This window comes from Setaria italica, chromosome IX (genome assembly GCF_000263155.2).
Source record: "Setaria italica strain Yugu1 chromosome IX, Setaria_italica_v2.0, whole genome shotgun sequence".
Classification (NCBI taxonomy): domain Eukaryota; kingdom Viridiplantae; phylum Streptophyta; class Magnoliopsida; order Poales; family Poaceae; genus Setaria; species Setaria italica.
Window position 1 is genome coordinate 35,162,324 of NC_028458.1, and position 69,070 is coordinate 35,231,393.

Genomic DNA, 69,070 nt, shown 5'->3' on the forward strand with positions numbered 1-69,070 from the left:
GTAGCCTGTACCGAGTCTATATTTACCTGTGCAAATGAGTAAGCCCAAGGTGAGTACATTCCTGCAAACCTTTCTCTGTACATGACAGAGCGCTCAATCGAGACGAATGGCATCACTGATTGGCAGTTGTTGATGCCAGCAAACAGAGTGGTGCCATACATGCATCCCAATATGGTAAACAGACCTTGCTGGTCATTTCTACCCACAGATAAAACAATACATGAGTTAAGAAAATATAGCTAAGAGATATGGGGCAGCATGATTCACAAAGTGATGGTTTACATACATGTGGTTTATATTGCCTTGCTGCCAGTATAAGACCCCAAAGGCAATGCAAGAGACTGTTAGGAACACAATTCGGACCAGGTTATAGGAAGGGCTTCTCCAATATGATAAACATTGCTTCCAAAGGCAAGCTTTGAACTGCTCCCAAAACTTCTGTGGATACCGTGTTGGGAAATGGAGATTGTTTGTACCCAAAGGTGGTATACTCAAGCGTCTTACGAGTTCATCTTTATCCCTTCAATCACCAACAACTTAGTATTAGCACAAATCCTATGCGAACATTAATTTCTAGCAAATAAGAGAGGACCTGTGGAAAATAAGTTTCTTCCTAATCAAATTGCTTTCAGGATCAATGCATTTTTCTTTTGGTTAAGTATTAGATGCACGCCGCCTCTCATTTTCTGGAACTTGTTTTGCACATTGTATTATGTAATGATAATATTAATAATTAAGATTGCTAGTGACACGTGAATGATTTATAATTAGATGTGATGATTTTTAAAGCTTACTTGTACATTGATGAGTCCCTGTAAACTTGTGCAAAATCGACTCCCAGTTGAATTTCCATAGATGTTGAGGTAACTTCTAGCATCCATGTTGATGGGTTGTAGTTGTCCTTGATCTTGGGTACCCCAGATATTGCCTAGTAAGAAATAGAGGGAATACTTTCACTAGTATGTTAACCTGTGGAACACACTCTACTCAAGGATAAAATGCAGATCACTGTTGATTATCTTTGATTGAAGCGGAACGTAGATATATTAAGAGTAAAATATACTGGTGGTTCTTTAAATTGTCATGCTATGCCTCCAGATCAATCATGACAAATGAGCAAGTAGTTGTTGACTGGAAGGTTTTGGACCTTGGGTGAGCCACTTAAAAAGCTTTGAAAATACAATTTCAAAGTTCAGGGATGTAGCTAGTTTGTGTACTCTATTCTTTGATAAATATAGCTTGTGCGCTTCATGTGTCATGTACAATGGAAACTACGAGTATAGAAGCGCAAAGAACAATGCAGTACAAGTCATGAAAATACATACAAAAATAAAAATCATGGTGAAGTCCATTTACATGCAATGACGCAAAATAAAAAGATTTATACTTATTTAAGTCACATAAATGAATTATAAACTATACATGTATAAAGGCAAGCTTTCTTGAATTACCTGGAAATATTGGATGACCTTACATGAATGGTGTCCAAGCGGCCCAGCATAGATCAACTCTCCACCCCTTTTCATCAGCATCAGCTACATTTGAATTTTACAAGCTAATTAGTAATACATGGTACATTATTACCATATGGGATATGATTTGAAAGAACTGAAAATCAACAGGATTAAATTAGATGAAAGAACTCCTTTTCTTCGGAAATAATAGGTTAATTTTACTCTTAGCATCTCAAACACTTAGAACATAAAACGGTTGAGGCAAGTTTCGTACTGAATGTTGTTTGGCGTTTTTTATGTAGACAACTAATGTCTGGTTATATTTCAGTTCCTGGAGACTGAATTGTTAGGAGTTTCATCCGAGCTAGCGTGAATTTTCATGCAGCCATTCAGGCCCTCTAGCGCTTCATACTACTCTCAGGCTATAGAGTAAGTACCAGAACCTGTACTTTATCTTGTATTTAACTTCAGAATGTATCTTTCGTATTATTTTGTATTTAACTTTTTTTTTGTTCTTATAATCTTGGAGGATGAAGGGTATTACCTGATCAAACGCCTCAAATATTTCGATACTTGGTTGGTGAATAGTGCACACAACGGTTCGACCTGTGTCTGTAACGTTCTTCACTGCGCGCATGACAATAGCAGCTGCCCTTGCATCCAAGCCTGATGTTGGCTCATCCATGAATATGATTGAAGGGTTGGATACAAGCTCAACTGCAATTGTGAGCCGCTTCCGTTGCTCTGTAGATAGTCCATTTATCCCTGGTATTCCAACCAAAGCATCTCTTATTTCGTCCAACTCAATTGTTTCAAGAACTTGATTGACAAATTCCTGTAAGGGAAACTAATAGCAGTCACCTTGTAGTTGTTTGTAATTTTCCTAGCACCTAAGATACAGTTCTTGAAAAGAGAATCAGAAAACCCTCTTATCTATTTCATTTAATCACGTATGACTCACATTTCGAGTTTTGGAGTCGATTTCTGTTGGAAGGCGCAACCAGGCTGAATATGCAACAGACTCGCCCACTGTGATCTGTGGGGAGTGAACATCAGTTTGTTCACAGTAGCCTGATATCCTAGCAAAGGTTTGTTGAACTTTAGGATAACCTCCTATTTTTATATCTCCTTCAATAACACCGCCAGTTTTCCTCCCTGCAAGAACATCGAGCAGGGTTGTTTTCCCTGCCCCGGTAACCCCCATGAGCGCTGACAGGACTCCTGGCTGGAAGGCTCCTGTGATGTTGTGGAGTAGTTGAAGTTTTCTCTCCATGTAACCTTGTTCCCTCATTTCCTGCAACAAGAAAACATTTTTTTATTGGTCCATAAATGTTCCTTTTTCTTCTAGTAGGTTTCATTTCCCCCCTCTTTGTTTACTTCATTGGGAGGCACAAGTGTCTGTCGTGCCCATGTTTCTTTCACTAGTACCTATCTTGACTTTTTAGAGCATGATAATTACCGCAGGTGTGTCCACATAGTAGTTCACATCTTGAAATGATATTGCAAGGGGTGTAAAAGGTAATACCATCCTTCCTGCGCAAGATTTGATTATTGAAAAGTAAGTTTTTGTTCCTCAAAAAAAAGCAAGCTCCATTTCACTGACACTTTGAGTTGTATTTCATTGCACACTGTAGAATTCAGACTAACCAGTCCTGTTAGGAGTAGAAGAATTTTCCGCTTGTTTCTTATGCATCCTATCTTCAGTGTTCTTGGATATACGTTGGTCTTTTCCATTGAATGTGGTAAGGTTATCACGAGAAATAATAGCTCGAGAAGTTCCTGGAGCTGAGAATGAGGTACATGCATGGGAGGTTACAACAATTTGTGCTTTGTGCATTTGAACCATTCAGCATATTCTTTCATCAATTTTATAAATTCAGTTACATTCGGAAATTATAAGTTTTCCAGATTTTTAATTCAAAGAAAATTTCAGCCATAATGCACTTACGCCTTTTAACAGTCAAACCGATGGCAAAACCTATGTTGAATAACAAAATAAACCCAATCAATGCTCCAATTGAGATCCAGAAGAAGTAACTGGAGAAGTTTAATCCTCTGTCCATTAGTATCCTCCTTCCAAGTGTCACACCAGATACTGTATACTGTCAACATAGAAAAGAATTAGTACTATGCCGAAGTGCTGAAACATTGCATATTACATATCTTTTTGTTATATACTGTGCATTGTGTCAGCATGAATCAATTAAAAGGGAGAAATAAGTTTGATTTACACTGTTACAAACACCTCCTGAAAAAAATCAGGTCTTCGGATCCACAAACTAGGTAGTAAACTGAAGTAAAATATTTAAATAGTGTATACTACAGCAAATATGCAGACTTTTATATCTGGAGTGCATATTTTATTAATACAAGTTCTCTATGTCAAAATTTTACCTTTAGCCATCTTGCCGCCAAGAACTCATTTCCAGTTAAGCCTATCTCAGCGTATGATAACGGAGAGAGCCAAAATCCCCATTTCAGCCAATTAGGCATGGATGCTGCACCAATTTGATCCAGAAACGTGTTAGCAATTTTTTTTATAATTGTTTATCTTGCTTGAAGTATAAATTCATGAAAGAATGGGAGTGTCGTACGGCGAGGAATGATGAAACCCCCAAATAGAAGGATGACTAGAAATGACATTACACCACCCACTGAACCAGCCACCATTGTTTGACAGTAAGAGGCAACACATCTAAACATCGATAATGACCCAGTGTGGATTAGGAAAAGGACAAGAAGATGACACAAGAATCTGCACACATAAATTGTGCATGTTAGAACATGGCCTAAGGGAACTTATATTTGACCTTTTTCTCGAATATGTAGGAGAACTGCATGTCATTGCATTAAGATAGGAGAAATGCCAAATAGCCATACAATACACACACACCCAGACTTGCCCGTAGGGTTTTTTAAGTTACATTCGCGCCTGGGAAAAATAGAAACAACCACGGCCACTTATATTTGACCTTAGTTTTTTTTTTGAGGGCTTATATTTGACCTTAGTTGATTAGGTCATTGCAAAATTAGTTAAAGAAATTCTTCTTAATTTAATGATATGCAGTTCTCCTGCGTATTCGAGAAAAAAAATTAGTTAAAGAATTCACCCAGGCATGGGAAATGGGCATATACATCAGATGTGTGGTTTACACAAGCGGAACTTATATTTGACCTTAGTGGATCAGATGAATGCAAAATTAGGTAAAGAATTCACCCTGGCATCTTTTGGCTAGACTATTGGGAAAATATGGGCATATACATGAGATGTGTGGTTTACCTCTTGGTTCAGAGAAGCTTATGCAGATAAAATGTTGGCACACAAAGCATTAGTACCAAAGCTGACAACAGAAATGTGATGTGATTGAATAGTCGCAACAAAATTGCAATTCCTACCTGGATGCCTCCGGCGTGTAGCCAATGAGGAAGTATGATATTGATGTCCAAGCTATTGACTCAACTAATGAGATTGGTACCTTGAGGATAAAAGCTGGTACTGCATAAGCCCATGCAGGATAGAAGTTGTAGTCTCTTTGTTTGTAAAAAACTGGTAGTTTGCTAACTGCCATGGCAAGTTCAGGGAATCCATTAACCATCAGCAGGATGAGTGCATAGAAGAGCGAACCCATGTAATAGTTTGCATGAACTCTATCAACACCCATATGAGTGCGCAAAAATACCGTCCCAGTAATAGCAGCAAGTAGCCCAAGCTGCAGTAATGATGCACTGTTAATTTGTGTGGTCACATTGAGAAAAATGTAAAATCATAATCTTAGTTCTTGTCAATTGTAAGACATACTTTTCAGTTTTTCACCATAACACACTGGAGTACTTTAATGAAGTCAGTCCTATAAGCACATGAGGATTCAAGTCCTTAAAAATCAATTTGCTTAGGAAATGCATGTCAATTGAAATTGTGTGCAGGTTCTCAGTCTGCTAAATTATTTTGTAATAGGGGCTCAGTGTAGATATAGCTATGTTCCAACACCCAAGATTTCACTTTTCTAAGTACATAGAACAAGCTTAGCACTGCAAAATGGTTAAATCCATGTACGAAGTGTGTGTATGTGATTGTCTGCGTCTTTATACAACCGTGTTTCACAAAGTGTTACTTCAGTTAGTCTCCATGTTCCTTGAATAGAGATCCCTTAATTGTTGAGAGGCTTGATGCTGTACACTACTAGTTCATTTTGAAGTAAAAAAGGATTAAAAAATTATAGAACTTATTTTCGCATTCTTTAGTGCAAATTCTTGATTTCAGTGTCCATAGTAGCACAAAAAATTTATCAACAATGGGGTTAGAGGGTCCAGCTAGGTCAGATGGGCCAAAGGGCCTTAAAGCTGGCCCAAAGAGGAGCACGCGACACTGTTCACAGGTAGTAGCCGCCGTGGGTACTTTATCGTGGTAGCCGCCGCCCATCTACCTAGGTTAGGAATTAGGAATATTCTAGATATTAGGATAGCTTGCAAGCCATGTAGGTTGGGTTTCTTGAGAGTCAAGTCGAGTCCCTCTATAATAGAGGCTCCATGCACCAAATTAATTAAGTAATGAATTAAGGGGTAAAACCGTAAAGCTCTCTAGCTCTTAGGCTTCGGCTCCCTCTCCCTCTCTCCCTGCACCCCCTGCGCCTCCACCATGGCCGCCGACCACCACCTCCTCTCTCTCTAGTACCATAGGCCCAAGGGTAGCCCAATTCCATTACAATATTCATATCTTTAGAAATAGAGATGTTACCCAACATTATTTTAAGTTTTTATGTGTTTGTCCATAGAGAGCTGACCTAGCGCAGTGGTAAATCCTCTCTATTTGTGCATCGAGAAAAGGAAAAAAGAAAGATAAAGATAAGACAACCTATAAATTCCCATCCCCGGACCTCACAATGTGAAGCTTTCAGCACTAGATACATCCCATATAGTTTTGTCTAGGATTCCAAGGAGTACTTGAACGCCCAAAACGGAGTCCGGATGAGGTCGTGGTGTACACATTATGTACTCGGTTTATCCTTGTAGTCCAGTCATAACTAGTTAGGGAACCCAGAGTCCCAGACCTAGAGACTATATAAGCCAATGTGTATCCCCTCAATCAATTAAGTATTCCCATCTATTAATCTTCACATATGATCATTGCTCAACAATTTGTATTTATCGACAATATTTTTGAAAAAAGATCATTTCTTAGTGGTTTACCTGAAGAGTTTTTGTTATGTGGATGAAGGCATTTCGTTTCATCAGGAGAAGCTCTCTGGCAAAACATGCTTTGAGGAGTTCCAACTTGGATAACGAGTAGATACTGTAAGACAAGGCATTTTTATGCCCTTCTGATTTTTCGTAAGGTGTTGAAATCTCCCCAGCAAGGTTCTGACCAATTTGAGATACTCTGAACTTGTCACAGAACTGGTCAGCGGTAACAAAATTGTATGTTTCTGTATGGCGGCTCCAATATTGCTGTTGGTCTTTTCTTGACAAGACCTATATATAAGTATGGAAGAATAAGAATTCGTAGCTTTCTGATGGTAAGCTAATCAATTACCCAAACATATAATTTAACATATAGCTAATTGTTGCTTCATATGTACAGTTGTTAGTCATTTTTCATGATCATTTCACAACTATAGCTATTACTCCTTTGTAAGTTGCTAAAATGTTGAAACTTGAAACATGTGTCCACAGAAGCCTTTTTTTTAATAAGATCAACCTAAATGTCTAGTTTAGCTATTATGTATATTGCAACAAGTGATATGCTAAGGCGGCAGATAAAGTTTGGCATGCAAGATTGGCTTTCTGTATCACTGCATAAACAGGTTGATTCTCCTAGAGTTTACAATTGATAGAGATGTTCAGATTGATCTCTCCAATGAATCATATTAGTAAATGGTCAATCATGTAATACAAATAATAGAGCACAATATTGTGGTTAAGGTCAAGGTTCAAACCCTATTATCCTCGTAGGAAGTTGAAACAAAGACATGCAGTACCTTCCATGCATTCTCATTTTGTTCAAGTGGGAAAAATATTTTGGTTGGGGGCAGAAAGTCATGCCCAAAAAATGTTATGAACAAGTAATGATATAGAAAATTAACAGGAACTGCTAGATGCTGTTGCTGCTTGTTTTGCATAACCTCTTTTGCATTACTAAAAGTTGTGATAACTAGAAAGTTTAAAGTACCTCTTGTAGGAAGTCAGCAGCACCTTTCCTTTCAGGGCACTTGAATCCACATGATTCAAAGAAACTCATAATGCAACTCTTAGATCCATGGTATACAATTTTTCCTTCAGCCATCAAGATAATATCATCAAAAAGCTCATAAGTCTCTGGTGCTGGTTGAAGAAGTGAGACTAGTATGGTAGACTCTGAGATATGAGCCATCTGTTGGAGGCAAGAAACAATTTGGAAGGTTGTGGAGCTATCCAACCCAGTTGATATTTCATCCATGAAGAGCGCTTTTGATGGTCCTACTATCATTTCTCCTGATTGAAGACAAGTTTTCAGACAGGAAACAAAGCATCCACAATTGAATGAAGTAAATTTAGCTACCTATATAGACCAATTGAGCCTGGGATTATATAAAAATGAATACACTATATCTTCTTCTCTCTTTTTTTTTTTTGTGCAGGGAGGGATGTCATGCTGTTTCAGTACCTTAATCAGGGTGTTTTGCATGGTTTTCATCAATCAAAAATGTACTTTCTAGTATTACCTTGCCCCATGTTGATAGATTGCTATATGACAAAGTGTTTATATTAGTATACGTTAATAAAGAGAAATAACACGAACAGAACCGAATGAAATGGAATGGAATATTATCATTGCATTAGCATCATAAGAACTCTTGGTAAAATTGGTTCGGTAGCATCGAAAGATCGCGACTTCTGTAAAATACCACTGGAAGATATCCGTCCCGTCAAGTACCCGTGCAGACTTCAACTTGGACAAAAATGCCCTAAACCGGTGGACAGACGAGAACGGACGCCGGCGGAGGGCGCCCAGCCGCGGGTCCCTGGAGAGCGCTGGGCGGGCGCCGGCGGAGGGCTGCTCCTTACCAGCTCTGCAAGCTGCCGGAAAACCGCCGCCGCGCGGTGCGCGAGGGCGCGGCACCTGCGCTCGCCACCTTAGCCGCCGCCGGCTCCGCCCGCGCCGTCGAGGTGCTCGGCCTCCTCGCCAAGTGCCGCGGAGGGGCGCCAGGAGCTGTGCAAGATCCCCGGCATCGTTGCCTTGCCCTCCGGCGTCGCCGGAAGTGGCAACTCCCGGGCAATCGAGCAGGCCGTGCTCGTCCTCAACTGGATTTGCTCGGAGAGCAACGAATTGTTATTGGAAGCAATAAAGCTGGGAGCTTTCCAGCTCTGTGAGACCCTGGTGAACGACGACAACTGCAAGATCGCCAAGAACGCGCTCGAATTGGCCCGGACACTCGAGACAGCGTGAAGATTGGGGGCTGTCCGGAGATGAAACTTGTCATGATTTTGATTTGGCACCTGCTCGATTGGGTGTTGGCCTCACTGTACAGAGGTAGAAACAGCAAAGGTGAACCTTTTCATCTTCTTCTCTCGTTCTGTTCATTTCCCCTTCTGTTTTCATGTTGTAGCAGTGCCGAAAGGGGGACAGGTCAGTATAATTTAGTTTCTGTTCATATGGTTAGAACAAAAAAAAAAGAACATGGTTCCTGGACTTATCAGCTTGAACTGCTTCCGTGTTTCGGAGAATCACCAGATCAGCAAATCTGAAATGTTGTTCGCAAATCACAAGTATACGGTACATCTGATGATCTAGTGACAGTGAACATAACTCTGAAGTGGGTTGATGTGGTCGCTACTAGTTTTTTTTCCCTTCTTCCTTTGTTGTGGTCACCGGCAGCACCGAGGACGCCGACGCCGCGTGCTCGGCTCCGGGCGCAAGGCCAGCGGTGGCGCTCGGACCGACTCTGTGGAGGCCATAGCGGAGGAGGAGTCCCGCAGCGATGGATGGCCGTGCCGACGTTACCCGTGCGGAGGCCGTGGCGGTGGAGGAGTCCTGCGGCGAGGGCGGAGACGAGGCGGCGGAGGTCCGCGCGGGAGACTGGCTCGCCACAGGTGGCGTCAACGAGCGTCGGGGCGTCGGGGGCGGGCAGGAGGGCGAGGACGAGCGTCGGGGCGGGCGCCGTTGGCCAGAAGGCGGGCGGCAAATGGGCGGCGGACAGAGGAGAGGGCCGGCGGGCAGCGGACGACGGCAAATGGGCGGCGGATGGAGGAGAGGGAAGGCGGGTGGGCGCTGGCTGAGGGCACCCAGCCGCGGGTCTGCCTCGAGGGCGCCTGCCAGGGAACGGCCGTGTGGTGATGGATGGGCGGTGGCACAGGAGCTGGGAGGGGCGGCGTCGCAGTGCTGGGAGGGGCGGCGCCGCCGGTGGGAGAGAAGGGAGGGCGACGCCGCGATGTTTGCGAGGGAAGGGTGATGAGTCACATGTGTGGGTGGATACTGGACCGGACTTGCGACTAGATTTTCTTTTGGTCCTCAAGCTAAGGGTATAAAGGTCATTTCACGTTCGCGTTATGGGCTGAAAAAGTCTAAAAATAAGTTTTCGGTGAAAAAATGTGATGGAGTGCTATTTTCAGTTAACGTGTGCACCTTTCATTAGTATTTTACGGGGCCGATGTCTTTCAATGGTATTTTATAGAAGTCGCGATATTTCAATGCTACGGAACCAATTTTTCGAAGACTTTTAGTTGATGACTTGTACAGAACTGTAGTTGGGAAAATGTCATCATGGTCAAATAATTCTAGATTTTGGAATCACCTGTGGTTAGTCTCTTCTTCTCACCACCTGAAATACCTCTTCTCATTGCATCTCCCACCATTATATCAGCGCATATGTCAAGTCCCATGATCTGTCAATTGAGGAAGACCTTATTCATAGGGAAAGTTTCTTATACAGGGGACTGAAACCAAGCATGCTTTCCTCAGGCAACAGTTATTATACCTTCATAATGTAATCTGTTTGCATACTCCTTTCTAAGCCTTCCATAGATATCGCCTATATATGGAAAAAAAATGTAATTTCATTTAGAATTGAAGTAGAACTTTTGCACACGATCTGCCTATTAGATGTAAAAAGGAGATGATCCTACTGGTAAATTATATCAGTATCGATGTGGGCACATGGAAAAACATAATAAGAATAGGTTTTTTACCTTCATATAAGTGTCGACATCAGGGTCAGGGGTAATCCCTGCCTCCTTCTCCCTTCTAATCACCTCTTTCATGATTGCTGGCCGGTAAAAACATAAGTGGGAGTGAGTAATTGCCTGTTAATTTAATTTGGTTACATTTGTTTGATGAAGCAAGCTTGTCACTAACCTGTTCTGTTGCCAACACCCTGGAATCTTGCAGAGAAGTCAATGGTCTCTCTGACGGTCATCTCGGGGACATGGAGATCGTACTGATCGATGTAAGCTGCTGTCTTCTCTGGGACGAAGTCACTCAGCTTCACACCATTGTACTCGATTTCTCCTGTGACCTTGAGATTAGCACTGAGCTTCCCTGCGAGCGCCTTGAGGAGGGTGCTCTTGCCGCAGCCCGGAGGTCCCAGGAGAAGTGTAAGCTTGGAAGGCTTGACGACGCCACTGACACCATTGAGGATGCGGACCTTGGCATGCTGGCGGTTGAAGCCCAGCATTCTGCTCGCTGCCTGATGATCGATGGAAGAAGAGTCAAAGCAATGAAGCAGAGTAGGAAGATGTACAGGCAAGTCTCTCGGTACGCACAGAGAGGTTGGAGATGGCGGCGTTCCAGATGGTAGGGAGGGGCTTCCCCTGCACCACCCGGCATTCCGCCTCCACAGAGACGTCGCGCCAGCGCACCTCCACCGTGGGCGGGCGGATGCCGACTCTGTCCATCCTCTGGCGCTGCTTGCGGAGCAGGCGGAGGTTGTCGCGTTGGATGTTGGCGATGAGGGTGTCCACCACCATGCGCCGCTCTGCCGCCCCCAGCCTCCGTATGTCCACCATTCGCAAGTCTCCATTGAGCAGCGAGGTGTGCAACCTGTCCAAGGTGGGCAGCCTCTCGACGGCTGCCCATTTCAGCTCGGCCTCATCGTCATTCTCCTGATCGTGTTGCTGATTGAGGGAGAGGGAGCGTGACAGGCTCTCCCTGAAGCTGGCCGCTGCAGCCCGCCATGATGACGACGACAACGGCAGCCGGTGCTTCTGCACTGATTTCCTATCAATGTCCAGCGACAGTGATCGCCGGCCGCCTGCATCAGGCTCTCGCTCTCCGTGATGTCCTTCATGATCATCCAGCCGTCGCTGGCGCCTCCTCGTCATCCCATTCCATCTGAATGCTTGCTCTTTAAGCTCTATTTCGGATTAGAATGGATGATGGGCAGCAGCAGCAGGAAGATGTGATGGATGTTCATGCCATTCTTGCGCTACAGACAGACTGGTTCATTGAATAGTCTACCAGCAGTCAACTGCTCCTGTTCCAATTTGCTTCTCTCCCAAGATTCTTCTTGCGCTACAGACAGACTGGTTCATTGAATAGTCTACCAGCAGTCAACTGCTCCTGTTCCAATTTGCTTCTCTCCCAAGATTCTTCATTAGTTTATGGAAATGATTAGTTTGACTTGACTATATATTGGTACTGATGCAATGCAGGTCCTTGTTTAGTTCACCCCTAAATCCCAACTTTGGCACTATGCAAAAAGAAGATTCCCTATCACATCAAACCTGCGGTACATGCATGGAGTACTAAATGTAAACGAAATTAAAAACTAATTACACAGTTTTGTTGTACTTTGCGAGACGAATCTTTTGAGCCTAATTAGTCAATATTTGAACAATAATTCACAAATACAAACGAAACGCTACAGTGTTGCTACAGTAATTTGGTCACCCCAAAGTTGGGCAACTAAACAAGGCCCGGTTTCGCTGGTCCAGTCTCCCAAAACATTATCCTATCATATATAAATAAATCGATTCCTCCTCTCCGTAAGCTAAGCAGTGACGTCAGATGCAGATACAACGTCTTGAGCAGCTTCACCAGCAGCAGCTTCCAAACTAACAGTTGAGAGAAAAATATCTAATACACCATTGATTCCATGTTAGAATATTTGAGGCAGTAGCTGAACTTTCATGTTCACAATGGTATCTTGTCTGAATCTGAATGATATGGTTATAATATCTGATCTGTCTCTGTAATATACCTTGTAATACAGCATTGAAATTAGGAGCAAAAGGGCAAGTGAAGCAGAACAATAACCATGGTTTCAAAAAGCACAAGGGCATCGAGAAATAAGGAGCTACATACATATGCGTTGATTATTGCTTTTCATGCAACCAGTACCACATCATGCATCCTTTTCAATAAAAAAAATTATTTCTTGCAGAGGACAACACCATCTGTAACTGGAAGACGAAGAACGACAGAGAACAGTGCCAGTGTGAATGAAAGTGAGAGGACATAGAGATCGGTATAGATGCTAGTGGTGCAGCTGGTGCTGAGATCGGGACCAAGTCTCCAACTACAAGAACTCCGCTAGTGTGGAAGCATTTCACTGAAATTTTTATGAAGAAGCGGTGGATGTGGTAATCAAGAAGCCTATGGCAGCAGGCAACTAGATGATGTTATTTCTGCCACAAGCAAGCAAGGTACAACACGTCTCTGGAACCATTACACTGCATTTCATGATCCAAACAAACCCCCAAAGTCTACATCTAGTATGAAAATTTTTAGAGCTGATGGTTCAGAACATTGGATGTATGATGAGGAAACTAGTCTCAGAAAATACATGTTGCGATTATCATGCATGAGTTCCCCTTCAACTTTTGTGAGCATGAGTACACCAATGAATTTATTAGATCTCTGCGCCCAAATTTCCCAATAATGAGCCGCAGAACTGCTAGGACAAGAATCATGGATATTTTTTACAATGAGAAGAAGCTTTTTGACTGCTTTGGCTCTCTCAAATGCCGCTTTAATTAGCTGTACCATGGATCTTTGGACCTCTAATCAGAACAAGGGATATTTATGTGTAACTGGCCATTACATTGATGATGACTGGAGGATACAGAAAGAATCATAAACTTCATGCACCTTGAAGGAAGGCATAGGGGAGCTAATATTAGTGCTGCATTTATGCGAAACATGGCCTCATGGAACCTTGATCGTAAATTATTTGCATTGACCCTTGATAATGCAGCTTCAAATGACGTTTGTGTGGACAGTCATTTCTATTCTTAAGAATCAGGGTTCTATACACTGGTCGCAAATTCTTTCATGTGCGTTGTGCTGCACATATCATTAATCTCATGGCTAGAGATGGTGTCAACACAATTTAAAGTGTTACTAGGAGTGTGCCCGTGCGTTGTTACGGGTGATAAAAACCAATCTCAATAACAATCTGAACGCACTGAAGCTTTAAAGGTCGGACAGCATGCAAGCCGTGACGTTGATTGGATTTTCGTTCCGGTTGAACTTAGTTGCATCGCACAAGTCTTTGGCCAAAAAAAAAAAAATCAAACAGCATGCCAACCTCATTTGGCCCATTCCCTAACACATCAAACATTGAGCTCTTCAAACAGAAGCATCAAGCTTGACTTTACTTGCAGATAGGGGGAAAAATTACACATCAACTCAAGCATGTTTACTAATACAAATAGTCAATGTGAAACCGCTAATAAGAGATATTATCATATAATTTTTATCACTGGGAATAGCGGCTCCTCCAATACTTCCGTGTGATAAACCTTGCCAATAGCATATTAGAAATAGATAGAAGACCCGTAGATACAATGAGGTGTGTATCTGATACACCTCCACTTAAGATGGAAACATCGAACTAATAAGGCTACTTCAGCGGAGCTAAGGTTCCTGTTTCTACACAGAGACTCCCTTTTCTTTCTTTCTTTTTTGAAATAATGCAGGAGCACTGCAGGTTCACTTAAGAAGGAAGCAAGCCGGGGTTACAGTGTTTCGATTACATAAAACAAAGATTAACTCACACATAACAGACATAAAAGTAAGGAACTAAGATAACTCATCAGGCCTCCCACAGGCCACCACTCGCAACAACACCTCCTCTTTTACTAAGCTGAACACCTGAAGAGCAGGCAATGAATTCAGCTCAAAAAGTCTGCGATTCCTCTCATTCCACAAATTCCACTAAATATTTTTCCAATGACTCCCTTTTCTTTCACTAAATACTTTTCCAATGATGTAGGAGTCGGACTGAAATGGAAGAAACATTATTGCTCTGACAAATTCTATAAAGAAATGCATAAAGTATAGAGATTGTTCACCATGCTTACAGAAGAATATGGTGAGGACTACTAAGAAGAAATGTCTGCAGGTGTCCCTACTCCTCTTCAGAAAAGCCTGTAGTGATGCAATTTCATAGATCAGGCAATATATTAAAGGAAGGATACTCTTCCAGAAATTGCTAAAGTTGAATTGATCTTTACTCTAATATGAGATCAAGGGAATAATTATATGGTGTTATGAAATCAAATGGCCCATATACCTATTTCTTGATTTTGATTTCAAACAAATTTTCACACAAAAACTATGGATGTAAATACCTATATATTGAGGAAAACAAACTTGTAATCAGAAACTGAAGTTCAGTTAAGTGGTAAAAGTTCACTTCACGGTCACAAGTTAATAATCTTTTTTTTAAAAAAGGGTCAACCCTCACAAGGGGGGAAAACTAAAAATGATTCCTGGCCACAGTAAAAACATATTGATCAAAAGGCACTTTAACGTAGACTTTAACAAAAGTAGTTCAGACACACTATAAAACCCTTCTATGTATGGGTTATTCCCCTGAATTGAAGCTGAAAACAAATATCACTATTCGAAAATTTTTATTTTTGTTACAATCAAAGAATAAATTACCAATGTCTTGTGAAGAAAAATCCAATGTGAAGATGCAACAAAATAGAAAATGAGTTTGTCTTGTGAAACTACTTGGGATAACATGAACAATAGTTATAATAATAACCAACTAACGGTAAGAAGATATGGCGTCCACTAAGATAATTCTCAAGGTGAGTATTGATATATAATTATGTACAGAGCCTACATGTTTGCAATGATCCTTTGCTTTTAATAAATATGAATTTTGGCACTGGAATATGGCAAAAGGAACAGTTCAAAACAAAAGGAAGAAAAAAGTATTGAACATTTCATGTTTCTATCCATGTTGTTGTTGTCATTGTGCGCAGATGGACAATTTCCTCCACATTTCTAATCATTAGTGTCTTTTGTGGTTGGCAGATAATATCCATGAAAGCAAAGCGATCAAACCACAAAAGGTATTTTTAGTCACCTACACGCACGGTTACCCTTGAATTAGAACCAGATAAGATGCACTCGAGCTGTTGAAAGAATAGAAAGAACTTGAATCTGCGAGGAGCATGAAACTCCCTGTTCCTGTAATCAATTTTGCAAGAACAAATATTCTTATTAATGTTTGACAAAAGCCAAAAGTTACAACGCTAAAGGTAACATATTTGCAAAATGTGAAGAATTTGTGATAACAGAGCATTTTATTAACTAAGATTTAATAAAAAAAATTCAGGCATGATAAACACCAACATGTCATGTTGTTCATATTCATTGGTCAAATCAAATAGCTTCAGTAAAAATAACACCCATATCTAGCATAAGAAGTAAAACCATTAAAATTCAGTATATAGATGCACAACAGGGCCTCACAGGTCTAATTCAGTAAATAGATGGAAGTAGGAAAGTAATAGTTCCAAAACTCAATCTGAATCTAGAGATAAACAGATAAAGAAACACATCCATTGCATTTGTATAATAGAGATAAATATCTAAGTACTATTTTATGTACTTCAAATTGGCATGTATCAAAATATGTAAACTAACATGCTATATGACACCAAACTACCAAAGGGCACTGGAGTAGACTATCTTTTAACGAAGACTACACAGAGTCAGGGGGTTCTCACTACTCTATAATTATATAGAATCGGTCACATGAGTGTAGTATTTTCCAAAATCACCACAATGATGTACTCCCTCCGTTCCAAAATGTAGGTCGTTTTGACTTTTCTAGGTACATAGATTTTGCTATATATCTAGACATAACCCTATATTTAGATGCATAGCAAAACCTATGCATCTAGAAAATCCAAAACGACCTATATTTTGGAACGGAGGAAGTATGTACTAAGTAATCGCTGGGATAAAATCTGATAGTAGTGAAAGAAAAAAGAGTACATGTACAACAGATATAGAACATACCAAGGTAGTAGCACTGGCTTCTTTTGGCACTACTCTATCTGGATTAGCCAACGAATTGTGACTCTGAAGGAGGCAAATACAACAAACCATGAGGCCTTTTTTATCCCACCTTATCCAATTAGACCTACCAAGTTAGGAAATGATGCTATTTCATAGCTAGCAGACTTACCAAGGGCTATATTTTGCAATCCAGACCAACCGATTTTCCATGTAAATAAAGCAGGGAACTTCAAATCTTACCAGCCCACACAGAACAAAGGATGAATATATTTAATTTTTACATATATTAGTCTAGATGTAAAATGGTTCATTAGGGGTATGTTAATGCACTACCATATTAATATTCTAGAAATCCATTGTAGTGAACCAAATAAAATCAGACAGAGTACAGAACAGAGGGAGAAAGAACTTACCAAGATGGTGATGGTGACACAGTGGCTCCAGGCAACACTGCTATATCAAATGGCGATTTGTAGAGCCGATTCATTTCTACCGGATCGGGGAGGAAAAAAAATCAAATGGCACGTGGTTCGCAGGCGGTAGGATGAAAGGACAATGGTGCGGGGAGACTTTGCATGAAAATCGGGATGCATGATGGAAACTATCGGAATGCGCATAATCATTATTGGCAGGACGATACGGGGAGAAAGTTTGCCTCTTTGGATTTATTAGTACTAGAAGATTGCCCACATTTGTGGCTTGGTCCTTATTGTCATGAGCTCACCCTTGCAAGAGGAGGCCTTTTTGAAGAAAGTTGCTGATCTGGGAATAGCAGAAAGAGATCTTTCTTCGGATGTGTCTACTAGATGTAATTCAACTTACTTAATGCTAGCAGATGCCCTTCACTTTAAAAAGGCTTTCCAAACGCTTATTCTTCTCCATCCTGATAAATATGGTCAACATAATCCTTCAAGTGAAGATTGGGAGAATGCTGCTGTCCTGTGCAACTGCTTGGAGATCTTTTATGAAGCTGCTAAAGTCCTCTCTGGATCTCATTATCCAACATCGAACTTGTTCTTTTCATAATTCTGTGAAATTAATATGAAGCTTATGGAGTGGATCAAAAGCACAAATGATTTCATTGTTTCTATGGCAAAGTCCATGAAAGAGATATTTGGCAAGTATTGTGAGATGAGCAGCATTGTCGGTACAAGATGAAGGTTGTCGAGTTCTATTATACTGAGATGTCAGATGATTTTCGGTTTGACGATATGTATGAATTTAAAAAGATTGTGCAGAAGCTTTATAAATCTTATGCCTCCAAGTATGTTGCTTCTACAGCTAGGTCTTTGAGGAGCACCAGAGAAAAAAGGTTAAGTTTATTTCTAAGGGACAACACTGAAATAGGACATGAGTGCAATGACTATGAGCAATATTGCAATGATCCACTGTTGACTTGGAAAGAAGGTGATCACTTTGACATCTTGAGATGGTGGAAGACACATGGTGTAAAATATCCTATCCTTGCTCGAGTTGCAAGGGATGTTTATGTTTTGGCTATTCCTGCAACCACAGTAGAATCTAAAACAGCCTTTAGTTCTGGAGGAAGAATTGTTCATAAATATCGTAGTCGTTTGGACACTCAAGTTGCGGAGGCACTAATATGCAGCAAGTATTAGATAAGAGCAGCAAGAATTGGTAATGTCACTGCTATATTGTAATGTACATTTGTATGTCTGGTTGAGATTAGTCACTGCTAATACAACGCCACGCTAATTACTTGTGCAGCGCCCGGAGGAGCTCCTTGCAGCACCTCCTCACCAAACCGATCTAATCGGTTTGGAAGGGCGGTTAGACCAGTCTTGCCAGGGAGCCTGGCAAGGATCCAACGAACACCCGCCCGGGAGGGATCCCGTCGGGGCAGGCGCACCTTGAGTTGCCCTAGTCTCGACAGGCCAGCTAGGGCGCCTCCTCATGCCATGGAGATAAGAGAAGAACAACATATGGGTTGGAAAAGTAGGGTAAAGAGGAAGAAGGTAAAACGATAAAAGATAGATTTGATAGATTCGATTGGGATGCCCTCAATCGGCCGTGGCCCTCCAAAAATATAGGGTGGGGAGGTACTGCTCTAGTAGGAGTCCAAGCTTATATAAATCTCGTGTTAAAATACAACTCCTAACTCGGATTAGGCTGATCAAACCGATCTGACCGCCCATCCAAACCGGTCAGACTGGTTTGCACATGTGTAGATCTTGCTAGAGCCATAAATCTCTCATCCGAACTCCAAATCAGGCATTTTATATATATGCATTTTGATCATCTCGACGAGAGCTACGCAACGGTGAAGTCCAATTTCCATTTTGATAACTTTGAACAAACCGGTCTGACCGGTTTGTAGACCGGTTCACCCAGATCTGCTAGTTTTGACCGTCAACAGCCGGAGAAGAAGGTATATGAGCTATTTAGATAGACATCATCTAGTTAGTTTTAGATGCTCATATTTATTTACATTGATAATCATTGTGTTGCAGGTGCTCCTGCTGATGCTGGACATCAAAGTGGCAGGGTGGATGTGTCAGATAACTAGGTGACTCCCCTTTCCTTTTAGATTTTTAATTATATCATTTTACTCTCAAGTTGAACTACTTCTCATTATCCGTAATCATTTTTCTGAATTTTGATCAACTATATTGTTTCCTGAGTTGCTACAATATATTTTTTTTTCAGGCTGTTGAAGAGTGAAGACGTGTTGGCTGCTGTCATGTGAAAAACCTAAGCTATTGCTTGCTGGTATGAACAATCTACTATGAAAGACTGCTATTTATGCATTGCTGCTTGTTGTGTGAACTTGTGAGTTGTGAGAGCAGAGCCTTTTATCACGTTTGAACTTTGAACAATTGTATGTTTATGTTAAGTTGAAACTGCTATATCGATGCCGGTTTGATATCATGGTTGCCGTTATATTGTGATAATTTACTGACAAAACATGCCATGGAACAGAGTAATTGCTGCCAAAATTGTGTCAAAAACATGTACTTTGATTTTTGAAAATTTCATTTGTCCCGGTTGAATTTTTAAAATTAAAACTGATCTGAATTAAGTCCATATTTGAATGTGATTCCAAATGTGAACTTGGTGCTAGAAATTTATTCTGTCGAGTTGCATTTTGGGATATTAACATAGAGTTAATTTGACTAAATATCCAAAATTCAAGACCCTCCAACCGCGTTTGTGGAGTGGCCGCTGGTGCATATGAAAGGGAGGAGAAATTCTTGACGTTTTGCCGAAGCTCTACCAAGTGATGGCGAGGAGCATCCTTTTATAATAAATAAAACCGGCAAGAGAGCTGCCCGTCACGTTCATTATAAAAGGAGCGGCAGGAGTTTTACAAAGCGTTACTTACAGAAACTGTTCTTCCAAGCAGCTTATATCACTGCCTAAGTCAAATAAAACCAGCTGTGATACATCGAAAAAACATCATCCCTTAATTATGCAGCTCAATTGCGGCCCTTTACCTTCTACGTCAACACAAGTAAAGGCTTCTCCTTCCCGATTTGGCAACACGTGAGCATGATGAGCATTCTCAATCCTTGTTTGGATGCCTGTTGTTTAGGCCACAGCAGACCACCATTCTCAAGTCGCCTACTGATGATGCACCTCCATCAAATCATGTTTCCTTTTTTTTAACAAACAGGCACAAGATTGTGCTAATTTCATTGATAAAGAAGAGTTATAAGAATACAGTCATAGGAGACTAAATCAGGAATAGAAAAAATAAAAACAACTCTAACCCACAACACTAGAAGACTCAAGACTCCACAACTCTATCATCGCCGGCCGTCGCAACAAGTCGAGCTTTTGTATCGAAAGATCAAACACCAAAGACGGAGTACCTCCCATATAACCACAACAACAGCCCGCTCGCCAAGATGGTTGTTGCTATGCAAAGCCAATCACCACCATAGCACCAGATCATCCTTGTCCACAGGTCACACACATGTAGTCATCGAAACCCCAGACATGGCTTCACGACATCAGAAATCGAAGGAGAATTAGACTGCAGCGTGTCAAGAGAGGTCACCGCCATGCGGGAACCATAGCCATAGTGTCGTTGCAACATCGCACTCCCAAATTGACCAAAGCATCCATCCGATTCGGACCACTCAAGGCTGTCTCACAATCGCCACCACGAAAACACAAAGTGGGAGGGCTTTGCCGCTGTGGCGGAGCTCCTCGGATTAACTTAGCTAAAGCACGGTCAAGTCGCCTAACACGCGAATTCCATGCCTTAACCAAGTTAACTTGACGATCCGTCGGATTTCATCCGATAAAACCACTTAGACAGGACCGAGTTAGCATAGCTCACACGAAGGTGAGTGTTTCCAGAGAATACAACAGATCAACCAAATTAAATAAGTTCAACAATTTATTACACACGGTTCGAAAATCGGAGTTTTACAGGATTCAAAAGCAACGAAAAGATAAAATAGCGGAAGCTAGCGCCGGGGTCAGATGTCCCTGATGAGGCTGATCAGGATATCAATGATCCCTCTCCTCACCGTTCGAGGAAGGATCCCACTCGATCGTCCACCCAGGAGGAAGCTGGGGAAGCCAAGTGCCAGCAACAGCGCACTCAGAAGCTTCAACTTCACCTGAAAAGAGATGCCACAACAAGGCTGAGCTTCTAAGCTCAACAAGACTTAACCGACCGGTGGAAAAACTACTCCACCAACTTCTAGACATGCAAGGCTCTTTGGCTGAGGGATTTGTTTTGCCAAAAGCGACTACAGTAGGTCCTTACTTTTAATGTTTTAGCTCAGATTCTAAGTTCATTAACCAGTCTATATTTTGCAACTATGCTAAGCAAACATAGTTTCCACACAATATGTGTATATAACTCAGACATCAAGTTCATATCATCATCCTGTTCCATCTTTACTCAGTGTAGCATAGCGATCAAGCAGTCTCAAACTGTGAGAGGCAGACGAATCGATTCGAGTTCCTTAACCATGCATGACGAACCTAATCTCACGACATCCGCGCACCACAAAGGGGTCGCTTCCTGTGTCGGCCGTCCCCATCAATTCCCAGGCACGTGTCAGGTCCAAACTTCCCTTGGCATGCAATGCTCCACAGTCCCGACCTCTTGTCGTACCGTGGTCACACTTGCACCCACATGATGCACCATGGGAACCTCGTTCCAGGGACAGCAGGGGTATAAGCCACGCCCTAGTTCAATCAGGTACTAGGCTTCCCCATCCCATACTAGGTATGAGATTAGTACTTTCAAACACTTGATCATGAACACCAACACTTTCCGACCTTAAGCAACTTCTTATAGACAGACGGGGCAATCTACCGACCACCAAAAGAGTTTACCAGGCCCTGCCCCGTCCACCGTCCTTATAGTTGTAACCAGAAGGAGAACAATCAACTCCTATAACTCGCGAGTGATAGGAAATCACTCGACTTTTACCGAGTCCTATTAAGCATTGCAACTACTCGGACTTATCAGACTAGTATTCAAATCAAGGGAACTAAGTCATGCATCTATGGTTTCAAACAACTCCTATAACGTAAATGCATATACGTACGAAGGAAGGCATGTGCAAGTTTAGAAAGTTGGGTCATGCTCAGGGGCTTGCCTTCGAATGCGGTGGAGGCAAACTGGTCTTCTGCGGGTTCTGCTTCAGCTCCTACGGTCGGCAGCTCAGCTACTGCTCCGTCTTCTGGCACCGGATGCAGCTCGTAGGTGCCGTCGGCGAGATTTAGTTCTACACGGAAATGCAAATGCAAGGGTTAAATATTTAGTCGGTTATTTCAACAACACTTGCACGCTTTAGCTCAGAACTTGTAGCAAAGTTGCAGGAAAAGGTATGGAAGTCCAAGCTTCAGTTGATGGAGAACAGGACAAAAGGGTCGGGTTGGGATAAACTTATAATCTTACCCTCAGACCTAAGGAATAACTGTATTGGGATCCTCAGACTTAACACAAAGAAGTCCCTGAAATTTTACATAGATACCCTCGGGTCAAAGAAAAAGATACAGCCGAGCCCTCGGGCGAGGCGGACAAGGGTCGGCGAAACAGACAGGGTCGGGCGAGACGGAAAAAGGGGTCAGGCGAACCGGAAAGGGGTCAGCAGCTTACCCTTAGGCCTACTGGTGAAGTCTTGGGGTCGGGAAGGAACAGACTTAGACGGAAGGACTAAGGCGCTAAGGCTTGGTCGGCGGCGAGGTTCGAGGTGCTCCAGCGGTGCCGGTGCTTCTTGTGGACAACAAGCAAGCTCTAGCACCGTGCGGAGGAAACAGGTGGCTGGTGCGTTGGGAAAAGTGGGTTCGAGTGGAGAGGGGAAGTTCTTTAAGAGCTTAAGCAGCAGCGCTCAAGTGCGAGCAGAGTAAGGTGCGGCGAGGCAGCGATGGCGAAGTAAACTCCGGTAGGGGCTCTGGTATTCCCTTTTATAGCTGCGCGGAAGAGAGAGGGTTCGAGCAGCGCGAAGATCAGGTCGAAAAGGATGGAGTGCTCTGCCGTGGCGGCGATTGGGTGGCGCCTCCATTGGCCGGCGAAACGGAGCTTCGAGAACAGGGTCCTTGGCCATTGGGCACTGGAGACAAAGCCGGTGCAGGCGCGATTTTTGCCGGGATGAAGAGTTGGCGAGGGCGAGCACAGGTCTGGTCGCGTCAAGCGGCGGATTGGATGTGGCGGCTCGACTGGCGTGTGACAGGAAGGAAGGAAGGCACTGCAAGCGAGGTCGCAGCAGACGAGGTGACAGGGCAAGCGGCGATGCTAGCAAGCGCAAATCAGCGGAAAAAAGGAGTTGTCTCTGCCGGAGCCATGGTTGGCGAAGGTGGTATCGTCGTGGAGCGTGCGCATGGGCGACGTGACTGTGGGGGAGACGGAAAAGCCGGAAGGCATCGGGGCGAGCGGGCGGGGATCCGGGCGAGATGATGGGTGCGGGATGCAAGGCGGTCTAGCGCGGCAGCGGCAAATCCTCTGTCGCGGCGGCGACAGGGCGCCTTGGCGCGGCCGGTGAGGGTGCGAGCGAGACGAGGCGAGGTGGAAAGGACTGCAGGGGCTATCACGCGGGATTAGGAAGGAGGCGTGCTGATCTATCTTGTCACGGCCGGCGACTGGGCGAGGCAGCGCTCGTCAGGGAGGTTGAGCCACGCGGCGGAGAAGCTCTGAAGCGGGGCGCACGCAGGCTCTGGCGTGTCTAACTCAAGAGATCCGTGGGATTTGGCTTTGGGTCCACCATTCAGTCTCTGGCTCTCCCACAGCTCCAAGATTTGGAGGAACACTGGTTTCGGGACTTAGAAAAGAGCGGCCGGTTGCGGGGTTGGTGCGTGTTTGTTGGGTTTTCAAGGGTCGTGCTGATGGAAACTGCTGATTTGGGATTTGTCTTGAGATTAACTCGGCTGATTAAACCAAGGTCGTTACAGCCACATCCACCGCCGGACTCCTCACCTCAATCTCGTTGCCTTGAAAGAAACATAGTGCGTGGGAGCCTCACCACGCCCGCCATTGGACTTTACATCACGGATCAGTCTTATGTATCATCATCAAAGGGTAACGCAGCACCGCCCCACAACCCTAAGCTCCGTCTCCTTCTGCTAAGTCACCACTGAAATCTTCAATTGCACCACAAGCACATTCACCAGAAGCCTCTAGAGATACTGGTTTAGCTACTTCTTTTGTCTACCTCAAGCACATGGTCACCACCATCATGTCAACAAACCATCATTTCCACTTGCACCGTCTCTCGATGATGTCCCATGCCAAAGTACCCCCCAGCCATGCCGGGCTAATCACCGCAGGCCGCTGCAAGTTGTGTTGCCAACACGTTGTCATTGTTGCAAGCACCATCTTCCGATGTTGTCCTACACCACATTAGCCGGCCAACCGCCGCGTTCCGCTGCAAGTAGCCTGACCGACACACATGTCACAACCTGAAGACATCGCCACGCCATCGATGCACCGGACTCCATCTCCTTGGTGATGTCATCTCTCACAACCACACGATGAACCTACGCTCGCTAGTCGCCATAGACGCTGCCTGCATCACCAACTAGCAGCCACCACACCGACGACGAGGCAGCTTTGGTTAGTCGCAGTAGCACATGGCTGCACGGCACAGCTCGCACGGACGCATGTCCTGCTCGCTCACGGCCGCCCTCCACAGCTACACGCAATAGCCTGCCCAAAGCCAAGCAAAGCCGCGTGCCAATGTTTGCAAGCAAGGCGCCCACCATCACCAGTTGCTCCCGCCGTACCACCACGACCAGCCATACCAGCGGCCGTGCTGCAGATCCGTGCAGGGACATTGTTCCTGCATGTGGCCGCCACGTAGTCCTCCCACCCCGAGCAGGTCGGGGTGCCACCGTGGCCATGCCCCACCTCCGCTGGGTTGCTGCTCGCCTCGCAGCGCTCCAGCCGCACCGCCGCCATGACCGTCGTAGTCGACCCCTTGCATGCTCCTCCAACGTGGGCCATGCCGTGCCGCACCTGGGCTCGCCCCCACCCATGGGCGCCTGCTCCACTGGCGAGCACCACCGGTGCAGATCCGGCCTGAGGAGTCTTGGATCTGACCACGCAAGGGCTGGATCTACAACCTCCGCCCAAGCAGAGGCCACCACCGCTATGGCCACCAGCATCACGGCCCCGGCAAGAAGGGGTGTAGAGTCAGTGAGAGAAACCCCGCCGCCGCCATCCTAGCAGACACATGGGCTTCCGGTGCCCTGCTAAGGCGGTGGCGAGGTGAGGGAGAGGGTGGGCCCTCGGGAGGAGAACGACGCGGAGAGATTTTCTGCTGATGCAGCGTTGTTTCAAATCATGTTTCCCACCCAAACCTTAGAAAGAAAGAGTTGAGAGTTGAAGCTTTAATTTGCTAAATGGACCATATGAAGTGTTTTGTTATGTGTTTGTTAGTCCAATATTAACCATTACGTGCCAAGGGGCCAGTCCTTGCAGCATCTAGAAGTCAATCTCCAACTCGAGTTTGGCCAACAGTTCGACTAATGTACTGCTCTGCTCCTATAAAACTTGGCCGAGCCTCCTCTGTTCTAACTTCATGCTTGTGTTGTATTACACATTTCTTCCTTTTTCCTTCTTTCCGGGCGAATTATTTCCATCATATTGGAGCAAGCTTTCATTTGATTGTAGAAAGGAGGTAGCTAGATTACTGAATTAATCCATACACAAGATCAGGTTGGAGTGTCAAATGTTAATGTATAACACATTTGATGGATTTCATCGAATGTCATCTTTTAATTATTCTGTTGCAAAGCTGGTATCACTGACAGTGATATACATGTATCCACAAAATAATGGTTCTCTGCATCTCATTTAATTTGAACTCTTCCATTGGATTCTATACACGTATATATATGTATATAGCAGCTACTTGTTGCCATGCTGCTGGTGATGTTGGTCGTCATGTCTAGCCTTCAGCTCCACCTCCTCCATCGACGACGTCGTTCTATAGGATCTGTGGTCCAGCCAAGCAATGATGTCTTGGAAAACTGTCCGGATGTTGTTGGGCGACTCACCGGAGGTGAGGGCATGCCACATGCCTGGGTAGAGCTTGAGCGTCTTGTCCTGGCTCGCCGCCGATCGATACAGCAACTCGCTCACGGAAGGGTCCGTCACCTTGTCCGCCCCGCCGTGTACGATCAGGAACGGCAATGACACCTACAAAACATCGAATGGTCATCATATGCATTCTTATCTCAGCGGTACCATCTCTTGCTGGTCCTATCATCGCTCGGAACGAGCCGTTTCTGACTTCCCGTGAACTGTAGCACACGGCCGGGTAATTAAATAGAGAACCACTACGGTACAGATACTAAAACCCAATTGGAATAGCATCAACCTGTACATCAATTAAGTTAGCCAATAAAAAAAAAATCAAATGCACGCAGTCAGACTGTTCTATCTATCAGTGGCAATGATGTTCTGATGAAAGTGGTATTCTGTCTAAAAAACTCATAGGTTCGTTAGAGTTTGCAAATATGCAAGACTAGGATTGCAAAAGGATATGTTAGGCTGCTATGCTAATGTTAGGCGTGAGATGAGCCTTTGCATTAGGCTGGAATATTGCCACACTGTAGTGTGGTTGGTGATTAGGAAAGGATCGTCTCCACCTTAGTCATATTAATTTCTATAAACCAAACCTAGCTAGGATATAATCCTTGCCTATATATGATTGTACCCTGTACCCTCGCTGCATAATCAATCTACAATTATCCCGTGCGCAAACCTTGCTTACACTGGCAATGATATTCTTTGCACACTCAGATCAGCAATGATCATATGGCTAGGTTGATGTTACTAGCTAGATTTTTCCTTTGTCATCATCAGTGATGTTCACTATCAGTGTATGTACTCCCTGATCATGGTGTTGGTCAAACAAGAGAGCTAGTAATTGGACAGTGACGTTCCTTACTAATTATCAGTACTGATCTCCATAATCATATCGATCACGTGGCTCTTGTTGACCGAACCACTTAATAATAAATCCAATTAATTGCGATAGATGGATTGAGAGGAAGGGAAACCCACCTGGTGCAGGAGGTTTGCCTCCACATCCAAGCTGACCTTGAGCAGCTCGAATGCGGTCTTGAGGCGCGGCTTGTCCTTGTAGCAGTAGGGGTTGCCCCTGATCTCGTCCCTCTTCTCCTGCGTCCTGTATGCGGCGTCGATGACGTCGTTGGTGGGCACGATCTTCCAGGTGGGTATGATGGAGGTCATGGCCCTGAGGATGTTGACGACCACGGGGTGAGGCCGCATGTCGTCGGCGATCTTGCACATGGGCGCCACGAGCACGGCGCCCGTCCAGAAGTCGGGGCGCGCGCGGTGGAGGAGGAGAGCGACGGCGCCGCCCATGGACTCGCCGAGCAGGAAGCGGTGCCTGACGGTGGCGCCGTGGGAGCGGACGACGGAGGTGAAGTGGTCGTCGCAGTCCTGGACGAGGGCCTTGAAGTCTGGGACGTAGCCCTGCAGGCCGTCGGAGCGGCCGTGGCCCTCGTAGTCGAGGCCGTACACGGCGTACCCGGCACGGGCCAGGCGCTCGCCGGTGCCGCGCATCGTCACGCCGCACTCAACGGCGTAGCCATGGCAGAGGAAAACGAGCGCCTTGGGACCCTGCTGCTTATTCCTCCTCTTCCCAGGCAGCCATCTGCAGGCGAAGAGGCTCATCCCCCGCGAGTTCCTCACGTACTCCTGCGACAAAGGAATAGATCGATCCATGGGTATGTAGATCCGTGATCCATGGACATAAGCAACTCCATCATACCTCTTGGTACTCGTGGTCCAGGACGTCGTCCTCGCCGCCATCATCTCGCCGGCCGCCGTTGCTGCTGCTCATCGCGCGGAGGCAGAGAACAGACACAGAGATCGAGATGGAGAAACGCTGCGGCCCGCGGGGAATTGAACCACCGGAACGAGTTGAATGTTGAATTGGCCCGGTCAACGACGGACAAGAGGGCGATAGAATATATATTCAACTCGATCGATCTATTCAACTGCTAGCAAGGCCGGCAGGGATAGGCAATCGTAGAGAGAGAGGACAGGGGAGTTGACTACACTAGAGATAATGAAGGAATGAGCCAGGAAATCTAGACACGGAGGGATATGGATATATTCACGCTTGATTCAAAATAAACCAGATCTTTTTCACTCGAAAATTCAAACCCAGCTTATTATTATAGATAAATAAAGATAGCTCATCCATCCATTCATTCAGTCAAGCACGACATGCGCGGGCACAACATTCAAACAAGTGACTTGAATTGATGAATAATGGGTCTCCATCAGCCGATGAAGGGGACAGGATGTTGTTTTCGTTAACTAACTTCCTGATGGACTTTTTTAGAGAAACCAACCTGTACACATATTTTATTAGCTAAGACTTAACAACGTCCCTGACGGTGACTTGTGAGTAGGTCTGGTAACGTCCCTGACGGTGACTTGTGAGTAGGCCTGGTAACGGCCTTGTATACCCAAGGGCCGTAAGGGCCTCCAAACTCATGGGCTGTGATTTACGGATTCTATATGGACTAAGGGCCGAATCGAATTGGACTGTTTGTTAAAAGGACTAGATTCTAGCTGTGGCTCGAGCCCAACATGTGGATCGTGAGTGATAGGGCTGGCCCGCGGATCAGATAAGGCCTTAATGTTATCCTCTCGAGGGCGCACATGGGTTGAGAGGTGAGGGTGACTGCGAGACGGAAATAACGATGCGTTACCAGGCCTAGCGCGTCATCATCAACAAAATCTCTGCAAGTTCTAGAAACATAATCGCTGCATTGCGACTGCGAGACAGCAGCGGCGGCGGTGGCGGCTGCGCTGTGACTCCAAGATCCGGTGCAGCGCTGCGAGGGGCCGACGCGATGCTCATCTCCAAGATCCGGTGAGAAGGGGCAGAGATCCCCTCTAGAGCTGCGACGGGGCAGTGCGGTGCTCATCTCCAAGAAATCCCCGCGACAACGAGTTGTCTCCGGTGATCACATCTTTCTTGACTCTCCATGTTGTGTCCGATTCTTGTGTTTGGTAAAGAATGAGTTGACGTGGTGCTGTAATACGCATACGAATTATATGCTCGCTTTCGTCATGTGTTGCATCTTCTATTCTTGGAGCCAGTAGCACGTGTTCCTCCGAGATTACATCTGAAATTTTTAAAGTACTTGAGATTATCGAGTGCCTTGGTGACTGAGCATGTTATGACAGCATTTTGATGCTTCTACTTTGTAGTGCAGCCACAAAGCGGTTGATACTCGTCCACACTATCATTGCTGACGTGCTCTCCGTTAGGCAATTCCCCAACAACATTCTCGGCAAGGTTACTGTAATCTCAACAATACTGGACTTGTGTTGTTTTCTGCCATAGCTCGGAGGCCCGTTAAGAATGGTCAGAGCTGGATATTTACCTGGAGGATCCTAGAGTTCTTGTGAGTTCAGATGAGCACTTCAATGTTCTTGCATGGTGGAAGAAGAATTCTAATGCTTATCCAATCTTGTCTTTGATGGCTATAGACTTTCTTTTTATTCCTGTTAGCACAGTATCCTTAGAATCAGCCTTTAGTGTAGCCTTTAGTGATGCTGACATATGCTTGTTCTGTTTTTTAACTAGCTATGGTGACATATAGTTAAAATCTTCTTCTGAACAAAATCTGGTGACATATGCTTGTTCTGTTTTGATTGCTATTTGCTACCGGCCAGGAAATTGATATAGCTTCCTCTCTGTGGTTCATTTGCACTACACCAACATGCATCTAGTTTCATTCAGTTCTTTAGTGCCTAGGATGTTTCTGATTGTCTTGTGCACTCCTTGATCTAGATGCATCCATTCATGCATGCTTGTCTTGACTTTTTTATCCTGACTAACTGGTATATACATTATTTACCTCTCCGAACCCGTTGCTATTCCGGATAAGGATGATGCAGTTTCTATTGCTATAGTGACTCGGAGTGGTTGATATGAATGGTCCTGCTATCAGTAGTATGAAAAAGTTTGGTCGGTGTAATTTTTAAATTTCTTTATTTGCACATTGTTGTAAGCTAGTGTCTGCCACTTATCTGTAATCTGTGTGGTGGTTTGGTGACTAGTAGAAAAGAGAATTTGGCCAGTAGATATGGACTCATGCAGTCTGCCTGTCTACTCCTTTAGCTTTGCTCGCTTGCCGGTTCAACGGAGAAAGAAAGAGAACTGAAATCAGTTTGGTTGCTGCGCCCAGCAACTCTGGCATGTGATTTGCATGCTAGAAGAGAGAGATACAGAGAAGCAACAGAAACATGGCCTGTGTGCTGTCTTGTTCTATTGGCAGCCCATGGATACTCCTCTTTGCTTGCTTGTTTGTACTAATTAGAGCCCATGGATCATTATGCTTTAGTGTAAATCCTATTGGCCTGTGGGCAAATATAGGATCATGGCTAGATCAATTTGTTGTTTCTTAAAGGATCGAATTGGATCAAGCACTAGTAATAAATATAAGGGTTGAATAAGAATTGGGCTAACTATTTTGATTAGAGGGCTGAAGCAGGGTTGGGGCCGGATTTCGATCAATTACCAGACCTACTTGTGAGATGAGGAGCATCTCACATATGTCCCTAAAATTCACCAAAAATACTAGGAATTATTCTAAACCCATCCACGTATTCTTTTCTCATTATTCATCTCATTTAAGCCCTTTTCCAAAATGTCCTCCTTACACATAATAGAAAAAACCCCTTAAGTGCATACCAAAAATTGCTTTTTCATTCATTTCAATTCCAAAAACCCTAGAAAAAATTCTAAAATATCTTAGGGCCATCCAAGCATGTTTTCATGCCCATCGTTGGTCACCTTGCCCGAGCTCCGCTCCAGTGGTCGAAGTGAGTTCGTCGAGCAAGCTCTAGCCTCGATTTTCAATCCTCTTGACCTTTCCCGGCTTCGCCTGACACTGTGTGACTATCCCCTAGCATCGGATCAGGTCAAAGAGAGTCAGTCGTGCAAGCTCTCTAGCTTCCTATTCCACTTGATCTTGCCCGACTCCACCGTTCATTATGTGGCTATCTCCTAGCACCAAGTCAGGTCGAAGTGATGTCCGTCGAGCGAGCTCTCAAGTCCTAAACCAAGCATCAAAGCAACACCCGAACCAAACCCATAGGAACTTGTTAGAGCTCCACCCGCCGTAGGGCAGGGCCCCAAGATAAAGTTAAGCTCATCGTGCAAGCTTCCTAAGCCTTGAAATCCATTCTCACCCCAGCACCCAATCCTACCTAAAGTCTATCCCAAAACCTAGTCGGGATGCTGCCCAACTAAAACTTCAAACCCTGGCCCAGCCTAGCCGTTATTATGCCTAACCAAAACTCTAGATATCAACAAAACCTAAACATTATGCCACCCATCCTGAACCCTAGGAAATCCATTAGTAAATTTCTTAGAAATTCTTTTAAAAATGCAACCATCCAATCCATTAATTATTTAGAAATCCATTTCTAAGTAATTATTGAATTATCCCTTTTAATCCAGGGATTATTCATTAAATATCGAATAATTCCCAAAACCTCCATCATCCATTTCCTTTCATTTTCCTTAAGCTAGATAGTGATTGTTAGAATTGTTTGCTTGTTTGTATTCTTATTTGAGCCAAGGATGCGCTGGCCAGAAAACAAGGTCCCAGAAGATGTGAAGCTGAAGGTCCGATCGTCAAGAAAACATGTGGAAGCGCTAGCCTGACCAGGCTCTGACAAGAAGTTGATGATCAAGAAGGTGGGAAGCCGAGCCCCTGGTCAACCTACGAAACTTCGATGAAGGCAAGTCCTGGCATCAACTCCTTGATCATATTTTTATCCTATATTTATCATAAATATTAAAACTCACCAAGATAATAACTTGACTGGCATGATTTCTAAAACCATAGGAGCAACCCACCTCTATTATCACCCTTGCCTTGACTTGAAGTTGTTTCTAGCCAAAAATCCTATTAATGACCCCGGTCACGACTAGAATTCCTTAGGAATATCACAATCATGATGTTTTTATGGAAAACCCCAAATGCATGAGTTTTTGAGATAAATCTAAAATGAACCAACTAAAGAGTTAGAACCATTAAGGACAGGACAAGGAAGTAAAGGAGCAGCCTCGAAGGAGAATTCTGTCTCAATGCTTACTTCGATCACATAATGATCGATTCACAGGCAAGTCTTTCTAGTGATACGGACAACCATATGTGCCAAAAAGGTATATCCTTCGGGAGTACCTACTTATGTGAGGCCTTGATTCGAATCCCGCTAGCTGAACTTAGTAATCCATCCCAGGGGCCATGGTGGGCAATGAATATACTAGAGTAGGACCTTCGCATAGTCCCAGGTCTTGTCGGCACAGGTTGACTGAGAGATTCAGAGACCCTAAGGGCAAAGGCCCTATTTATTTGCTTTGTGCACACTTTCCCGGGTTCATATCCGCGTAGCGGATGATAGTCGCCCCTATTTAGACTCTAGTGTATCCATGGATGGACCTAGGGAATGCTATCTAGAGATACACGCAGGCGGGTATGGATCTCGTAGGTCAGTACCACCTATGATCAAGGTATGGGTTGATCGAACATGTGGGTAAAGTGTACACCTCTGCGCAGAATCATAAATCTATCTAGATAGCCGAGGCTCATGGTCACGAGCCCACATAGTCAAAGCTCCCGTTGATTTTGAGATGGGGCCCACATAGTCAAAGCTCATGTGTTTATAAATTGTGAGATGGGGCCAAGGCCCCAAGAGAGTAATTTTGGAATAAGGCGTAAGCCAGCCTAGAAGGACCCTAATGGTCTCTGGTGCTCTTTAAAACTTGAAAATTGGAGGTAAGATTCCCCCTCCAGGACCAGCAACTTAATAAAAGTGATTCTTTCTTTTCCTCCTTTTTAGGAATGGCAACAGGGCGGGTTGGGGTCGAGTGGAGCTTCCGCGGACCCACTTTTGAAACCTGAGAATAAAACCCGACCCAACCCTGAACCTCATTTTGGGTGATAATGTGCACCCGCCCTCGAACCTCGCAGGGCCCCGAAACCCGATGGGGACCTCGAAACCCAAGCTCCTCACCTCTGCCAGCACCGCCGCTGCCCCTCACCTCTACCAACACCCTCCTCCTGGCCGGTGGTCGAGCCATGCCCTCCATCCCCACCGTTGGCTTTCGAATCGAGCCTTTCTGCAGCCGAATCGTGCTTCTTCGTCGCTGCTGGTTAAGGGTTGCGCGCGACAAGGGAGAGCTGGGTGGTGTCGGGTTGGGTGATAAGGAGTCGCGGCCTGCAGGGTTCGGGCTGGGCAGCGTGCGGCAGCGGAGGGCTAGGCGGCGCTGGGGAAGAGAGGGAAGAGCGGCGGGTGGCACAGTGAAGAGAGGGAGGAGCAGCCGACGGCTCGGAGAAGAGAGGGAGGAGCAGCCGGCGGCGCAGGGAGAGAGGGAGGGGCCAGCGCGGTAGAGGCTTGCGGACTGCGGGTAGGGTTTCCATGTTGGGCTGGACTATATATGTTTTTGGCTGGAATGTAACATTAGGTGTGTTGTGGGCCGGCCTCGTTGGCTTCGTGGGCTGAAAACCTTACGTTGAGTATTCATGTTGGGCTACTGGCTGGACCTAACTTCGGGGGCCTGTGGGTGCCCGCGGGGTAAGTCAAAACCCACGCCTGCTCCGACCCGTTTCGAGGCCCCAAACCCGCAGCCCCGCGGGGGATAAACCAGACCTGCCCCTGCACCCGCCGGGTCTCAAACCCGTGGGTTTCGGGTCTGAACCCACCCGGTTGCCATCCCTACTCCTTTTTTGCAAAAGTCACCTCACCTTGCATAAAATAGGTTTAATGATAAAGTCAAACCTCATACCCTTTCCTTGATTATCCGCTGCACGTAATATAATTTCAACGCTAGGATTTGCTGAGTACCATTCATAAGTGTACTCAGGCTTGCTTTCATTTGTACAGGGTTAGGACTTATGATGCTCTAAATTCATTTTGCTTGTGGAATGGGTAATTTCACCACTCTCTGCTACGTAAAGGTGAAACCTATTTTCTATGATTTTATGCATCTTTTATTGTTTTGATACTAATATGTGATGAGAACTGCAGCAGCTACTGATCTAGGGTCTAATGCAGGTAATCAACGGGACCTTTAGAGTAAGGCCCCTACAGTGCCCCAACCACTTCTTGATCTTCTAGCTTAGGAGGAAATTCCTGAAGATCTGGAAGAGGTGGGGGACGCCAAGCTGGCGAAGGAGCAGAGCAACCCACTAGGGTGCGAGTAGGCAGCGCTGGCCGGGCATCCAGTCGGGCAACAAGCCCCTAGGAGGAAGCAATGCAGGGGCTCCACCAAGGCCGACAAGCCCCACATAGGGCCTAGGTTGCCCACGTACCCCGGTGGGCATGGTCCCCCTCCCTCTTTTGACCCAGCTTTCCTATGCTGAATGCGAAAGAGGAAAGGAGGTTGGGTGAGAGCACCGGACAGATGTTCAGGGCTCCTCGCCCTCTCTGGATGCCACTCCACCGCTCCTTCGCCTCCACTCCTAGAGTGCCACGACTCCCCAGGGTTGTGACGCCCATTCGACCTAGCTTTCCTATGCTGGAAGCGAGGCGCCGGCCAAGCCGGCAACCTCTGCTTGGACCATTCCAAAAGTGGACTACGTTGGGGAGTCATTCCTGGACTGACTCCTCTGAACCCTAGTAGGAGCATGAGGGAAACCAAAGACTTCATTTTGGTGGTGGGAGACGATGGACCGCAACCTGGGGGCTAGCTATAGCCAGAGCGTCGGATTCACCCCCAGATAAGGCCTCCCATCCCAAACGCGTCTCTAGGCCTTGGAGTGGAGGAACACCTGTCAGTCCAAGGCGAGCCCCGACTACGCGTCTCGGTACGAAGGGAGGACGATCGTTTCCCCTCAAAAGGCGAGCTCCATCAAGCTGGCAAGCGGGTGTCACTCCCCCGACATGTGGGGCGGTACGCCAGAAGCAAGCAAGGCCTAGGCAACGCTCAGCTGCTTAGGTCAGGTGGCGCTAACACCACACTGTCGAGGCCATCAATGATCAGCTCACGAACTGAGCAAAGGATGAAGCATCGTGTCAAAAAGCAACTACACCACTAGCAACAAGAAGTTAAAACCATTACAAATATAGGGGGTGCAACACAACAACCTAGAGATTCAACAGGCCACCTTCACGGCCACAGTGGCATCCGCAAAAGATAGAAAGAAAATCATAAACTAAGGCGGCGTGGGGGCACCCGACGGAGGCTGGACCATACCAATGGTTGAAGACCCGTTGGAGGCCTTGCTCGGGGAAGCAGCACCAACGGGACCGGCGGTGCTAGAGTACTCCTCTTCACCGCCACCGTCGGTAGAGGCAAGGACAAAGAAGTCAACCACCTCGGCGGTCAAGTCATGTATGGCGGCATGGGCAGCCTCCTCCTCCTCATCATCAGCAAGACCCTCGTGAAGCGACTCCAAGGGTACACCAAGCACCCCAGCTCTTCAAGCATGCCAAGATGTACTTGGACGATGCGTGGGCTAGCTCCCACGTAGTGCAGCGGCGGCATCCAAGGCAGGACGGAGGCTTTCCAAGTGTTTCGCCAGCGTGGTAAAGCTGGGGATGAAAAGCTCAAGCCCACGATCAGTGTAGAGACTCAGAAATGGGAACCACTCCAAGCCCTCATCCATGAGCACGTCCCGCTCTATTCCGTGGCCTCTCGGCGAAGGCGGTTCAGGCGCGAAACATCCACTAGGAAGTCGACCGTGGTAGAGGCTGCGCGTACATCCGCTGGCTCCGCATCTCCGCGCACTTTGAAGCCATCACCAGGGTAGCCTCCACCTCCTCGGCTCGCCAAGTAGCATCCTAGAGCTGGGTGGTGAAGGTGTTCAAGGCGGCACGGATCTTTGTAGTCGTGTCACGGCACTTAGCCTTGATCACGGCATTGGCTTCTGACTTCGCAGCCGCCACCTATTGACTGATCGCTACCACCTTAGCCACTTGTTGGTCCAGCTCGCAGATAAGCTCCTTCTCCTGGTCGCCGAGCTGCACTGCACGCTCCCGCACAACAGCCTCCCTATCCAGAAGGCTACCATCGTGGGAGTCCAGTTCCTGCTCATGAGAGGCCTTCACCTCCTTGCGAGTGGCCAAGTCTGATTCCCAGAGTTGGGCTTGTTCCTTGTGACAAGCGGCGTCGCCCTCCTGGTAGCGCAGCTCCTGCTCTCGAGCGGCCAACTCCCTCGCCTGCTCCACCAACTGGGCTCCTCCCTCGAGAGGGGCGTCTGTGGCACCAACGGCTGCACCACAGACATCCGCAAGGATTGCTTCCAAGGAGACCCATACTCGTGAAAGCATAGCGGTAGGAGTCTGGAATCTGCGGGGAGTCTAAATTGCCATGCCCTCCGGATGCACATGTGCAGAGCGGAGATGAGGTGCAGAGCCCACCCCAGCTTTATCAGGCCCCACACTTGATCGAGTGAATGCGATCCAGCGTGGGGTTGGGGGCAGCTGCCAGAAGCAAGGGAACAAGGGTCCCTAGAGGAGGTGCAGGACGAGAGGATCCTCGTCATTCCCTCGGCCTAATCACCTCAAGAAAAAGGCCCATGGGCCCCTCAACCGGCCCGCGACACGCCTCCTCTTGGGTGAAGCAGGGACCGCTAGGAGGGACTCCAACACGTTGTGTAGGCAAAGGCCCCAGGATCTCTCCCCATGGATCCCCCGGGGCTTGGATCACTTCAGGGGAAGGAAATGGCTGGGAGTGCATTAATGGCACACCTGCGAGCACAGGCACGATTGGCGAGGCAGCTCACCACAACTACACCGTCCCCATAAAAACATCATCATTACGGGGGAGACACGGCGGTGCCGCCTGTGACTAGGCAAGTGGCCGCCTCTCCCGTCTCATCCAATGGCGACAGGGACGGCACCCTTAGAGAAGGCCTGTTTACACAGCCGCCCCGCATCCATGGTAGGGATAGGTCCCACCTCTGCAGTCAAGGAAGGGCGAGCCTTCCTCGGGAAGGAGCCTAGCAGGGCGGACCGACCAAGGCCGCCTCGGGGCGTCAAGTCTGGACCCCTGCATCAAATGATAGTAGCAAGGACGGTGGTGATCCAGCCGCCACATTCCCACCTAAAGTGGTAAAATGAAGATTGGCGAGCAAGACTCCCCCGGGAAGATATTCCACAAGATGTAGGGAGCATAAAAATCCATCTAGATACCCTGTCGAATCCCTCAAGCAGATCTAGTCTTGCACGCTAACTAGATCTAGTCTGATCAAATTCGAGGCAATTGGAGACAACATGCTTTTGCAAGCACAAGAGATTATGATTTTATAGATGCGGAAATTTTTTACATGATTTACAAGATATTATGATTTTCTTCAAGGCTTGGTGCATAAAGAAGAAAAGGGATCCACCGTTCGATCTAGATCTGACGGTTCTCATCCTCGAAAGAGGTAAACCCCATTTTCAGGTGTCTTCGTCACCCTTACAACTGTTTGGATTCGGTGTGCATTCCATTGCTGCCCTACCTACTGTTGGATGCTGCCCTACTGTGGGATGCTCTAACAGGGTGTAAACTCTGAACTGTGAACTTCCGAGTCAACAATAATCGGTCTCACCTTACCGCGCATGGCAGCATACACATGATCATTTTAACCTTGGAAGGATTGTCTCTCTTGTCGTACCGCCAGTGGCAAAAGCACATGGAAACGAATATTGGTCGAGCCATTCTTCTTCCCTGCGCGCACCTTACAGTCTATGTGTGCGAGGTTGAAGGAAAGAAAGAATAATGACCGTTCTTACATATTTCCTCCCTCCCAAATTATAGATCCTTTTAACTATTTAAGGTTTATAGATTATATTATGCACATAGATATATACTATATTTACATACATTGTAAAATCTATATATGTAGATACATAGTAAAATCTATAAATCTAGAAAAGCTAAAACTATCCTTAATTTGAAACGGAGGAGCTGTATTCCCGTCAAACGCTGTGGGACAAGCAGCGACACGCCGTGCTAGCTTGGACCTTTATTTCAGCCCGCGTACGCCAGGAATGTCATCTAGAAACACGGCCGGACGAGTCCTAACCACGAACATGCAGAAACAAAGGTAAGATAGAATGGTCTCAAAACGTGATGTATCGTATAATTCAGTTTCACTATCAAAGTACTTTACTACTTTCAATCACAAGCATAAGGCCACGTCTGGTTTTGGCCCACTTTTTTTTTTTTTTGCCGAACAGCGGGGGGGAGTCCCTACTGGTATTTTCTATTATAAAAGGAGAATTATATACAGCCTTAGGCCTAAAGAGGAAAACGGAGAGAGAAGTCTAGTGAAAATTACAAAACCAGGCTTCCAACTCTATTTTCAGGGAGGGCTTGGCCCTATGCAGAATAAGACTTAAACTCCTCTCTAAATCGATTTCCACCTCCCTAGGGATAGCGGCACACCATCAAAAATGACTTCATTGCAATGATTCCAAATGGCCCAGCAGACCACCATGAGGATTTCCATGAAATTTTTTGAGTTGAAGTCTCTTCTAGCCTCAATAATCATATCCATACTCATCAGGCTCAAGTCCCATCTGATGTGTAGAAAATGCCGGCAGCACTGACTGAAGGTACATGTGAAGAACATGTGTACCAAAGTTTCTTCAGAGTTGCTAGGCACAACTATAATCATAAGGATTCTTCTTTAGCGGAGGAAACGTGCGCCCGTGTTTCACCCGCGGTTGGCCAAAGAATCAACGTGCATGGGCGTCCGTAGCCTAGGCTCGCCAATCCCAATTCGATATGAGGCAGCGTAGTCAACGCTAAAAAATGGGAAGGGCGAGCAACGACATCCATCCAACGCGCCTTAAATCCATTTAGGTTTGAACCAAATTAAATTTTGTTAACCTTTGACGATCAATATCTAAAATTTATATAAATCGGTAACACAATATTGGCAATATTAGATTCATTAAAATCATATTAAGAATATATTACTCTTTTCATTTAAATATATACATTTAAACACATATTATTGGTACAAATATCATATCGCAGACTATGTCAACGTCCTGCAGTTACATTTGTGATGATAGGAAGTACTACCAACCTACATTCTACAAAGCTGTTTGCGTTTAAAAATCGATCGTCAAAATTGAATCAATCACTGAACGGTGTCAAGCAAACTTACCACAAGTAAACTACTGCTACAGCAACAAGAAGTCCATGTGGGTAAACTCACCACAAGCAGAGCAGAGTGCACAGCTTGAACCGTTTGAATACTCCAGTATTCACTTGCCTTGATTGATGCGATAGCCAACACCATTCACCAACGAGTTGGACGAGCATTTGATCTAGTACCATTCGATGCAATGAGGGTGCCTCGATCACAAAAAGAATAGCCTATGATTGCTATATGTTGATATTGGCAACAAAACATAATGGGAGTAGTGTGCCTAGTCTGTTGGACAAAGTTTTACAAGTCAGGAATGTTGCTTCCTCTCCCATTTCCCTTCCCTTCTGCCTGTGCCGGCACTGGTGCCATCACGCTCCCTCCGCTCCACAACTTGCCTGGACGACGACGACTTGCCGCCGCCACTGCCGCCTCGTGGCCCTTGCGGCCTCGGCCCATCGAACTCGGGGTCACCGATGCTGCTGGCGTCACCGAAGTCCCTGCTTCCCTCGGTCCAAGCGTTGTCATCATCAGCGGCGGCAGCAGCACGGTCGCGAGGCTGCAGTATCGTCGGAAGGTTGCCTCCGGAGAAGGATCTCGTTCCGGCGAGCACGACAGGGGGGCCTCCGGCCGGCGCAGTCGCCTGAGCGGAGCCTCCCTCGTGGCCTCGGCTGCTTGACCTCAGGCTCCCTGCCTCCTGCTGTGCTCTGCCGCCATCCCTTTCGCGGTACCGCTCCCTGGACCGGCTGCACGATGAGCAACCCAGAGGTAATTGTAGTGTTGCAAACGAGCGTGGCTACCACACGAATGCTAAATGCTATGTGTGAGTATAAGGCAATCAAAGGCACACCGAACCTGTTTGGATTGGCTGAAAACTCCCGCCTTGATGATGAACGCCCCAACTCGACTTGCTCCAGTTCACGTTGAAGCTCTCTCTAAAGATACAATCGGTACAAAATCAATACAGTAAGAAAACAAAGATAAAGCCCATGCCCACAGCAGATGCACCTGGAAAGCAAGTCTAGCTAGTGCTATGTTTCTTTCAATGATTGAATCATGAAGAAATTGATTGCAAATATATGTTCCAGCGCCAGCAGATTATGTCCATCCAAAACAAATTTCCAGGGTACCTGAGTTTGTTTTTCTTTTTCCAAGTCAAGGTTGAACTGCAGTTCCCTAGACTTCGCACGCTCAATATCCAATTGTCGCTGTCTTTCTACTTCACGTTCCATCTCGAGGCCTCTCTCCCTACAAAGATACAACAAAGAAATAGGGACAAACATCTCTATAGTATCAACATGCCAAAGAAAAAGAAAAACAGGTCCAAACCTATCGAGCTCTTGCATAAGCTCCATTTCCCTAGAGCTTGTCTCTTCTAAGTACTTTTCACGAGCATGTCTTATAAGCAGCTTCTTTTGCCTGCGTACTGTAATTTCCTCTTTAAGCCTGGACTTTTCCCTGTTGAATTAAAACATAACTGAATGAATATTAAACAGTTCAATATGCTTCTAGAACTCAAAAGTAAACCGATGTAGAAACAAGGATGTCTTGGATGGACATAGAAGTCAATATAAAGTATCAGAAACTTTGACTGCAAACTTGTTACGGACAGAAGTTCTTAAAGACTGAATAATAGTAACTTTGAAGTACCATTGTAATATGTAAACTTACAGGGATCGTATATTTTCCCGTACTTGCTGGAGCCGTTTATTAACATCATTACCACCCTTGTGGTCTGTACATGAAACAACATAAGACATGTAAACAGCAAAAGGTAGCACTGACAACGTTAGCCCTCGTAGTCATTGAACTTACATGATGGCATATCAGGAACCACAGTATCACCGCGATGCACAACAAAGTTATGAACTGATTTCTCTTTTTCAATAAGCTCCAATTCAATCTCAGCTTCTTCAAGTTCCTTGGTGTTGTATTTAATCAAGTGTCAGAACTCTGAATAAGATGTTGAAAACAAGTGCCCAAAAGAAAATGGCAGTTGTACTTCTCACCTCATTTTCTTGAGCAGATTTGGCTGAGAAGAACTCAAAGTATGCCTCAATAGAACTCAAAGAGGACATCACCTATCAAAATGGTGTTTGGCAAGTTTAGATAGACCAGTACTAATTAAAGCATAGAATTAGCATCCTATGGTTTCAGCAACTTCTAGTATAGAGATAATATCAATTTGAACCAATGCCAGTGCTTTTGCTTGAAAGCATTTTCTTTGAAGAACGGTAAACAAATATTTCCAAACAGTAGTAATTTTTGGAGCGCTTAGTCTAAGTGTAGGTATTACAAAGATTGCCATCAACAAAATCCAAAATGAGTGTGATAAGCGAGTGCATTCAGCAATGAGAACATAATTAGCAATGAGACTACAGAAATAAAGTAGAAGCAGAAGCAGCAATATAGATTGAAAAAAGACTAAAAGTAAGAATATTCAGAACATTATGACCTGAAGAATCGAATCACGGATGCTCTTAAAATCAGGGCTGACTGCCTGACAGGTAGATCCGGAGAGAACTTCTTTCACAACCTAATGAAAAGATTTGGAGTCAGTACAAGGTAAACATAAAACTTCAAAAGCACAGGGGGAGGGGTGCACTACGGTTTTAGCATCTGATTCACTTCTTAGTTGGCACAGAGCTCGGCAGAGATCTTTCTCCATATAACCAAAACCTCCTAGTAAGAAACGAGGGTAAAAACAACTTGAATTATCAGAACTACATACATACAGCGGAATTTACATATGTTGGCTCAGAAATCTGGATAAATTTACCAGATGATGTTTGCATGTTTTCCAACTTCTGCCAAACACATTCAGGTAGCAGAGCGATATCTCCAGGAGTGGAATAAAGACATGCCCTAGAAAGCAACAGCAAAGACATTCGTGTAAAATAGCCCTCTTCAACTACACCAGAAAGTTGTCCCAAACCATTCAGGATACTGTTACTGGATGCGAGAAAGGACTGCAGATGCTTCCTATCAACATAAGGCACATATTCAGTAAGCAATGCCATTGCATGATTCCTTAATAGCATAGAAGAGTCATGGAGAGCCAATGCTGCTACTCTGTCCCATGTATGAGTAACCAGAAGGGACGTAACTGTTGAGACAGATGTGAGGAAATTTGGGTCATAAGTAGGAGATTTCAAATCAGCTTCAGTGGAACTTGTTGAGTTAATAATCCTCCCAAGCTGCTGTAATGCAATAGAGCGCTGCTCTGGTTCAGAATGACTCAACATTGTACAGAAAAGATCAATCAAACATGTCTCGCTGTTATTGAAGCTCTCAATTCCACCAGAAACCAATAATGATAACCACTTATCTGTCTGCAGCCTCCAAGATATCCTAGGTGCATGAGAGCAGAAGCCCTTGACTGCAGAGCATGTAGCACTAAGAACATTACCCCAAGCAAGGACGTTTGGCATGCTCATTATATAATCAAGCATAGCTGATGCCACCTGCCAGCACTGTGTTTCCTGATTTGCTAAAATAATTTTTCCAAGACCTTCAAGAGCACTTTGCCAATGCTTTTGTGCAAGCTCACTGGAAATTTTCACAGCAACATCTTGCTCACTGCTACTAGACACTGTCTCTTCCTGTGCAATGGACTTCAAAAAATTTGCAAACAATAAACACTTTGCAATCGACAAAGAGAGCCCAGAGGCCAACTGATGGTGCCATTTCCAACTACCCTCAATAGATGGAGTAAGGTGTGAAATAAACTTCTCCATCGCACCACAAAATTCTATGATACTACTTGGATGTAGAGAATAAACACCCTTACGACTTCCATCATTCTCATAATATGCTGTGGATTTCACTAGTATTTGCTCTTCACTATCTTGTGTGTTCTTCTCTAGTTGCATGATGCCGTCAACACCCAAGGAATCAGTAGATTCTACAGATTGGCTTGTCGCAGAAAGGATGCTGACACCAAGTAGTTCGATATTTTGAACTAGCACAGTTTCACAACCATCAAGAAGTGTCTGGAAGCCTTGAAGATAACTGCATAACAATGATGGTGGATCGGAACTGATACAATCCACCCATACTAACAAGGAGCTTAACATTTCAATCCTCCTCTCAAATGAGAAATCAGGAAACATTGATCCCAGAATGAAGATAAGCAAGGGTACCTGAATCTTATCTACAGATGTATCCTCTAAATCTTTACCACAGCGAACAATTTCAAACAATTCTTCAAAACAAAGCAGCTCAAAATTACTGCCCTCCATTACATGACCCAATACTTTTGTATTATCAGTTCCCTTCCTTAAGAAGTAGGAGATGAGTGGCTTCATTAGACATAGCACGGACTTAAGGAAGGCCACATCAGTATAAGAAGCTCTACAGAGTGACACGAGAATGTGCACTATCCTGGGCATTTCAGGAATAATAGCCTCCATGTGCTCAGTAATAATACTCTCAAGTAGATAGAAAACAACTGCCTTCACATTAGCAGCAATATTTCCTCTCAAGTAACTAATTCGGTTTGCAGCTACAAGATGCTCCTTAATGCGTTCGAGATAAGGCCACAAGCACAACTCAGAAAACCAACAAAGAACATCTGGTACTGCATTGTTGGGAAGACATTTTAACTGTAGCCCAACAGCTTCCAAGATGCTCTCTCCAAATGCATTAAACAGTCTACTCATGCTTGGAAAGAAGAAATGTAGTTCTGGCAGTAAAATTTTAAACTGTTTGGCCATGCTTCGTTGATCTGACAGAGTAGTTTCCTTCTTAAGGAGCAAATGCTTACAATTAGATTGTTCACCTTTTGCAGGCCTGACCTTCTGAGTTGAAACTCCATCCATCAAACAAAGTTCATCCATGTAAATTGACAGCAAAGATGTAAGCTGTGAGAAATCAGAAGCAAGAAACAGCCTCTCATTTAGATATTCCTTGGCATAACGAGACACTGCCATCCATCCAAGAAAGCGAGGGAGTGGGCTAGAAAACCTGGAGAAATCGGATATCTTCTGTATCCATGTTGATGGAGGGACTAAGCTTCTAAAACGGAAACCATCTCTTTTAGTTCTGGCAATTTCTCTCGTATTATCACTGCCAGATGAAGCCAGAACCAGCTTCTGGAGAAGGGTCCAACGTCTTCTTAGACCATGTACTTTTACCCTATCCAGATTCTTTTTCCCTGCATTAACACAACTGTAAAGACATGCAAGCTGTTCGTTGAGATTTTCAGCAGATTTCAAAATTATATCAATTACATTCTCTGGTGGACAAAATAATTCGGTTGCTGAGTGCAACAAGAACAACAAGCTCTGGAGAAGAATTTCACTACACAAGTGTCCTTTCCTTTGGAATTGCTTCATAATAAAGTGGCAGAGCATAGCCTGGTTCTTTCTGACCAAAGTTACCGCATCAGCAAACTGAAGAGCTTCTTGTGAGATTTCTACAGATCGCTCGCCATCTTCAGCATTATTTGGATAAGGTTCCCCCTCAGGTATCTTTTCCTGGTATTCACAATCAAATCTTGCAGCTTGCAGGAGTAAATCTATGACAGATCTATCCCGCTTCTTCTCCAAATTAGACATTGCTTTTCGATCTAAATCTTTCAAGTGCAAATTTTTCGACACAATGGAGGCATTCCCTTGCATCAACTCTGAATGGATACGTTCAATCTTCTCCAGTCGCTCTAAATTAGGCTGGAAATCCAGGAGAAAAAATGGATTAACGTAACATTCTGCAGCTAGCAGCAAAGCATCAATTCCAGCATTATGCCCTTCAAATGTTGGCTCTTGTTGCATGCATAGGTTCAGCGCTAAGCGATGAAATTCTAGAGCTCGTAACTCACAGTCCTGGTAGTTCTCCAGCTGTTGATAATCAGCCTGTGCATCAAAATAATCAGCTGCAGCGATGTTATCTAGCAGGAAAGGTTCAGATGATAGTTTCTCATTAGTTCTTCTGCCTTCAGGGTTGTCCTGGTCCAAACTTGTTTGAGTTATTACATCACAGCCTTTTTCTTTCAAGGTACAAAGACCTGTCAACTCAGATTGATTTAATTCTTCAGGAGCAAACAAAAAATTGTACTGTTCAAAACTTTCAGCCCGAATAGTTGTTTCAGAGGCATCGCGACCATCAATATTTTCAGGGTTGCACGTCTGTGGTGCAGGATTATCCAAAACAGCCAAAGATGCATTATTAATCTCATGCACTGAACTTCTGCAGAGGTCTATGTCTGGAGGAAGTGGCATATGCGGATCCAAGATAGAGAGAATTACACTGCGAAACAAAGTCATGCATGTTATAACAGCATGCATGATAGTGCTATGCTAGACAGCAAGAGAGATGTCTTGAAATGTAACATGGTTCAGAAATTTGCATGGAGTTCTTGAAATTTAAACTAAATTCGTCACTATTAAGTGCAGTATATGTATGCAGTACGCCTTTGTCCATGTGGCCCACCTAACTAGATTGGACCATGTTTCCCATAACACTCGTGTATATAAACCTCATTGCTAATGGGATGAAACATACTGTCATAAATATTTCTCCTCATCTTAATTTCTCGCAATTGCATGGATACCAAACCTAGCCAATCTACATTATAAAGCAACTCAATCCAATGGTGAGGATCAGAATAACCTTTAGAAGATAGGATAGCAAATACATGATTCAGGAAAGAGAACATCAATTGCATGCCATAAGCCATAAAGGGTAAGTCACTCGTAAAATACTCGACAAGACAGCTGCTTGCAGACATACAAAAGGTTCATAGTCCTGAGTAACAATAAACATACTCCTTCCAGTCAATAATCTTTTCGTGCTTTGACTTTTCAAGGACACCGAGATGAACGGTACAATCATTTTTTACCACAGTAACAAAAGAAGAGTATACAAATATTAACATTATGATTTTTCTTGTGACAAATCTACTCCTGCAATTTTTACCTGAACAATCTAAATATTTGAAAAGATACAGGTTTATGCACGAATTGGTACCTCAACTTCCATTTATGGCTCATAATGGCCCCTCAAAAGGAGGGCCGTGTGAATGGATTGTAATCGAAACATTTTTTTCTATCTCAATATAAATATACCAAGTTGTCCTGCGTGTTCAAGGAAAAAATTGGCCCTCAACATTTGACACAGGAAATGACCCCTGAACATTCAGAAATGATTCAGTTAAGGCTACAAGCTGAGTCGGTGAGATATGCAAACAGTAAGTTGACCATTTCACTCCTGATGCAGTGCTTACGTTTCCTGCCAACTCAGCCAGTGACCTAAATTAAGTCATATCTGAAAGTTCTGGAGGGTAATCTGGCTCTTCTGAAAGTAAAATGGACCACCAAAATTTGTGTGAAACTGGCAGACAAATTTACACATCAATCCAAGGTGACCTTAATTCGTGAGCAGAGTAGCTATTCGATAATGATAGAGTATGTTGGCTTGCATCAATCACGACAGTTGGGTTATTGCATGTCAACCTTATGTCAAATCTGTAAATACATATTACTTTACCAACCTTGGGGCGACTGCTCCTCGTCGCCATTCAAGTTCCAAAGAAGGGAGAACATCAGCCCTCTTTACTGCTGTACGGATAATATTTAAGGCAATATCGGATGCACTTGACTGCTTCTCCAAATATATAGCAGTGATACCACCAAATATTACTGTGTCTTTCAACACACTTGTAGGAGGATCGATAAAAGGATCTAGCATCTCCAGAATGAAAAGTAACTTATGCATGACTTCCTGAAAGTAGGAAAGTTAGGGAAGCAGTGCAGAAGTCACTACAACGAACCACTTTCAGGAAGGGAACACATGATCTTACTTTATATTCTGTGAGCACATCATCCATATGCCCAGAAATTGCCAAGAGAACATACTTCAGCGCTGCTCGAGAACGAGCAAGATATTGGCCAGCTTCCTAACAAACATAACAAAGAACAAAGTCATAGGCTCGCAATACAAATATATAGTGGCAATCATCTTAAAAGGTCCTGAATTATAGTTTACCAAAATGAAACACTGATACTGCAGTTTTGGTCGTGTACTATTAAAATTACATAAATTTTGCTCATTTGTGAATAGCTTAGTGTTTCATCTCGAATACATGTGCTTCAAGAGCATTAACACCGGAAAGATACATAAATCAAAGCATGATTTCATTTGGTATAGTAGCAAATTCTAAGACATAGAAGTATGGTAGGATACAAAGGCACCAGGTTACATGCATCAAAAGCTAACTTCAAATTTCCCAGCATCGATAAGCTTCCATACCTGGATGATACCCAGGAGGCCCTCCAGAAGTTCAACTGCAAGATCTACCTGTTCTGAGAAGAGTTAAAGACTAAAGCCACAAAAAGGAACGAATAAAAAAATAAGAAATAGTAAAGATACCTTTGCTGTTATCATGGGAATCCATGGTGCCAATGGCCCCCGACACAAGTCGAGCAAAACACAGGCTGTTTTCACCTAATAAATGATAAAAAGAAGGATCAATAACTTTCTGAGGGAAAGGTTTTTCTTTTCAGCAGGGTGTATAGCAAACATGTGGCAAAAGCATAAATAATTTCCTGAAGATTGAAGGGAAAAGATTAGCAGAGATATACGAACATGTGATGAAAGGTAGGATGAAAGATAACCAGCACAAGCTCTGAGAAGAGGATGTAAAACTGATGACGATACTGACATTGTAACAATCTGCAACCACAGTTATCTTGAGGAAAGGTATAGCAAATTATATCAATAAAAGCCATTGAGGTACCTGGGACAGAGCATGCTGAACGTTTGGATGATTCCATTGGCTAAAAGAATCATCAATCTGCTCAGTAGGACCAGGACTGAGTGAAGGGCGAAGTGCTACAAACACACAAGAGCAACAGCGTAATATCATTTATGGGACTCAGCGAATGCATGCATGTATGCTCGTTCAGTTGCAGGTAGGTCTGCTTGTTTCAAAAAAAGGGTTTCACTTCATTATCACAACTATCTCCATGGGTCAGCAACTAAAAGGTCATGTTATCAAATATCAGAAATGCCTAAATAAGCCAACTGCACTTTAGTTAGTCAAACTCAGAGGGGAGCTCTTGGCCACAAGACACAAGAGTCATGATAATTGGCGTAGACACACAGGCATGTCATCACTTAGTACAAGATACTCCCACCAGTTAAAAGAAGTTAAGTCATCGAACCTATGCAGTCAAAATGTCAAATATTTTAACTCTGAACTTACCTTAGTTGTTTAAGTTAGTTGCATGAAAATGGTATATTTACAAGTTGTCTCTGAAAATATTTTCATTAACTGTGACAGTGATTAGAACAAGTGACATGTGATTGCACATGCATGAAGGTGTGGATTAACCGTTGCGAACATTCCGACTCATTAAATTTTCTGTACACTTCAATGAACAGTAGTAAGGCCCAGTCCTTACCTGGAAGTAGAGCTTGGACAAGTGGTAAGACAGACCAAATGTCTGAAGTAACTTCAGCAAGCTTGCGACATAACAGAGGCTATATTATAAATCAATAAAAACATTAGTATTTTTTAATGTAATACATATATGGTGAAAGATATGACAACGGAACAATAAGATAGTTAACCTGTGAAGCAGCCGCATACAGTACATGAAGAATGCCTTCTTCCACAGCAGCGATATCCAAAATACTCAGGAATGAACCATCAAAATGATTTTCTAATAGGCTAAATTCCTCTCCAAACATACAAGAGTAGTCTGTAGAAAGTACTAGACTGGAAGCATCACTTTTAGGAATTTCATCACAGGCATGGCTCGATAGCATGACACCATTAGACATTGATTTGTCTAGAAATGGCTCAGGCTCCAAGAGTTTTTGCAATACTTTTGATGCCTAGGTTAAAAGAAACAATTGGTGGGAAAATTTTCCAAGTGGAAAGAGCATACAACAAAAATGAAAATATAGTGTTAACAATCATACTCGGAGGCAAACAACTCCAAGAGTTTTGTCTTTATGTGCTTTCCTTAAGAGGAGCACAGCCGTTTCAGATCGAAAAGCCAGTAAATATGAAGCAGGCTGAACAGATGATGGACTCCGTGATCTCCTAGGTTGTGCCTGGAAGGAATAAAGAGTTTAGAATTCAAGCAATGCTGATTCATAGCGGCAGCCCGATGCAGTACAAGCTTACAGCATACATGGCCATAATGCAGTAACCTTCACCTTCCACACTACTATAACACGTTGCAAAAACAAGAGAAACAGACACATAAGGAAAAAAAAAGGGCCACATGCCTCAAAGTTTGAAGAAATGGTTGGTGTAGCAGCCGGACTAGTTCTCAAGGCATCTGAATCAGCAGAAGGGAACAATGATCTGGTAGGATCCCTGTAAATTTATGACACATTTTAGATGCCACTCCCCACATACAGGCAGGCAAGTGCAAAACCATAAGTGCAATATACGATGGCAGTGGACGCAGCATGTGCCACAAATCAAACTGATACATGGTTGCAAGTTGTAGGAAGCTGCACCTTTCATTTACAAGGTGAAGGATCGGATAAAATGGACCAGCAAGCAGAGCCAAGAAACGCACACTGCTCTCTGGGGTGTCTGCGATGCTATTAAGGTCAGCCTGCACTAAATGTACATCAGCCTGTTAAATGGCAATGCACACCATGCATCAAGAAGTGGCAATTTAACTAGGAGCATGAAAGAGTGACTTCACCTCAATCTGGGGCAGAAATGGAGGTAGCCTGCTCGCGATGTCTTTAAGCAACTAGAATGAATGGGGGCAGGAATGCATCAGGAACTCATGACATGGTGAAACAAAAGCCAAAGGGGCATAAGAAGAGAACCTGGAGGTGCATGTTCTGAGACGGGGGTTGTTTGGCCGATGTGATTTGCGGGAGCAAGTAGCTGAGCAGAGGCTGGAGCTCAGGTTCAAGGCCAGGCACGGGGATGCCATAGAGCTGGATGAAGAAGATGGCGATGGGGTTGCCGCGAAGGCAGGAGATGCGGAGGTAGCGGCAAGGGGTGTGGTTGGCGGCGTAGACCACGTCGCGCTTGGGGGACTCGCAGCGCGGGCGCACCTTGACGAAGGCATCGGGCTTGTAGCGCAGACCGGCGGTGAGCTCCCATTCGAGGACGGACTTGTTGTAGATGCGGACGTGGGAGAGGAGGCACGGCTCCTGCAAGCAGCTCGCCCTTGTAATCCTTGGTGAGCCAGCGAGAAACTACTCGATTCGATTCCCAATCCATCGGATTGGGAGAAGGGGAGGAAGAAGAAGCAGCGAGTGGCGACCTGGAGCTCAAGGAGGATCCATTCCTTGGTGTTGGTGGCGGTGGACCAGTGGGAGCGCAGGTCGGCCTCCAGCACGTTCCCCGCCTTCTGCGACGGCGACTCGCGAGAGGATGCCTTCACCCGGAAACCCAGCGCCACCACGCCATCGCCCCACTCCGCCGACGTCTCCCTCTCCGGCGTCGCCGCCGCAGCCGCCGCCGCCTCCATCAGCGCCGATTGGTCTTCCCTCCCCGCACCCCACTCCCTCGCCTCTTCCCGAGTGAAGACTGAAGACTGAAGGGACTCGAGCAAGACGATTCTCCGCCAATAAGCTGGGCTGGGCTTCGAGGTATGATATTGGACTGAGGCCCATTCATCCTTTTGGGCTACTTTACAAGTACGCATTGGATCAAAAGGCTCACCTTGTTAACCTTGAACCAATAAATACGCTAGCGTGTCTCAAAAACAAAAATACGCTAACGTTTTGTAAAGTCTAGAATATAATTGGTACCACTGAATTCATATTTGAGAGTACTTTATATAATAGTATTTTTAAGAGAAATAATAGCCAAAATATGTTCTTACAAACCGCATCTGGTCCATCCACACTTTACCAGAAGAAAAGGAGATAATAGTATAATACTATACCGATTTTGTAGTCATTGGCAACGTGGTATATAAGAGAAATAAGGGTCAAATTATGTTCTTAGGCACCGCAGGTCCGCAGCTAGTCTAACCGACCTTGCTAAAAGAAAAGGAGGGTACCATGCCAAATAATTTGGCCCAAATTTAAGATCAATAGCAATTTGAGTACATGATCTTAACGACCCTCACCAAAAGAAGAGGGAGTACGTTAATAGTCTACATACATACGACTGGTACGTGGTACGAGTACATTACAGCAGTACACGTACATACCATATGCTTTTATGATTACGTTACAGAATTACACACAAGAACAATACAAGTAATGGAGAATGGTGTGGTGTCTCAAGTTACGATTTCGATAAGTATATCCATTGCCATCTCAATTCTTTTCCTACTACTAGTCCCAAGCAACTCTGAATGTGCCCCCCGTTTATTCAAACCTGACTTAGCCCCTCCCTGCTTCTATTCCTAACTCTAATCTCTCTCTCTTTTATATCTCCAACACAACCCATTATAATACCTACACAATTCACGTCAGGTTTGCAATGCCTAAATGTGCAATACAATACATAGTACATGCATGAAACATCCTCAGTTTATTAACTCACTCACAGGACGAGGAAGGTTGCATGAGGACCGGCCCCTGGAGCCACCTTTATCTATGTTTCCTAGTATGCTGTATACGTCTGTCAGAGATTCAAGCAAAGCCGCTTCATAGCGGCAGCCCAATGCAGTACGAGCTTTGGTTAATCCTCAAGCACCGGAACTACTGCAGATGACAATTCAATATGCGACATGCGAACTGCCCCAATCAACCGTTCTGGGAGCTCCTCGTATGTATTACCCTGCCGACAACATTCAATTTAGCACTTCAGCCAATGTTGAATGATTATTTCTTACGAACAAATGATTCAGCGTAAACAAATTAGTGGCAAAGATGCCTACCTGGACAAGGAAAGCCATGTCCACAACTAGCGTCGTTATCACACCACATACAAGCCCCAAGACTCCATTCGCCACTGTAGACGAGCCAATGTCCACATCTATCTGCACAGGTCCATCACCATAGAGCAACATAAAACATGTGTTAAGTCCGTCCAAGTCCACATCCTATTTCTTAGCCAAATTAAAAGGGAGACAAACATAAGCATCAGAAGAATTCTGAGTCTTACTTCTAAGTAATTTGCTCCGCGGATATAGGTAATGTCAACTGCCTTGCCTAATAGACAAGGTGTGCTGCCAACACTTTGGCGGACAATCCATGAGCCCTGAAATTCGAGGTGCATTACATCAGACAAAAGGATTTAAATTCACCAACAATTTGTAACAAGATTAAACTTGTTCTTTCTTTTGCCCTTCCTATTTCTTCATTTTTTCACATGGATCTCACAGGATTTCTAAGGAATGATGGATAGTGATTGAGAAAACTTTACCTTAGGTACTGATGGTATCAGCTTAAACCTACTATTCCGAAATTCGTCATCGCCATCAACAAACCGTTGCAATAAGGAATTTGGTATCAGTTTCTTCGTAACAAAGTAGAAAACCATACTATAGTTTGTTGTGCCAGGAACCTGCAAAAGTAAACATAGTTGCATCATCAACAAAACTATGGAAAATGCAATGTCAGCATTTGATATCACCCATCATCGCTTGTTCACAAGTCACAACAACAATGAACAATGATAGTATTAGTATTACAAGACACGTCTATCAGGAGCAACAACTAGAAATGAGTAGCATAATTAGCGGATTGTCCTTTCAAACTAGTGTACGGTACGCACAATACACCCAAAACATGCGTATGTATGCAAAGAAGATAAAGAGCAAACAAAATATGGCTTTGAGTCATTTTGTTCAGTAATGTCCATGGTAATACTTACTTGTAGATTTATAGCCAATGCAAACAGCCCCTTCTCAGCCGCTACCTAGAACCGAAGCAAAAGGTTATCAAAAAGGGATAAAATCACAACTTAGCAGGAAAACTGAGCATTCATGGACATCAAACATAATACTCCCTCTGATTCCACATGTAAATCGTTGACATTGACACGGTCTCCAATATGACACATTGACTTGCAATTTTTGTAAGGCATACTATTTTAAATAGAGAAAGTTATATATTATGAAAATATCTTCTATGATGAATCTAGTAACACCGAGTGTGGTTAATCTGTACAACTTTGCATACATTGATGAGTCAAGTTCAAGAAGTTTGACTGACTAGAATCCTAAAACGACCTACTTTTGGAATTGGAAGTAGTAAGAAAGAACAAAAATATGGCTCTTGGTGCGACAAATGATGCTGTGTTAACAAATGACCAAACAAGGGCTTCCACAGAAAGTAGCAACAATAGTTCAGTTTCAAAAACAGAGGGCTAGCTCCTCCACTGTGAGGGTGTTCATGATATCAGAATTCAAACACGAACTCACTTGAACCACACAGCCTTTTCTTCTAGCAACATGGTCCATTCGCTTTGTATCTTTAAACCAGTCAACAGCAACAAGCTCCATAAGAGGCTTTCCTGCCGGAACCTATATAATGAAGAACAAAAATCATAAATAATAGGGCCTAGAAAACAGCCAAAATGATACTAAAGCAGTACTAGCAAGATAATGAGTTCTCAGATGAGGAAGATCAAAACCTTGCTTTTGTCATATACAAAATTCTTGCTTCGAACTCTGAAGTTGTTCCCATCGGATATTCTCCAGCAGTCACGACTGTTATCACGGTCATCCCGACGTAAATTCCCAGAAAACCCAGATAAATCAATCTGATCTGAATCCTCCTCATCCCGCCCTAGATAGAACTCATAAAGTCAGCTAGAACATGTGAAGTAGACTCTTGTTTGTACAGATAATGAAAGAAAATGGGATATTGATATACCTGGCTCTGGCTGTCTAACATCTGCAGCATTCTCACGAGTTGATGGCTGCATGGAAAATATAATCTTGTTTAAAAAATGATGGAAAAAAAAACCACTGGAAAAACTATAATTAACTGATCAACCTCTTGTTCAGATTCAGGTATCAGAAATTCGTCATCTTCATCAGACTCCTCCTCAAGAACTGTAGAATGTCTGCTTGGATCCATCGGTAGGCTGGTTTGCGTAGTATTCTCTTGTGCTTTTTTGCCTTTCTTTGAAGAAACAGATGGAGTCATGTTGACCATAACAGGAATCCTAGGAAGCACTTGACTCTCATCACTTTGTGAAAACCATTCCCTGAGCCCTGTAAGCAAGGCACGATGAATAAAAGAGCACATGCAATTTTCAGTTTCCCAGAAAATGAGGGAAAAACATGCTGGGCATCCACAACCATAAGTGATATAGTGTTTTCAAGGCGACAAGGCGACCTAAGGCAACCTGTGTACGCCTTATCGCCTAGGCGACAACGCGGACCTGTTCCCCAAGGCGAGTTGGGTCCGCCTGGACACCTAGGCGACGCCATTGAAACACTATATATCTAAGCAAAATGAAATGGAGTATGGTAGGTTTGCTACTTGCTGAGACGGTAAAATACATGCTGAGTACTTGGTGGCAATGAATCTAATGATATGCCAATTTTTGCAGTATTATGCAACTCAATAATATTGCAAAAATTATGTAATATGCTTGAATGGTCATGCACAAGAAAAGCTCAGAAACAGTCTCCTAAGCATGTGTCATGCATGCAGCATATGATGGCACACATAAGGATTATTCTTAGCTCTTTGAGGCTAAAAGAGGGATTGTACATGGCAACCCAGTGAGCTGCAGCCTAGAAGTAGGATGCAGAATGAGAAAGGCTTCAGAAACTTAGGAATTCTACAGTGATAATCTGTTGGGTGATTGAACCTAAGGTAATCTTGTAATGATTTGTTGAAGGTGGACCACCAAACTGCATGAAGGACTGGGCAAGGGAAAACAAGAAAGCATTTCTCCAAACATCATCTGCAACAGAAAACATATACTACTAGACTACTGGTTATTTTCGTAAGCGTCAGAATTTATAGCAATATCAGTCATTTTACACACCCCGGAAAAGAACTCACTAATGCATCTGATGTTACATGCAACTGTTCAGCTCTTAGCCACCTAAAATGACCAAACATAAAAGTTTATCTACACTGGTCAAGTCAGCAGCCTCACACAACAAGGTCTCATTTCAATTGAGAAGTTACTCCAAATCCTAACCAAGAACAAGATAAACCAGATACTTTCTCCAAGTACCATCTACAACACAGAAATTAATTAAGATGCCATGCAAAAACTCATTTCAGAAGCTTATTTGTACCAGCAACACTGTTCAGCATATGAAGGAGGCAATGCTGCTGAAACGAAGGTACATAACCAACCCCCCAGCCCTTCAAATCTATCTGCATAAGATGCTGCACTTGTGTTCGGGTTCTTCCATTACGGGATTTCAGTGGAGAAATGTTGAAGCCACCACCTGCAATAATGCAAATGAGAAGAAAATAATTTACGAAAAGAAGCCCTGGTTGCTATAAATCAGCACAAGTTGCAAATGTTGTGCTGCAATGAAGTCATCAGAGCAATTTCCTTACTCTCAATATCTGCCCTTACAAATCCTGGTTGTGGACCACAGTTTGGGTGCTCTCTGGATTGAAACAGCACAACTGCAAATAGAAGTTACTAAATATTTCAAATAGAATTAATAAAATAAATGACTACGCATTCGTGTACACATCTGTAGCATGGGAACATGGCTATCTGTAAGCCCAAAAGTACCAGAGTACCAACCATAGCTTCCATCATCATTACGCCGCCAATAGCGCACATAACAAAGATCGCGAGGCCAAACAAACCTAGTAAAGTATTCATCAAATCCATGTTAGACTCCACAAAACTAAATAAATGACTCTGAAATTCACAAAAATGGGATGAACTTTAATGATGAAATACAGGAGCGAAGCTAAATAGGCTCAGTAACAGACAATGTCAGTATTTAATCTATGTTCCCAGGAACTATATTTCAATAAATTTGCACCAGGCAATTTAACAAGTCAGCAAAAGTATCTTTAGTAAATGTAAGATAATGGCATGTCCATTTGTGAGCTAAGAAAAAAAATGTGTCATGGTTTTGCAATGAATGCACAGTTCTTCTGCTGCACAAGGCAAGAGAGGAACATTTCGAGCAAAAGGAGAAACATACATTGGGAACCAATCCAGTTGTAGCCTATGGTATAGTATTGCAGTGTGGCCATCAACCTCCTCTACTAGACTACCATACTGGAAGCTGCAGTCCCACCTTACAGAACATAAAAGAAAACAATATAGTTTAAGGAAAAAGAATAATGCACAATGGTATAGTTGATTTCAAATTTCAAATGTGAAAACAAGAGAAATTACTCAAAACGTGTAGTATCCATGCTCATGACAAGCTGAAATATAGCCTCGCAGGAGGCTTCAACCACACCAACAGCCTTCATTGCCCTGCTACAGCTTCGTGCCTACGAATAGCACACAACCATCAAGCAACATGAGAATGTGGCCATCTATTGAAGCCTGTACATACTTACAACCATCAACAACTTACAAGGTAATCAACATCTTGGAGCTCCTCAAAAATGCGGAGGCCTGAAGAAATCAACACCAAATCAGAAGAGCAGCCTAGTTACATAGAAGAGAAAACGAGTTACAGGCAAAACAGAAGTTCTTGCCATTCTGGCATCTGACAAGGCGCCAGTGTCCTCTAGAGAAAACTTGGTCAGGGCTTCCCTGATTAGATATTCCCAAATCATTTTCACGGGTCCAATCATACAATGATTCTGGAGGGCCTACAAAAAGCAACAATAGAAAACTTATTTGTTAAGCACTGAAAAAATATATATATGAAAGGGAACAGACAAGCCATGTTAAATGAAATGTTACAGACCATTCCCAATTGTTGTTCTCCTTAGCAATGATCGCTGATTCTCCTCCTCCTCCTCCTCTTCCTCTTCATGACTGTACCTGCCAGGTGAGAATATGGGCACATGTCATTTTGGAACAGGCTACAACTCTACCGTATTAATGTATTATCATGCAAAAGATGGAAACTAATAGAGTATGAGGTGTGCCGAGTATACACAAACTTGAGTTCAAATGCTATCAACAACAAATCTTTTCTTGATTTTGGTGTGGTGTTATAAAATCAGAAACCACCGCAGGACCTAAGAGCCTGCTTGGTTGGGCTCCAAAATTTGCCCAGCCAAAATTAGGGGAAGCCCATAAATTTTGGCACTTGTTTGGTTGGCACCCAATGAAGTGATATCCTAAAGACCATGCCCAGGTTTCGGCAGAAAATTTTGTCATGCCTGCGTTTTGGCATGCCCAAGATTTGGCATGGCAAATTTTGGAACCAAACCAATCAGGCTCTAAGTGCTAGTGAGTCGAGACACATGCTTACCGTATTTAGTTATTTAAGAACATAAGAGGTTAAAATGTTTAGATCACATAGTAGCATCTCAGAAGAACACTAACTGAACATAAATAATCATCCTGTCAGAATGTGATGTTTCAGAAATACTAGCTGTTGACAGCCCCAATAAGATAGATGGGAGATGTACCCAAAGCATTACCAAACTGGTACAAGCAAATTATTAGCAGAGAAGGGCATCAAAAGGAATACTTTGGCCGCTGATGGTGACGGGTTCAACATAGAAACAACCACAACATGAAAAGGGCAAAAGCAAAAAAGTGGTACAAGTTCAAATAGAAGCATAACTGGTAACAGAACCATGGAAGTCAGCTACTTACTGACTTTCGTGGTCAGAGGAAGAAGACTTCCTTCCATTTTCTAAGCTAGCCTTTTGCTGCGATGAGCTAAAAGCCCTGTTGCCATCACTCTGTGCTGCTCCTTGTTGCTGCAACCGTTCAGAAGAAACAATTTAGGTACAACTGGGGGTGCAGTGAGCAACTAAGTAAATTACAGGGAAATTTGGTGTTCCGTAGATTCATAAGCAATTTCATGTACTGCTAGTACTTTGTAATAGAATAACAAAATTGGCACGGCTTAGGATTTGCACACGTCAAACCTGATCAATGACCATCTCAATTTTCTCCTTCCAAATTAGAGCCTCCTGTATGTTGAATGCCGCCATCTGGTACATGTCACAGAAAGGGATGGGTTAAATGAGTGCTATATTTAAGCGAAGGCATGCAGAATGCAATGCCAGAGAGCTTCCAAAAACATTTAGACACAAAAGAGGTGAAATGGGGAAAAAACACTTTGCAGTGATAGGAAGCAGCTTGCAATCTAGTGGTCTACTGTTGAATGCACAAATACAGAGAAGTTACTCCCAATGGATGAGTTATGAAATTACCGTGATGCGGTTGTGCTTCTCCCTTTTGTTGTAAACGCACAAAACGTAAAGCATCTGCAGCAGGAGGCGTAATGCCCGAAATGGGTCATCATCATAGTATTATTTAGAACAAAAAAAACAAGAACACCACCAAAACGAAGAAGAGAAAGGAAAAAATTAATACATGTCCGTGGTGCATCTTGAGCCCCCTGTCCTCGACCCTGCAGTTGCCGTCGATGGGGAGGGACTTGATGGGGAGCTTCCCCCCGACCTTGTCAGCTTTGTGCTGCGGCTTGCGCTTGTAGTAGGACAGCATCCGCGGCTCCAGCACGAAGTAGCGGGTGTGGACGAAGGATCGGCCGATCTTGCGCCGACCGTAACGGACCATCCACCCCTCGTACACCACCGACGAGGACGACGACATCCTCCTCCTCCCTCAGATCCCTTCCCTTCTCTCCTCAGTAGCACGGGGGCAGCATCAAGCGGCGATCGATTCGATCCACCAACCGCAGCAGCAGGAGCAGCTGTTGCTGCTCTGCTCTCCTGGATTCTTCTCCCCTCCGCTTTCTTCTCTAGAACAGTGGACTCCTAGTCGTCTTCTCCCTCGGCCTCGGTGAGATCGAAGGGCGGATGCAGAGGAGAGGCCATGGACGCGACGCAACCAACAAAGCAGAGTGCGAGTTGCTGGGCCGGGCTTATTTGGGAGGTAAAGTCAGTCACGTGGCCCATATGTTCCCGGCATCTGCCACTATCCTTGACTTTGACCAGATGGGCTAAGCTCTATCTCAAAAAATAAAAGGAAACAACAAAAGGCTCATGCCTATGCGCTTTCTCTTAGAGAGAGAGAGAAAGATGGGCTAAACTCTTTCCCAGATGTGCAGTGAAGTTATTCACCGTTTTTCCTCTGAAAAAAAAGTTGTTCAACCTTTTTTCCGTTGATTCAATCATAATGAGTCCATCAAAAAAAATTTAAAATTATACTCCCTGTTAGCGTTAGTAATTCGGGACGGAGGGAGTATAAAAGAACGGTGCACTTATTTTATTTCCTTCAAGTTGGCGTGTACCAATCCCCCATTGTGTCAGGCCATGGCTTTTTTAGCTAGAGATGCTGAAACTGAAAGCGGCGAGTACCAATCCCTCGTTGGGATTGTATGAGCTCAGCGTCTAAAAGCTGAAACATATTTATTAAGAAAAACCTGAAACAAACCATCCCGACTAAGATTTTGGGCGGATTGCTGGATTGTGAAATTTGAACAAGCTAAATTATAGAATCTAGGGTTAAAACCTAGCTGTTTGTTTCTGTTAAAAATTATAAAAGCTGAAATCCATAATCTATTGCTAAACATGCATTGTCTATATACCCTTGGACTTAACTTTCTTGATTTGTATTTAGATGAATCCATCAGGATCCAAAAATTCCCATGAGCTAGGTAGGAGAGCATTATTTTTAGAGCATTATTTTTAAGGTAAAACGAGGACACCACACCACACGTCCTCTACGCATTAAGAAATACTTCCTCCATTTTAAATTGTAGGTCGTTTTGATTCTTCTAGTTTCATAGACTTTGCTATGCATCTGGACATACACTATATCTAGGTTCTGAATAAAAATTATGCACTTAGAAAAGTCAAAACAACCTACAATTTAGGATGGAGGGAGTAATTGGGAGGCTTCACACCTCTAGTGGACATGAATATCTGAGCATTATTTCACCATAAGTTTTCTTATATGATGTTATACATACTCATCGTCTCAAGCTTAGGACTTATTTGATTGGACTAAAATTAGTTCCTACCAATTTCATCAAACCATTTGAATTCCATTCTAACTCATAGATGATTAAACTTATGATTAGTTTTAGATAAACACATTCATGGATTGAGTGAAAAATAAAGTAAATTTTACCTCAATTCCATAAGTATTGATTGGAGGGAATTACCATGTTTCCACACAAGGACTTAGGTTTGGGCCTACTAGGTTAAATGTTTTCCGACTGTTATTTACTTTCCAACGCTAAATGGATGTGTGAACAAGTCTTTTGAAAGATATATATATATATATATATATATATATATAATAAATGATTTATTTTTACATAATTTTTGAATTTGAGAATGAATTATTTTTTGAACGAATGGAGTAAAGAGATGAGATACTAAGAGCATCCTTAATGGGAGAACGACGTACGTTGAGGCAAGAGAATAAGGAAAGTCAAAAAAAAATATGAAGGGTTTAATGAAGCCCGTGCGGTAGAGATGGCGGCCCCAAACTATGCTAGCATTTTGCTTTTTCAGGTTCTCTTGCCTCCATTTTGATCAAATAGTTACATCCATGGGCGGACCAAAATCCCGGCTTGCGTTGATATTCCCTTTCTCTTAACACATATACATATTTGTACTAGATGATTATTTTAGTTCCAAACTATCAATAATTACAACTTTATTTTATTTTAAAGGTTGATATGTTCGTGTGAATTTCTTATTTGTAGGCGAAAAGAATATTTTTGGGTCCGCCGCTAGTTACATCATCTGGTTACATCATTGCTACATGTGGCGGGTTACATCATCAACGGACTAGTAGGCTCTCGAATTTTTTTTATTTTTAAACTTTTTTAAAGAAATTTTTAAAAACAATCCCTCCCCAACTTTATTTAGGGTCACGCCATGCACCGTGGGGTAGCGTGACAATGCTACCACGCCAGAGCCTTGCCACATGCACTGGCGCGACAAGCTTGTCGCGCCAAACCGCCTGGCACGGCAGAGGCTACATCCAGGCCAGCGCGCCCCCTTCTCCTTCCCTCTCCCTCCTTTCTTCTAGTTGTTGCCCCTGCCCAAGCCGGTCCTTCTCCTCGCCTCCGGCCGCCGCGCCCACCGATTCACCCCAAATTCGGCGTTTTGGGGTAGGAAAAGTGGGGGGAATCAATCCCCGCGTCCTTGGAAAGGTATTCCCCTACTTTTTTTCTTATTTTACCATTGCATTTTGTAGATATTTGAACAACTAGATTAGGCTAGGGTTACGGTAAGATGTTGAATGTTGAATCAATGCAAGTTCATGTTGATAGATCGGAGTCGCAATACACTTGTAGGTATCGTTCTGCCCCTGGATTTGACGTTTAGAAAATGTAACGTATGCTTGATTTGAGATTTTGGTAATGATTTAGTTGGAGGCATGCAATGTAGATGAATGATAGAATTGTTGTTATCGTAGTTAGACCTATTCTTTGGCAACACAATGGTATTGTTGAAAAAATTGATCACTTGTTGTGTAGGTGTGATGTCAGCGACCGGGTATGAATACAAGCGACGCATTGAAGCGTCTCCACATCAGCGGAGACTAAATGTGATACAAATATCAGTCCCAGGAGACTAATAACACATTTATTCAACAGAGGATTCATAAACCGTACAACTTCCGAGGGAGCGGGCGCGAAAGCCACGTCGAAATGATAAGTAAATAAACAACAGCAACGAGCCAAACTACTGTCAAGAGACAGCACTTGGGACTACACGGCAACGGAAGCATTCTGCAAAAGCCAACACCACAGGTAGTGTTGGGTGCAGAAGCGACCTTCTACTCGAAATCCTCGGCGACGAAGTCCGGATCTTCCTCTGAAGCAACAAAACAAGGGTGAGTACAAAAGTACTCAACAAGTCCAACCCTATCCATGGAGGGGGATACAATCAAGAATATGCACAGGATATACCAAGGATAAGGCTAAGGTTTATTTGCCATAAAGCTAGGTTTTTCAACACATGCAGGAGTTTCATTTTCAAAAGGGTTTTCACAAAACATTTTCTTTGGTAATCGAATCAATAAGAGGGGTTGATCCTACACAAAGGATCCAAATTTTAATGCTACTGGACTCCCCATCCACAATAGCTCACGGCACAACTGCCGGACACCTTCCAAAATTTGACTCACACCATGGAAACCATCCATCACCCAAACACTAGTTATGTGTCTAAGCCGTAACTCGTCCAATGCCGTGGACACGGCTACCCGGATAGGTTTTAACTCTCAGAGGTTGTACACTTTACCCACAAGTAGGGTACCGCATCACAATCACCTTAGTGTCGGTGCAGATCCTATCAAAGCCATTACCCACCTTAGCTAAGACTGACTAGCCAACACGGTAGTAACCAAGGGGTTAACGACCATCCAATGAGGTTTTAACCGAGATCTAAGTTCACAAAGTTTTAAGTCCTTCTCCATGGTCTCCCATTGCTGACCAGCTCTCCTGATGGCAAACAGACCAGCTAGTGGGATTTATGCTAAGCCACCGCCCACACAACGGTCGAGTGGTTGCACGATAGTGGGTTAGGCAAGATGGCACATCAACTCGGTCTTTAACTGTGATAAGATGGATATCTCCCAACCTTGCTCAACCACAAAGATACGAGCCCAATCTTATTGGCATTTCACACAAGAAACACCCATCCATCTCATCTAAGCATCTCTTTTCTTTATTTCCGAAAACCCATTTCTCATTTGAAAACACTCACACATTTATTCTTAAATAAACCATTGCCATCATGATTGAATTGAGTAACAAGGTCCTAAGAATTGAGTAACAAGGTCCTAAGCATTCTACCAGTAATTATCATCCAAACAGAGCACATCATATTTAGAGATAATTATAGGACAATCAAGGAATATTCATAGCAATCAAGGGGTGGCTATCCAACCATGTTTCAGCAGTAAAACAATATGCAATTTTATAAAACAGGCCAATAGGTTGTGTTTGAAAAACTAGGAATAAATATGCATCAAAGGGTGAGATTGGACTTGCCGTCCTCGTAGTTGGCTATAAGTTCTTGCTCGCAGTGCTGGTCCTTGGGCTCGCGGTCAAACTCTTCCTCGTGCTCTTCCTCGGGTACTCCGCGATCTATGGCACACACAATCGGGCACACAATAAATAAAAGAAAATTAAAGTTTTACTTGTTGAGCTTCGAACAGAGAACGCGAATGGAAAATAGAAGGAATGCGTATTTCCATGGGATTTGGAGATGACTTGGTGTTTAGGGGTTAAAACAGGGCTTAGGGGCTTAACTGCGAGGACCTAGGGACTAGTTTGTAAATACTTTTGTGAGGTGGAGGGGCTGATCTGTGAAAAGAGTTTGAGAGAGGTGGGAGGGCTGTTTTGTGAATGGAGAAGAGTTGGGGGTTAGATCGAAAAAAAAGGGGGAAGTTTTGCTTTCTCCTTCCCCTGGGCACGGTACAGGGAGAGGGGGAGGAGATGGCCGGCGGCGGCCGGCCAGCCGAGCCTCGCCGATGGCGAGCCGAGTGGCGGGGGAGGTAGAGGAGGGTGAGGGGGTCCCATTTGGGGCCTCACCTTGGTGAATCGGCAACGGGAAGAGCGGCGCCGGTGGTGGGCAGGGAGGCGGCGGCGCACGGGAGAGGGGACAGTGCGCAGGAGCGAGACAACGACGCCTTGGCACAGGAGGGAGCAAGGAGAGGGGCGGCGAGCTTGTGGGTGGCGAGGGAGGCCGGGGCATTGGCCCTTTTACAGCTGCCGGCGGAGGTGGGGAGCGGCCGGCGGTGGGGGCCTGGAGCCGGTGGCAGTGTAGCAGCGCGTCGTGATGCAGGTAGGGGCCGGGCGGCGCAATGAGCGGTGTCTCTGGGTATGGGCCGTCGGCGGGGGAGCTGGCGCGGTATGCGGCGCGTGAGGGGCCGGGCAGGCGCGGTGGTGCGCAGGGGGCCGAGCGCTAGGGCTCGCGCGGCCCGAGGGGCGCCGGCGTGGCTGGCGGTGCCGCGAGGTAGGTCCCGGCGGTGTGGGTCCTGGGAGTGCTGGCGCGCGTGGCCAAATGGGGGAAAAGAGGGCCAGCAGGGGGAGGGGCCAGGCGCTGGAGGGAGCCACAGCCAGGGCCGTGCATGACCAGCTAGGAAAGAAGGGAGGAGAAGGAAGAAGAAGGAAGGAGGAAGAAGAAGGAAGAAAGAAAGAAAGGAAGACAGAGAAGGAAGAAAAAGAAAAGAGAAAAGAAATAGGAGAAAATGAGAAAAAGAAAGGGAGAGTCGGTGGTGATTGCGGGAAATGGTCGGAGCACGCGCGGCGGTTGGTCGACCGGCACGGGGCGAAAATTGCGGAGAGGATAAAATGGATAAAAAGGATGGTTGTCAGCTTTGGGTGCCGGGACGGCAAAATCGCCGGGAAGATGGGATTTTCCGGGAGCTCAACGGTCGAAAGATTTTGAAAACAATTTTTAACGAGTGTTTTGGGTTGGTGAATTTTACAGATGTTACACGCATGGACTATATGCAGTACCCAACTGAGTCGGATGAGGATGCTCCCGTACCTCCAGCCCTTCCTTGTAGATATGGCGTGCCAGCCGAGGTGAAATAATCAAGGCACCCTAAAACCACAGGAAGAGCTTAATATATGTGCAAGTGGAAATTCAATCCTATGCCTAGAAGCCCTTGTTATTTTTTTCAGTGGATAGATGGAATCGAGAAATATGATCCTAGGATTCACCTATTCCCATACGACAAGACAAAGCTTGAACTATACCATCAGTTCAGGCGTTGGGTTCCTCCTCCACCAAATCCACCTCCAATGATCGAAGAGGAGAAGCAGGAAGCTGCCTGCAGGCGTGTGAGGGATCGTCCCTTGTGCAAGTGTGGAGTTGCTGCTAAGCTTATGCGTCATAAGGGTTCCACCTAAGTTCACTCCATTTTTCCGATGCTCGCTAAAGACACATGTAAGTTTTGTAGCATAATGTTACAATCTTCTGCAAGTCGCACTTATGTACCATAATGTTACAATCATCTATATCAGATTCTTGCCCATTGGACTGATTACTTTAATCACTTCAATGCTCAGGGGCTACTCCATATGGAGTGCATCTTGCGACACCCTCCATGTGATTCCCTTCGATCTACAGAATTCCAAACATCCCGGAGCTCGGTAGTCACATAGACATGCGCATTTGGTCATACGATAGTTTTGCATGCCAGGTAGGGGTGATCGCAAGATCCTCCCAAGCGAGCTTGATGGCAGAAGTCAATGATGTCACGGGTGAGACGTTCCCAACATTCATATATCAGATCAATTTGTTTTTCAATTTACTAATCCGAAACTGTCTTTCATTTCTGATCCGATCGTGAGAACTGTGTGTCCCTGGTTGATGATCCTCCTGGCATCGCCGCGTCAGCGCATGCATGCGCATCAAGGGGCCCTGGCCGATTTGAGGAGCACGACGGCGCGTAGTCGCCGTGATGATTGTTGCTGGAGTACACATGCATGTAGGACGGATAGGATGCATGAGCAACACACGTTGGTAAACGTATAGGGAAGATTCTTTAGGTTCCATACTTCAATATCCAATCTATAATGTGCGATGCATGCATTAATTACCCTCCACATGGCCGACTTGCCGAGCATCGGAGGATGGATTCTGAGGGTTGGAACCTGTGCACACCCCGTGCGCTCGGAGGTGGCATCGATGAGACGGCAGATAACATCTGCAACCATATAGTAGCCCGACCTGCTACTCCTACAACCGGTATCGCCAACACACCGCCGACTCTTCAACACCTTGAGCCCGGCGTATCAGTCGGGGCGATCGAGTCCCGACCTGTTTTGTTGTGCTGACTATTGTCCGCCGACCATGATAACCAAGATGGTGCCTGCCGACGTCTAAGCCCGAACGCAAGGATGACACGCCAACTCTCCGACTCGGCCACGAATCAAGCTGAGTTATATATTCAATTAAATATTTTGCATCTTCTGTATATCTCGTATACCTCCATACATCTCCACGCCTCAATTCTCCTATGTCTCTGTGACTTTCACCAACCCCCTTGGTTGCACCTCGACTTCTTATACAGTTTGGTCCGTCCACTACACGGGCAATCGGGGGCTGCTCCCTACGAGTGCCCAACACACTCTCTTGCTTTTCCAAACAGTTCCAACTATTTTGCGACTTGCCCATCCCTCTTAATGGTTGCTAAAGTACTTGGGTAGCACACGTCTTAATCCGTGAAGCCTGGCCCTCACGTGTTGCTTCTTGCTAAGCACGCTCGAGCCCGCTCTCGGCAACACCCCGGCAGGGTTAGGTGCTTAAACGTAACGGGCTAACTACTCGGGGAAATTACATGGCCTAGAAAGAGCAGGATGCGCAAGAACTTATTTTTGCATCGAATAAAATTCTGAGTTATTCAATTAATAAATGTTTTACATTATGCTACATAATATTTGTATTATCCTTTTTATAGCTCCAAAACTACTCGGCGTGCCCCTCGCCGCTCGGTCGACCTCCCTGGCTTGGGGGCTAGTGCGAGAGGTGACTTGGCGTGCTTCCACAGCTTGTTCGGCTCCTAGGCTCGGGGGCTAGGCATCACAAACGACTCGGTGTGCCTCCTACCACCCGGCCGACCTCCCAGGCTCAGGGCTGAGTGCGGGAGGCGACTTGGCGTGCTTCCACGACTTGTCTGGCTCCCAGGCTCAGGGGCTGGGCGCCATAGATGACTCGGTGTGCCTCCTGCCACCCAACCGACCTCCCAGGCTCGGGGGCTGGGTGCGGGAGGTGACTTGGCATGCTTCTACGGCTCGTCCAGCTCCCAAGCTTGGGGCTGGGTGCCACAGATGACTTGGCTTGCCTCCTACCGCTCAACCGACCTCTCTGGCTCGGGGCAGGAGGTGACTTGGTGTACTTCCATGACTTGGCCGGCTCCCAGGCTCGGGGGTCGGGTGCCGCAGATGACTCAGTGTGCTCCTGTGGCTCGACCGACCTCCCAAGCTCGGGGGCTAGGCATAAGATATCACTTGACGTGCATCCATGGCGTTTCACAAGACAAAGACTACAAGATCAAGGATTTTTTTCTTTGAGCACTGCGCGGCCTCTCGGCGACCATACGATGAAAAGCACTCGGGCGAAGCTTATCCTACTGGGCATTTGTGTCAGGCTGCCACTCGACTCCACATTGCTCGGGGGCTTGACGGTTATAGATACCTGGGTACCCTCATGGAGGGTCCAGTCGGCCACTAATGGGCCGGTCCAACTTGGTGAAGAAGGCAGAATCTAGGGCACCCCACAAGCAATTGTAATCCGACTAGATCTCATCTATAGTAACCGACTAGGGGTCCTGCCATGTAACCCTATCCCTCGGAGTATATAAGAGGAGGTAGCAGTACCCCTAGGAGGACAACCGATCCAATCCCTCAACACAACAACCAACACCCAAGCGTAGGGCGCATACAATCCCCCCAACACAAGATGTAGGGTATTACGCTACACTGGCGGCTCGAATTTGTATAAATCTTTGTGTCTTGTGCCTTGAGTTACCATCAAATTCATGGTCTTACAATCCTCTCTACCTACAAATCAACCATATGGTACCCCCTAGGTGGATTGCTGGTCACTAAATCCGACACATGTAATCTTGTCATTCTTTATATGCAGGACGGATGGCCACTGTGTGATTTTAGTGAGTACATTCATGGACCTAGGTTGTTGTGGCCAACAGAGGAACAAGTGCGGGAGTTCAAGAGAGGAAAGGCACCATGGCCATGGGAGTCATATCCTAGTGAAAGATGCAAGTGTGGTATATTGGCTACGCAAGATGTGGTGCCCTCCGAGCTTGGCTATGGTTGGTTCTGTGGCAATGCATATGGCGAGTACCGGGTGAGAACTATTCACCTATGTTTGTTGTGATGATTTGTGTCATTTTGCATTGCTACAAATTTCTAACGGTTTCAAGCATTTTTGCAGGAGGGAAGGACATGCGATTGGGAAGGCTTTTATGGTCACCATGATCTAATGTTAAAGTTGGGTCGTACATCAGAACCATGGAAGTTAAGAGAAACACAAGCTTTGAGAGATAAGAGTAGGTCGAAATGATGTGCCTATACTTGACAGTGACTTGCTATGGGGAAAAATATACCAAGACATGATTCGCGAGACTGGAGTGAAGCCTAAAGGACTTTATGTGTTGGAAACACTTATTAAGTATTGGAGATGGAATAGAACCAAGTATCCACAGCCTCTAATTGAAGATGAGAGGAGAGAAAAGAGGAGAAAGTTGCAGTAAGAGAGGGAGTTGGAGAAATAGAGGTTGAGGGAGGAGCGAGCTCGCACAGGTTTTGTTGTTGATCCTGATGCAAAATACTTTAAGGGTTCATGGGAAGAATATTTTCAGCAAGTTGAAGTAAGGAAGAGGAGGATTGAAATGGAAGAGTTACAAGAAAGAGCAGAAGAGGCACAAATGGAGACGATGAAGGCACTTGTTGACGAGTTACCTGTTGGCATGGCCTTTAGCAAGCGTGACAAGTGCAAGGATGGAAAAAGAAGAGATGGCAAAGGAGGCACAGATAGAGGCAGTCAAGGCACTTGTGAGAGAGCTGCCTCAAGATATGGCTAATGTGGACAAGAAAGGGAAGGGAAATTTTATTGCGGAGGATGATGATGATGGGTGGGATGATGATGAGTTACTATACGAAGGTGACTCCAACTAGATGAATGTGTTCATTAAGTTAGTACTTGTGTTTCGTTATTTGTGAGAACTATGTTTATTTGTCAGAACTACCAAGTCTTGTATCGAACAATCCAAGTACGCTGATCTGCCCTGCGGTATATTACTAGCTTCAATTAAATCGTGTTTGTATACTTGCCCATCACTACGGAGTACTCAGTGAAGCCCCCTTGCACC

General features: G+C 44.6%; 4 protein-coding genes and 2 long non-coding RNA genes across 14 annotated transcripts in view; 2 read left to right on the forward strand and 4 right to left on the reverse strand.

Moving 5' to 3' along the window:
* The window catches only part of LOC105915207, a 4,739-nt gene extending 2,616 nt beyond the window's left edge, over positions 1-2,123 (forward strand). For both annotated transcript variants that reach the window (XR_001164957.2, XR_001164958.2), the window contains exons 3-4: positions 1,783-1,883; positions 1,984-2,123. This is a non-coding gene — a long non-coding RNA (uncharacterized LOC105915207). The remainder of the gene's footprint in view (positions 1-1,782; positions 1,884-1,983) is intronic.
* Positions 1-12,099, reverse strand: part of LOC101783905 (ABC transporter G family member 41) — a 13,312-nt gene extending 1,213 nt beyond the window's left edge. The window contains exons 1-19 of one of the 2 annotated variants that reach the window (XM_004983445.3): positions 11,190-12,099; positions 10,783-11,113; positions 10,617-10,693; positions 10,406-10,459; positions 10,223-10,313; positions 7,621-7,922; positions 6,642-6,923; positions 4,851-5,164; positions 4,049-4,209; positions 3,849-3,952; positions 3,403-3,556; positions 3,102-3,239; positions 2,914-2,987; positions 2,416-2,748; positions 1,999-2,289; positions 1,452-1,535; positions 795-928; positions 287-520; positions 27-198 (exon numbers count right to left, since the gene is read on the reverse strand). In XM_004983445.3, coding sequence (XP_004983502.1) covers positions 27-198; positions 287-520; positions 795-928; positions 1,452-1,535; positions 1,999-2,289; positions 2,416-2,748; positions 2,914-2,987; positions 3,102-3,239; positions 3,403-3,556; positions 3,849-3,952; positions 4,049-4,209; positions 4,851-5,164; positions 6,642-6,923; positions 7,621-7,922; positions 10,223-10,313; positions 10,406-10,459; positions 10,617-10,693; positions 10,783-11,113; positions 11,190-11,747 — 3,888 coding nt within the window. In that variant the 5' untranslated portion in view covers positions 11,748-12,099. Of the gene's footprint in view, positions 199-286; positions 521-794; positions 929-1,451; positions 1,536-1,998; positions 2,290-2,415; positions 2,749-2,913; positions 2,988-3,101; positions 3,240-3,402; positions 3,557-3,848; positions 3,953-4,048; positions 4,210-4,850; positions 5,165-6,641; positions 6,924-7,620; positions 7,923-10,222; positions 10,314-10,405; positions 10,460-10,616; positions 10,694-10,782; positions 11,114-11,189 lie in introns of both variants that reach the window. The other variant, XM_022822862.1, reaches the window with a different exon arrangement.
* Positions 12,100-25,845: 13,746 nt separating this feature from the next.
* Positions 25,846-28,241, reverse strand: LOC101784571 (caffeoylshikimate esterase). The gene is made up of 3 exons (XM_004983447.4): positions 27,918-28,241; positions 27,185-27,844; positions 25,846-26,314 (listed from the first exon to the last, which is right to left on the reverse strand). The coding sequence occupies exons 1-3, from the start codon at positions 27,987-27,989 to the stop codon at positions 26,024-26,026; spliced, it is 1,023 nt and encodes a 340-aa protein (XP_004983504.1). The 5' UTR covers positions 27,990-28,241; the 3' UTR covers positions 25,846-26,023.
* A 595-nt stretch (positions 28,242-28,836) lies between these two features.
* On the forward strand, positions 28,837-29,864 carry LOC111255748. The gene is made up of 2 exons (XR_002675660.1): positions 28,837-29,123; positions 29,380-29,864. It is a non-coding gene; the product is annotated as an uncharacterized LOC111255748 (long non-coding RNA).
* A 9,499-nt stretch (positions 29,865-39,363) lies between these two features.
* On the reverse strand, positions 39,364-50,787 carry LOC101785239. 7 transcript variants are annotated; one of them, XM_022822859.1, is made up of 24 exons: positions 50,514-50,782; positions 50,068-50,400; positions 49,938-49,988; positions 49,744-49,844; positions 49,507-49,597; positions 49,195-49,329; positions 48,841-49,107; positions 48,672-48,750; positions 48,005-48,099; positions 47,854-47,956; positions 47,638-47,712; positions 47,518-47,570; positions 47,069-47,164; positions 46,760-46,989; positions 42,050-45,516; positions 41,879-41,952; positions 41,726-41,806; positions 41,280-41,351; positions 41,086-41,191; positions 40,942-41,005; positions 40,600-40,728; positions 40,401-40,518; positions 40,126-40,205; positions 39,364-40,016 (listed from the first exon to the last, which is right to left on the reverse strand). In XM_022822859.1, exons 1-24 carry the CDS (start codon positions 50,718-50,720, stop codon positions 39,581-39,583), a joined length of 6,543 nt encoding a protein of 2,180 aa, XP_022678594.1. In that variant the 5' UTR covers positions 50,721-50,782; the 3' UTR covers positions 39,364-39,580. The 7 variants fall into 7 exon arrangements, 6 of the variants coding, with proteins under 6 accessions (XP_022678594.1, XP_022678593.1, XP_022678592.1 ...); XM_022822858.1 differs by having other exon boundaries at positions 40,401-40,728; positions 47,518-47,552; positions 50,514-50,784; XM_022822857.1 differs by having other exon boundaries at positions 40,401-40,728; positions 50,514-50,784.
* Positions 50,788-51,297: 510 nt separating this feature from the next.
* On the reverse strand, positions 51,298-59,104 carry LOC101785910 (protein ENHANCED DISEASE RESISTANCE 2). Its single transcript, XM_004983450.3, has 21 exons — positions 58,610-59,104; positions 58,447-58,500; positions 58,159-58,224; positions 57,881-57,987; positions 57,018-57,094; positions 56,803-56,919; positions 56,679-56,719; positions 56,492-56,592; positions 56,295-56,390; positions 55,883-55,947; positions 55,687-55,758; positions 55,416-55,571; positions 54,151-54,371; positions 54,028-54,073; positions 53,786-53,940; positions 53,574-53,675; positions 53,024-53,068; positions 52,574-52,714; positions 52,313-52,408; positions 52,086-52,187; positions 51,298-51,985 (listed from the first exon to the last, which is right to left on the reverse strand). Exons 1-21 carry the CDS (start codon positions 58,847-58,849, stop codon positions 51,887-51,889), a joined length of 2,199 nt encoding a protein of 732 aa, XP_004983507.1. The 5' UTR covers positions 58,850-59,104; the 3' UTR covers positions 51,298-51,886.
* Between the last annotated feature and the right edge of the window lie 9,966 nt (positions 59,105-69,070).

What these genes read in the sequence shown, in the direction of transcription:
- LOC101785910 (XM_004983450.3), bottom strand. Translation starts at nt 58,849, where the DNA reads ATGTCGTCGTCCTCGTCGGTGGTGTACGAGGGGTGGATGGTCCGTTAC. An exon ending in GAGAACAACAATTGGGAATG is followed by an intron (nt 56,920 to 57,017) that starts GTCTGTAACATT and finishes TGCTTTTTGTAG; the next exon opens with GCCCTCCAGAATCATTGTAT. An exon ending in TAATGATGATGGAAGCTATG is followed by an intron (nt 55,759 to 55,882) that starts GTTGGTACTCTG and finishes TTCTATTTGCAG; the next exon opens with TTGTGCTGTTTCAATCCAGA.
- LOC101784571 (XM_004983447.4), bottom strand. Translation starts at nt 27,989, where the DNA reads ATGAGCAGCAGCAACGGCGGCCGGCGAGATGATGGCGGCGAGGACGAC. An exon ending in TGGACCACGAGTACCAAGAG is followed by an intron (nt 27,845 to 27,917) that starts GTATGATGGAGT and finishes CCTTTGTCGCAG; the next exon opens with GAGTACGTGAGGAACTCGCG. An exon ending in AGGCAAACCTCCTGCACCAG is followed by an intron (nt 26,315 to 27,184) that starts GTGGGTTTCCCT and finishes GATGTTTTGTAG; the next exon opens with GTGTCATTGCCGTTCCTGAT.
- LOC101785239 (XM_022822857.1), bottom strand. Translation starts at nt 50,720, where the DNA reads ATGGAGGCGGCGGCGGCTGCGGCGGCGACGCCGGAGAGGGAGACGTCG. An exon ending in TGTATGCGGCTGCTTCACAG is followed by an intron (nt 48,751 to 48,840) that starts GTTAACTATCTT and finishes TTTATAATATAG; the next exon opens with CCTCTGTTATGTCGCAAGCT. An exon ending in AAAAAGAAAAACAAACTCAG is followed by an intron (nt 40,206 to 40,400) that starts GTACCCTGGAAA and finishes TTGTATCTTTAG; the next exon opens with AGAGAGCTTCAACGTGAACT.